Source organism: Folsomia candida, unplaced genomic scaffold (genome assembly GCF_002217175.1).
Source record: "Folsomia candida strain VU population unplaced genomic scaffold, ASM221717v1 Fcan01_Sc005, whole genome shotgun sequence".
In the NCBI taxonomy this organism is placed as follows: Eukaryota; Metazoa; Arthropoda; class Collembola; order Entomobryomorpha; family Isotomidae; genus Folsomia; species Folsomia candida.
In genome coordinates this window covers 7368370-7439789 of record NW_019091197.1, presented here as the reverse complement: position 1 = coordinate 7439789, position 71420 = coordinate 7368370, and the positions used below count along the sequence as shown (strand labels likewise).

Sequence of the window (71420 nt, the reverse complement as noted above, 5' to 3'; positions counted from 1 at the left end):
CCACCCAGTTTAATTAAGGTGGAAGCTACCAGATTTTGACAGTTGATTAAGTCGTCTACGCCTGTTCTCATGGAGCAGATGAACACAAATACATGCCACATCGAATCTTTGAGGTAGTCCAGACACGTACCTAACTCGGAGCAATGTGTACCTTGTATACATATGTAAATAGGTATACAAGTTATCTATTTCAATAAACACGAGCCCATTAAATATTATTTAACCTCTTAAGGACGAACTACACACATTTGTGTAGAGGATGATTTTCCGTTGAGGACGAAGTACACACATTTGTGCACTGCAAAAATTACCTTGACACCAAAATTTCTAAAAAAAATAAGAGTATTTCTTTGGCAATTTGTGCAAACTCGATGGTGAAAAGTGGATTTTTGTTCGATATTTTTCTTCACAAATTTTAGAACTTTCCCTATATCAACCAATGTTAGAAAGTTGATTTTTCGTGTTTTTCGCGAAAAAACTCAAAACTTGGAAATTGGGGGAAATAAATTCCGTCTTTTATGGGAAATCATGAAAATTTTAATATGTTGCTACCAAGTTTAATTATGAAATCATCATCGGCCCCAAGAGAAATTGTATATAAAAATCAGTAGTATCAAACAGGTTAATGAGCACAACTTAAACTTCATATTTTGATAACTTGTTTATATGTATTTAATTTCGGGAGCTGTTCTGATCATTTGTCTGCAAATATAGGGCGTTCAAAAATTATTTCAACCTGGAAATATTATGACCCCTCCCTTGACTCATATTTATAGTGGTATGAAAATCATCCCATCCTTTGTGCAAGGTGCGTAAAAACCCAGGCGTTTCTGTGCTTTCCCAGGAAATCTTCACGACCTGTTTCCCAAGTGTTGAGAGTGGTACATAAGTGTAAAGGGTGTTCCTTTAATCCGCTCACACTCATTTTTCAGCGCACGCTTGAGATAAAGTCAAGTGTTATTATTGATCCCGTTAATTTTTTCAAGTGACATTTTTACCATGAGTGGACCAAGGGCAAAGGTCAATTATGAGCATCTTAGAGTTCAAATACAAGCGTTGGCTAAACAGAAATTTAAAGATTGAGGTGCCATAGAAGTACAGGCTGGAAATGGAAGAACAGAATTTTTTTCATAGATAAAAAGTGACTTGGTGACGGGATAATGTGATAACCCAGCAGGTTATCACGTACCATAAAAAAGGATTAAGCACAGAATTTGTGAGAAAGCATCAAGTTCGCTACGTATTTGTGCAAGGGAACCGAAGGACTCAAAACGCTTCAAAACTAAGTCAAAGCAAATTGACTTCACAACAGTGCACAAGTTTGTAAAATCTACAAATTGGGGTCACACAACTTATAAACTAACCAAGGAACCACTAGTATCCCAAAAAACATTGATGATCGTTTGAAATTTGGAGGAATACTTCAAAAAAGTGGTCATTTTGATGAAAAACACAGTGTCAAAAACTGTGGCGTCATATCTTCTGGACTGGTGAATTCCAAATTAAGCTATATCCAGAATTGAACCGATAAAATTGTAGGCATAAAACCGAAAAAAATCGAATGTACCACAGAAGCGTGTCACAAAATTTGCATTGCAAGTTATCGTAGCCATTGGTTTGTGCGTGTGGCGTGACAACCATTTATAGTATACCAGAAGCACAGGATGTCAATCCGAAGAATTTTATGTAGGAAATACCACCCATATACTTCGATAGCATAAACAACAAGGAATTATTTCTAAATAAGAGAAAATTAACTTTCATGCTGGGTGGGGCTCCAGCTTACACCGAAAACTAACTGTGAGGCAAATCGAAGGCCAAGTTTCAACAGTGTCGACCAAGGAGGTGTGGCGCGACAGCATTCCGGGCGTTTTGGAGAACCTATGGTCCATTCTAAGGAAAACGTGGCTTTGGTTATACTTATACTTTTAAAAAACAATCATTTTCTTTTTGCAGTGAAAAATGTGATAGAATTAAAGGAACACCCCGTATGTATTGATATATTACACTTAAATTGACCATTTTCATTTGTGTGTACACTCTTGGGAAGCTGGTGTTACATCATTGCTGGCCAAAGTACTTATATTTGCATACACGAGCATCACAAATGGATATTTTACCACCCTGAAACAAACTACTACAAGTCCGGTAGGAAATTACACAAAATCAGTGCCAGCAGTATTTATAAATTATGTATTTGCAAATATGGATTGAATATTTGCAAAACCAAATAGTCCAAATTGTTTTGTATTTCAAAATTTTCGTGTTTTTTTGTGCAATTTTTCCCCACTAATATAGTTTCAGGTAATCTAAATTTTTAGTTGGCTAATAGTTGGATATATTAATCTGTATCTAAATTCACAAACTTAACCAGTCTTGGTATGCGGCCCCTATGCGATGCCTACCCTGCCTACCCTAGTTCCGCTAGTGGTTGACGCTGTACTTCAGTTATTGGCTCACTTGTAAAATACATCACATTTGAATGGTTAGTTAGGAAATTGTTTATTGGAATAAATTTTAAAAAAAACTATGAAATCTAGTTGACCTTGCAAATATTAATTGTAGGAATAGAGATGGGAGTTAAATGAAGAAAGTTCATGAAATAATTCGAAAATGTTGTACTAAATGTAAATTCAATGTTAGTAAATGTAGAAAAAATTAGGATTTTGTGTATAAGGAGTTATTTAGAAAATACTTATATTTTATAAAATATTTGTACAGGAAGTATGACTAATAAACATAAAAAAGCATAACAACTATATTTTTTCTGTGCATTGTAACCTAATTTTATTTATAAGATTTGTTAAAGTTACTCTACTAATAAATCAACACACTGCAAAGATTAATTTCGGGACCCAATGAAGATTTTGCTGGTCAAAAGTTATGTACACGTAGGGAGAATGCATTCGCTGGGATAGAAGCTTTCTGCGGAGTACAATCTCCGGGTCGTGGTGCTGTTCTAAACCTTGTCACCACGAGGCTAAAAATTCTCAAGGTTCGAGTTGAGCTTGCTTCGCCATGCTATGCGGGTTTTCATGATGAAACCTCCATCGTCTGCTCGCTCGCTTTAGTTATTAATGAGAATGCCTGGATATTCATACATGCGTTATTCTGGATTTCGATGCCCAAAACGTAATTTGTCGATAAGTATTGTAGTAAGTAAATTTTGCATAAAGTAGGGTATTGTTTGAAAGATTATACAAGGTATTCGGGAACTTGGGCAGTGTGTAAATATGTAGGCATAGGAGATGAATTGTTTGGAAAGACCTGTTCCAAAACAGTTTTACAATTGTCGCATTTATTTATCTCAAAAGTCAAAATATTTAAGCTGTGGTGAGCACCAAATCAGTACGCAATTTTTTAGCCTAATATTATTGATGTTGGAAGAAACATGAGAAAGTTTTTATTTTCTCACATATAAAGACTCCAGTCGACTTGAAAAAGTGCGTAGAGTAATAAATATGCTTAGGTACTGCCACTTAGGTAACTTATTTGAGATTTTTTATCTCATTTACAAATATAAATTTAGGGGCTTCCCGATATGACGTGTTGGCATACCATTCACTGTTGTGGAAAGCTAAGCAGTTTGTATTAATCAATTAAGGTATTTCAAGGTTTTCTGTTTAAAACTAAACCAAATTATGGCGTGACTGTCAAGATTTAAGTACCCTAGAGAACATTTGGTCTCTACATATTTATGGAAAATATATGCCAAGATGCGAACCCACCGAAGACGAAGGAATTAATAACAAAAGTTTAAACAAAACTGGAATGTAATACCAGAAGAAAATTTTAGAAAAACTAGCCCATATCATTGGCGTAATTACGGTAGGAAGTTCAAATACGGTAGTAAGGCATGTCTAATAAAAAATGGTTGCATAAAATATTGCACTCGTGAAAAGTAGCCTATTATGTTTCCCCCGGAAATGATGACAAATTTCCATCAACGCTCAATATGTATGAAACCCTATTATAACAGAATTTGGGTTAATTTTGAACATAAAACCTTGCAGGGCCTTCACTGATAAATAGCAAAAACTTTCCACTGGAGTGAATGGTATGCCAACGCATCGTAACGGGAAATCGATCTTTGTAAATGAGATAAAAAATCCCCGAAAAATAAGTTATATAAGTCACGGAAATTCAGGCACGGCTGGAAATTAACGCAACAAAAAATATATTAATCATGAATTGTCGAGATTATTCCTGATTATTTTCACCCCAGTGATGAATTGCGATATCAGTTTGTTACAAAACTTCTCATACTACACTGCGTTAAAAATATACGTACTCATTCCTGACGTGCTGAAGCGGTGGGAAATGTATGTAATGAAAATGTAATGTGAAAAGTCGTAGTCATGTCGCCTGGATCCGATAAATCATCTCGACTTATCACAAACAATTCTAAGGTTTTCCCAAGAGAGAACTTACATAACCTAAATAGTGAGATCAGGCTGCCCCAAATCGGGGGCCCGCTATAAAACTGGACTAATTTAATCGAGCATTTCATTCCCTGAGTGAACTGAACTACAAGCTGCAAAATGAAGGCTGCCATTGTTCTCGCCCTCGTCGCCATGGCATAGGGTAAGCTTAGGAAATTCTGAATTGAAAATCTGTAATTTTTTTAATCTTAAGTTTCCAAAAATGTTAATTACCCAACTTTCCCCTTTCTAGCCATGCCCAAGAAGGAAACCCAACCCCTCGGCTTCCCCGGTCTTAACCTTGGCAATATTGTGGGCGGAGTGGAAGCCATCCCGAACGATTTCCCCTTCATGGTCGACATGCGACGTGGCGGTCACTGGTGTGGAGGTACATACTTGCATGTGCAAATATATGGGGCAAAATGAGAATTCGAGCTAATTTGAAACAAATTAATTTTCTTAAGCCTCCCTCATCAATGAGGAGTGGGTTGTGACGGTTGCTGATTGCACAACCGCGGCGCCATCTGGTAAGATTAACAAATATCTACTTATTTAAAAAAATACTTAACGGAGTCTTGCAGACTACAGTTTGACTATTGGTGACCACAACATCAACGTCGTGGAAGGGACCGAGCAGACCCGTCAGGCCGTAATGATCATAACTCACCCGGAGTATGGAACGCCATTCCGATACGAAAACGACATCGCCCTGATGAAGGTCTCTCCCCCGTTCAACTTTATCTCTCAGGTCCAACCCGTTATACTTCCAGAGTTTAACTTTGCTCCAACTGGTAAACAAATAAACCGTTGCAAACGAAATGTCGCAAAGGGGTGAAAACACACGTAAATGTCCTTGTGGCACACCCACATCGTCTTTCAATACTTTCCCGTAAATTTCCCCAATTGTCTCACATTACCCCCCCCACGTCTCATTTCGCCCCGTGTCGACATAACTCCCGCGTACTTTGAACGTACACGACTATGCCTTTCGATAGACACCTCACATGACATAATTCAGTTTGTCGACATGGCGTCGTCTACACGGTCACCTTTACCTTAAAGTACTTAGAGCGCATTATCAGTTAAAATACTGATTAATTTTGCCTTGAGTATTGTTCCATACAGTTAATGAAGTAATTAATTACAAAAACAATTGTTATTAATTACCTAGCTAATAATAATTATGTGCTTTTGTAATTAATTACTACAGTACTTAGCTAAATAAGTTACTTATTCATTTAAAAAATGCATCATTAACGGATTTGATTGTCTTTTAAAAATGTATGGATCATTATCCGATCCGATTGGATATCCGTCGGATTGCTCGGATTCGGATCGGATCGGCCCTAATATCCGATCGGATTATCCGACATGATGAAATATCCGATCCGATGGACTGTCTATCCGATCCGATCCGATCCGATCCGTCGGATAACCAACCCTACCTACTATGGTCCATCCAGAAAGTATAGAACCACACCCACAGTGGGTGTGGTTTTTAAAATTCGAATTATGCCTCCGCATTCGCCTTGACGAGTTGAGAAAAATGATATGTCGCATGCCATGGTTTGGCAAAATTCATCGGAGGTCGATGACCACACCCACAGGGGGTGTGGTTTTTTAAAATTTGAATTGTGTCACTGCAATCCCCTTGGCGAGCTGAGAAAAATGATATGTCGCATGCCGTGCTTGGGCATGTCCTTGGAAGAAGCGCTGATGGCCACACCCCCTGTCGCCATGGGGTCACTTACGATGTCAAATCACCCAGGAGGGGGACGTGGGTACGATTTTGTGCGGTAGTAACACTAGAAACCGAGTGTGGAGGGAGTTTTTTGTCTCCTTAATTATTGTGACTTGATTTTTGACCACCCCCACAATGACTTACCATCAGGGGGTGTAACCAACTAGTCGCCAATACGACGCCCTGACTATTTCAGTCATTGCCGCCAAGAATTTACCTCGACGACCTTCAAATACCGTCGTAGAAATTTCAAATTCTATGTAGAAATGTTACTCGTTTTCTGACCTTGTGACCTCGATAACGAGGGGGTGGGGCCGAATTTCAAAAATCCGGAATTATATATTTCGCGCAAGGGTTCAGTGTTTCCAAAACGGGCGGAGTTTTGAAAATCGGTCAAGAACTGACCGTACCGTGAATTTTCAAACTCTACATGGTATTGCTTATGGCGAGGTCGGCCATTTAGCCTCCCGAGAATTCCGTAGCTCAGTACTTTCTGGATCGACCATAGTCTTATCCGCCATAAACATCATTGTGACGTAAATAAGTGACATCCTCAAGCTATCTCACGAAGATCTTCTGATCATTTCAGAAAATTCATTTATGTATTCTCAAAAGATAGCGCATACACATCCTCAAAACATCTTCATAACATCATTTCGTGCTGTACGGCTGCACTACATAAGTTATCCTCCAGACATCCCTAAATTATCACCAAGCACCATTCTTCCGCCATTATTTTGTTCCAGTCTTTCGATTTATTTACTTTGGACTTGCAGTTTTCCTTCCAAGCAGAGAGTTTAATAATTAAATTTTAAACTTATCAATCCAAATTACAGCCAATAATTCATCAATTAATTATTAGCTCGCCCTGCGTAGCAGAGGAGCTATTGAATTCCTCTTGTCCGTCCGTCTGTCTGTCCGTCTGTCTGTCTGTCTGTCTGTCTGTTAACGACTCTTTTGCTTCAATTGATGCTAATTACTGCGACTTATTCACCTTCGTGACAGACTTAATAGCAATACTGATATCGAATAATCGGAGACTCAAAATGGTGCGAAACAATTGAGAACATTGATGCTAAACGCACCAAAAGTGCAGAAGAACCGTCAGAAACACCTATGGTTTTGACGTCAAATTTTTTAAGGTTTTATGTCAAAATCAGGGTTTCTCTTCCCTGGTGTATTTTGCACCATTGGTGCAAAATTATATCCCAATTACATATATCTTTGTTCCGCATATTCTGCACCATTAATGTAAAATTTTGCCAAAATTGCGTATTCATTTTTTCCGCATATTCTGTATCATTGGTATAAAATTATACCAAAATGGTTATTACAGGGTGAGCTACTTCCACCGTTACAACGGTTTATTAGCTCACCCTGCGTAGCAGAGGAGCTATTGAATTCCTCTTGTCCGTCCGTCCGTCCGTCTGTCCGTCTGTCCGTCTGTCCGTCCGTCTGTCTGTCTGTTAACGACTCTTTTGCATCAATTCATGCTAATTAGAGCCAGTTATTGGCATTCCTGACCGACTTATTAGCACCACTGATATCGAACAATCGGAGACTCGAAATGGTGCGAAACAATTGAGAAAATAGATGCTAAACGCACCAAAAGTGCAGAAGAACCGTCAGAAACACCTATGATTTTGACGTCAAATTTTTTAAGGTTTTATGTCAAAATCATGGTTTCTCTTCCCTCGTGTATTTTGCACCATTGGTGCAAAATTATATCCCAATTACATATATCTTTGTTCCGCATATTCTGCACCATTGATGTAAAATTTTGCCAAAATTGCGTATTCATTTTCTCCGCATATTCTGTACCATTGGTATAAAATTATACCAAAATGGTTATTACAGGGTGAGCTACTTCTACCGTTACAACGGTTTATTAGCTCGCCCTGCGTAGCAGAGGAGCTATTGAATTCCTCTTGTCCGTCCGTCTGTCTGTCTGTCTGTCCGTCTGTCTGTCTGTCTTTTGCATCAATTGATGCTAATTACTGCGACTTATTCACGTTCGTGACAGACTTATCAGCACCACTGGTATCGAACAAGCGGCGACTCAAAATGGTGCCAAACAATTGATGGAATAGGTGAAAAACGCACAAAAAGTGCAGAAGAACCGTCAGAAACACTTATGGTTTTGACGTCAAATTTTTTTATGTTTTTATGTTACTCACCAAAAGTGCAGAGTATCTGGATACAATTTGTCTCCCTTTTTTCCCAAGAAAAAGTCGAAATTATGTCAATTTTATGGATCTATATTCCCCGCTTATTTTTCACTATTGATGCAAAATTATATCAAAAACATGCATTTATTTTCAAATCATTGCAAAGTTATACACAAAACCAACTGGGTTTCGGCTCTCTTTAAGCCCAAGACAGGTCGCTACTCCCGTTCATCAGGTAACCAGCAGGTTACGACCCATCAAATAACTTGGATATTCCGATTGAACCAATGAAAGAAAGATGAAGATCTAAAAACTGAAAAATACATATATGACACTAAAATTAAATAAGGGCTGGTAGTAGCATACTATGGCCGCAGTACGATAATACGTTAAAATTATTGAGGGGATGATGAGGTGATGCAAATAATTTTATTGTCATTTTTAATTACCAGAACAATTTTCAATGATTATGATAAAGATGCATATGAATTTGTACTGTTTTATGAGCTAGTTCTGGTAATGTGTGTTTCAACATTACCAGAACAATTTGCAATGATTATGATAAAGATACATATGAATTTGTATTATTTTATGAGCTAGTTCTGGTAATGTGTGTTTCAACATTACCAGAACAATTTTCAATGATTATGATAAACATGCATATGAACAGCGTGTTTCAGTGCTAGCAGATAGTTAGTTTTGGAGGTGGAATTATATCGATTTGTAGAGGAAAATGTATCCATCGCCAACGCAGTGCTTTGAGATGTATACGTTCTTATCATCATAGATTACCCAATCATTCTCCCGCCTATAATTAACAACATAATGGCCTGAACTTAAGGAATCCCCTAAATGACTAACTATCAAGGTCAAACCGTACACATTATCTGACCCGGGCAACGTTACAACATCCGATGCAAATGACTTGTCCATGATTTTTGTTCCTTGATTTTTAAAAATTTTTAGATTCACCAACAAAGCCTTTGATGCCAATACTAATTTGGATTTGAAATTTACTAATCCTGCGGATTTACACAACTCACAAAGATATTCTTGTTGCCCGATGAAATGATTTATGATGCAATCCTGTAAATTCTCTGTTGACCTTCCGATCGACAGCGAAGTACATGATTCATTTCTAGTGCTTTTACTCCCACAAGTACAAGTGACTTCAGTCTCTATGGTTGAAATATATTCTTCTAGAGACAACCCTGAGTTACTTAAGTTCTGTAAAAGGTCCAGAAGAAATAGATAAGGGTCATCTTGCATTCCAATGGGATATGATGGCATGCATGCAACTAACTCTTGCCTAGTAGTTCTTAGTTGACAAAGTGGAACTGGGGTGAGTAATGCGTGAAAGAAACTTCTTAGACAAAGAGATAGACGGTCGCGACTAACTTTCAGGAAGTCTTGGATGGATACAGATTCATATATTAAGTGAAGAATTGCGTTAATATAGCACGTGTTTCCTAAATTTGGAATACCGAGATGAATTGAAGGTGATTGGTCGCAAAGTACATTGTCTGAAGATAAATCTTCGTTATCTATTTGCATATCCATTTGTTCAGTATTGTGCGCTATGTCACTTTTGCTCACATCTACCTCCATTACTTCTATTTCATTTGGACAACTTTCTGATTCCACATATGATGGCAATATCTGTATGTCATCTGGCCATGTCACACAAATTGGTTTATGATAACTAAAATAACTTTCATAGAACCAAGCTGACACACCATATAGATTGGAAAAACATGCATCGATCGATGTGTTTCCGTCGGTACTATTTTCGACAGGAGTTATTAATCGTAAGCCCATTTTGGTGAAAATTTGTTTCATTTGGAATCCATCTTGGGTCATGAAATTTAGATTAAAGTCGCCGAAGACAATCATCGGGGTGCCTTTTGTGCCACTCAAAAGATTTTCAATGTCCTTTAAAAAAGTTGCCGCACTATACTGAGGACTACGGTATAACATACAAATCCTAACACTGTTATGTGCCCATTGAACTACTTGCAAATGTTTATTGAAACTTAAATTTCTCTGTGAATATTGAAAATCTGAAATGCTTGGACAGTCTGAGTTACTTTTAAATACCAGTGTTCCAATAGATGACTGGATAGTTGGTGAGTCTTTCCGATGCAAAACAGAAAATCCCGGGAGCTCAACTATATCTGAAATTAATGTCCGGGTTTCACAAAAACAGAGAATATGGGATGCCATGTAGTTTCTGTCAGCAAGAATGTCTTCGTAGTGTGCTCGGAAAGATTGAATGTTGTGGAATACAATTCTATTGGGCTCTTCTTGGTCGGGTAAATATCTTAGGGAATAAGGAAATGGTAATTTACGCAATCTGGGGAGCTCTAAAGCCATAATATGTCTTAAAGGGTCGATTGGACGTGGTGCATTAAAAATCCCGCCAATATATAGTCCTGACAAAGTAGGTGCACGACTCATGGCTACGTACATTGCATCCCGTCTTAGTCCTCGGGATGGAATATTAGCAACGGTATTCGGAATTGACAGGCTTTGCGATTTATGAATAGAAATGGCATTAGCAGCAACCAACGGAATTTGGCGTCTAACTATTTGCATTCCTTGATAGTGCCCAAAACTATTTACGGGTTTGGTCTCGGAGAAAATTGGGGTCCAATGCAACGGAATTCCTAACTTTTTGAGCAATGCTAGATTGTTCGATCTGGCAAGTTGCCCAACCAATTTCTCAGAGAATTCCATAAATACAATTTTAACAGCTTTTCCTCCATTGGTTAATGGCTTTTCAATAACCCCCATCAATTTACCTGTAGCACCATTAAACAACCCATCACTTACATCAATGTTTGTTGTAATCATATATTGAAGGCCGACTCTTAAAGCAACATGATATGGCATACCCCCGGATTGCTGCAGAGTTAAATGTTCGGCCGACTCCAACATTGCTTGTTGAGACTTAAGTATGTTTCCACCCTGAACTCTATCTATGGCAAATGAATTGTAAAGTGGGCCCACTGCTCTACTTATTGCTTCACGATTGAATTTATCACAATCAGCGTTGCTATAAAATAACCATGTCGCATCGCCTGGAACGACTAAGTTTTTTCCGATTTCTCTGCTTTTGAACATCTTAATATCTTCCTCATCAAGCATGCCTATGGACAGTCTGTTTAATGCAGTTGCAAACTTAGCGTCATCTTTTTGCCTCATGATTTCATTGAGCTCAAATAACCGAAATCTATCCCAGAGTGGATTCCCAATGATTGAACCTAAAATTTCCTTCGAATCCTCGAAAACATATTGTCCAAAAACTGGACTAAGCTGGTAGAAATCGCCAACGACCAACACACTAACCCCTCCGAACAGTTCGTCTATGCCTAAAATTTGCCTAAGCCTTTGATCAATTTGAGCGAACATTTTAAGGCTAACTAAGGAAATCTCGTCAATGATCAGAACCTTCAAAGCGGCAAACTTACACCTCAATGTATTGCATGTTCCATGATCAAGTGGAGACATTTTTCCTGCGTATTGATTTGGTGGGAGTCTAAAAGCAGAGTGCAAGGTCATGCCAGAAACATTAAATGCAGATTTCCCGGTCGCTGCTGCTACTAGCACAGGAATTACTTCACCACTTAATCCAGGTTCCTTGTCAAACATCCGTAATATACATTGAACAAGTGCATGAATTAATCTACTCTTTCCTACACCAGCCTGGCCAAGAATTACGTGAAAGTTTTACCCGAGCTTTCCCTTCAAGCTATGCGGAAGATTCAATAGATATTTCCTCTGACCTTCGTTCAAAGTTATCAGTAATTTGCGATAATCGTTTGTTGATATCAACTTTGGAGGACGAATAGACATAAATTTCGAAGTATTAGAATCGCCTAACTCTATACCAAAATCTTGATCTTCTGCAACGAAATCTATTGGAGTGTGGTCAAGCAAATCATTGTCAAACGTCTGTTCGTCTCCCTCTGCCATAGTGAGTCCTACCTCCAGTTCATCTTCTAGAAAACTTGGATCATACACCTTTCGCCTTTGTGAAATTACATCGAAGCGGTCTTGATACACACAAAAATGGTCAATATCAAGAACATCTTTGTTTTCATCCCGCCAAGGTACATACAACATAATTTGTTCCCTGTAAAAATTTTCCGGATCTTGATAAAGGCCGAATCTTCGATATCGAATAATTCGAGGAGTCGCTCTTTTAGTTATGTATCCACTATTGTCGCTCAAGGTTAAGACGGCTACCGGCTGATTATCTGATTTCCGGCGAGAACATGATAGTTTTGTAAAGTTGTAATTTGAGACATAATCAGCTAAGCAAAGATCATCTAGTCTACTTGGTCGCACGACATAACGTTCCAAAATACCTTTGAGTGCTATATCAGATGAATCGGCATCCATTTTCTCTAGTTCTTCGGCAGGTTTGACGAATATTACCCTGTCGTCAGGTCGATTTGTATTAATGAATGTGACATCACGGGAACTTTGTGTCATGGGAATTTTAAGTAAACAACAGGCGGCTTCTTGAGCGGATACTTCCGAAGACTTTGCAAAGGCGTTGGCAAACGAACTTAGTCGTTCTTTCAAACTATAATTCCCCTCCCGAATTTCTTTACTTGCTTGTCGTAAAAGTTTCGACACCCCTCGATCTGCCTTGCTTATGTAATTGACAATGTATGTAGCGCATGCATAAGGATCCAACACAAATTGAATGTCAATATTTGCCCGCCAGCATAAAAGTTTCCTATTGTAAGCATTTATATAAATTTCATGGGTCCCACGCCGAAGAAATACTTTAGGAATTTTAAGGCTGGAACGAATGGAGAGAATATAATTTGCTTCGTTTAGACCTAACTCTTGAAGAAAGGTGTCAAAGTTGATTTCCTCTGAATGTCGCCCAAATGTTGCAAGCTTTTCTTTAATGTTCGCAAATTGCTTTTTATACAACTTTGCTTGATCCCCAGCCATTGGAAGAAGTATTCTTGTGCTCCTCATGGGCGGAATGGGATAACCGAACCTACAACCTCGCCTCTTGTCTTCACAAGTATGTGAGTGATTATGGATTTGGTATGCCATGACTTCTTTCATATCGTCAGATTCGTCTTTCCGGCAGGTTATAAATTCGTCAATAAATTCACAGCAAGCTTGGTGTGTTAAAAAATTGTCTTTGTCAAATTTCGGAGCATCCTCAAACCAGTCCATTCTGTGAGTGTGGATCGACCCGCGTTGTTGCACTTCCTTCCTCTTAAAGAAGTCCTTGTGCGAGTAAGGGTAAAATATTCCACCAATTGGCTTGATCAGAAATTTGTCCATTGCCTTCTCTCGCCTGTCGTAAGCCATTACACATCCTATGGGGTCATTTCTTATGAGATCTGCTTTAGCATCGAATTTGAGATTGGAAACTTCTTCGTCGGTTAACGCATTCTCAGTTCAATATTTCCTATTGTGAAGCATCGAAATCAACTCTGGCCATTTCGTCTCTGCGGCAGATGTTGTAATGAAGAATGTGGGCAGGCCCAGCTGCCGAATCATAGCCATCACGTCCTTTTTCTTTTCTTCCAAATAGGACGGCGAGTTGACAATATTGGACAAAAGGCGATACCCGTCATCGTGTTGAACTAAGTTTTGAACACATTCGTTGTTAAGCATGTTCCCAGCAGTTATAATACCGCGCCTTTTCTTTTTTCGTAAACATATGTTTATGTTGCTAGCAATCCTGTGAGTTTGAACTAGACGGTAGCTGTATAATATTTTGTCTGCTCTTCTGCAACGTGGGTCAAATCTTCGAAGTTCCGACTTTGCAATATCAGCATAGGACAAGGTAGCATCTGGATTAAATTTTCTTTTGATTCCGCAATAAATAGAAGGGAAGGATAGCTCCTCAGCGTCCAAATCCATAAGCAATGAGAGCGGGCGCGTTCCTTCTCCAGGTGCTACTGCCATAATCAGTTGATCTTCTTGCATTAGAGTTTCCGTTAAAGGTGCATCGTTATCTTCAGTTTGGGGTTTGTCACTGATAGATAGTTCTTCAAGGCTCTCAATGTCTGTATTGCTCTCGGTAGCATCGTTAGGGTTTACTATATATTGTACGGTGTCGGTTGAAGAACAGTTTGCCCAGTCTGATGAAAGAAATACGTTTTCCTTTCTATACAACTCGGTACGCACTAGGTAATTGGCGGCATGAAAAACTTTATGTGGCCGTATAGTTTGAAACATGAAAGGATGTTTATAAGACATTCGGCGCTTTAATTGAACTTGAACGGTACTTGTCTCATCGAATCGGCGGGGTATCACTTTAGCAACAATATCCATGTCATTGGGAACATTGACCACTCCACCTCGGATCCCGTACTGACGGTCACTCCCTAAAGATCGTATCTGCGTGAACGGTAATCTTAATGCAACCAGGCGTTCCTCCAAAGTCGTCATGTTCTGTAGTTGATGTGGGATTGGGGGGAAATACAGTCCGTTTGACATACATAATCTTGGCACGTCACCGTTCTTCAGTGAGTCGTGACATGTGCCACATAGGAAATACTTCCCATCTACTTTCATGTGGGCGAACGGTTTTTTGGGATGAAGTTTGCGCACGGTTTCTGTTGTCGTTGCGTCCACAGAAGTTTTATACCAAAGTCCGCCGCATGAACTGTATATCCATTTAGGTTGATCAGCTATTTCAATTTGAAATGAGTTGAACAAAATATCATAATCATTTTTGGCATTTTGACGAGAAACCGCTTTCCTGATTGTATTCCGCTGTTGTTCCGTCTGCCTGTAAGTATCTTCTTCTCGGCGGGAAGCATGCTCCACTCGATTACGGTCTTTTTCCACTTCGCGATAAGACTCATTTTCTCGGCGGGAAACATGTTGCACCCGATCCCGCTCTTTTTCCACTTCGCGGTAAGACTCATTTTCTCGGCGGGAAACATGTTGCACCCGATCCCGCTCTTTTTCCACTTCGCGGTAGACTCATTTTCTCGGCGGGAAACATGTTCCACCCGATTCCGCTCTTTTTCCACTTCGCGATAAGTCTCATTTTCTCGACGGGAAGCATGGCTTATCCTGTCCCGCTCTTTTTCTTCTTCTCGGTAGATGTCAATCTTCCTAAGTTCAGCGTGAGCTGCGGCGTCCCTTTCTTGCTCTTGTTGTCGCATATCTGCATCCATCCTGTGTAATTTCTTCGAGATAGAGTTTTTTTCTGTTTCGGAACGACGGAACTCTTTCAGCGCATTCAAATTTGAAAGTGCCCTTGGACGACTAAAAAAATTAGTGTGAACGCCGAATAAACCAACACAACAATTAATAAATCGCATGGCAGAGACTGGGATAAAATTGAGATCCTCAAAATGCCCCAACTTTGAGCTCAAGAAGGAAATTCAATTCAGTGAACTTTCCAGCACACTCATTTCAGGAGAACATGTGAAATACTACACTGTTCTACGCACAAAACTATTTTCAATTAATTGTAGCGTTATTCGTGACAGTTTTATTTTAACCCGTAACTTACACCTTTTGCAAATTCAAGCGTTTTGTTCAGGCGAAAATGGAAAGTTATCCTTAATCGGAAAGTTGTTTGACAAATCTAGCGACGTGTTTATCGAACCCATAAATTCCTCATTAATTCACATCTTTAAGTTTGATAATTCTCATTTTGTGCCAAAGGAAGTTTTGTATTGCGAACCACTATACAAAGTTCAAACCTTTCCGAACTCGACAAAAGAAATCGCAGTTTTTCCCCTTCTTCATGGTGATGTTCTTCATAGTTGAGTTCACAGATAAGAACAAGAAGTATGTTGAAGTCGTGCGAGCCTCATGGTACACTATCCTCACAAAAACAGAAACCCCATTCAATTGATAAAGTCATCCAAAAATCCTGAGTCAACCTGGGCAATGTATCCTGCTCGGATTCTCCACGCTTATGGTAATTATAGTTTTGTAGCAATTAGGACCAATTATATAAGAGAAATGTTTAATTAAAATTGGTTTTTTACGTCAGTAACCTACGAAGAGGCCCGCAAACACATTTCAGCAGCGGAAGATAAGTCGGACCTTTCGTCCCCAGAGTCAGAAGATGTGAATCGAGGTCACGCGAAAAGAAGCCGTATTCGTCAAGAATTAAACAGAGGTATACCTCCATTGTATTATTGGTGTCTCGCTTATACTTAAATTATACTGTTAATTATATAATTTATATGAATTAAATATGTTGACAACATATTTAATTTATATTTAGCATATTTAGCAATGTGCATCTATTATCACAAGTTTCACAAACTCGTCGTCAAGGGAAATTTTCATTTCTCCTCTCATCTTCAGCTTATACGCATTTCGCCAACACCGAGAAGTTGCGACTATGTGGTCGGAACCAACGATTTTGAGTGACGTGAATAGCCACACTGTATTTTGTGTTTTGACAACAAATAAACCGTTCCAAACGAAATGTAGCAAAGGGATGAAGCAACACGGTCACGCGGTCATGGCATGTCAAAATGATGTCGATTTTTGAAATCCCCGCCCTAAGCTACGTCCAAAACTACCGAAACAAAAAAATTCGACATTTTCGACATGTGGCGTCGTCTACACTGTCAACGCGCACCGCACGTCGAAATGATGGTTTTTGTGGAAATGATGGCGATTTTTAAAATCCACTTCCAATAATACGTCTGGAACGGTTAAGACAAAAAATTCGACATCTTTGACCGTTGGCGTCCGTGGCTCCATGACCTACAACGCCCATGTTCGAACTCATACGTACTTAAAAAATTAGAAACACATTGGCGAAAATCCAATCTCCATATTCGAATTTGTTATAAAGTTTTTGAAATCCACTTCCAATAATACGTCTAGAGCGGTTAAGACAAAAAACTCGACATACAAGACATTCCCAGAAAGGAATTTCGCTTCGCTTCACCCCTTAATAGTGCTAGTATTTGTTGATTAATGTATTTTGGACTTTGAAAAGTCTGAAGTGTATTTCCGTTTTATATTTTGAAACCGTGTGTTTTGGACACCCCTGGAACCAAAATCCTGCTCTGGTACTACCCTGAAAATTATGCAGCTGCTAGAGCGTCAAATATGTGGGGTAGAACAGTGTCAATGTCTTACAATTTATTATAGGGCCCACAGCATAAGAACTGATTATTAATTACCCCTAGTAGGTCTAGTTAATTTATTTGTTAAGATAATAATAACGGTTGTTTCGCAAATGTGGGAAAGAAGATTTTCCTCGTCTATTAGCCCGAGGAAAAGCATAGCCTGCGAGCGCCGAAGGCGCGAGCGGCTAGGGGCGCCAAATTTTTTTTTGCCCCGGTAAGATTTTTGGCAAGCTCGGGCCCTGTATGTTGTACAGATTCTTCAGATGATGCAGGCTCCGAAGATGAAGTTAAGAAGTCTGCCCTTCCAGCCCTACCAAAGTTCAATAATTCTTTTCCGCAAGTTCCACCCCCGCCGTCTAATCAAATTTTGTCCGCCCCAGAATCAGATATTTCTGTGGAGTTACATAATACTGGTTTGGGTGAGTTCATCATAAATTATTGGTCTCATAATTATATAAATATACATATGTGCAAATGTTATAGATGCCGACGGCAACCAAACCTTTCAGCTCGTCGAAACAAGTTTATTTCAAGAACAAATTGAATATTCTGGTGCAGTAGCTTCATGTTAGTTTCCCATTAGAATTAGAATTATGGTTCCTACAAAATTTGATCGTGGGATTTCTAATTTGCAGCCTCGACCGGGCAGCAGAAATCTGCAACTATTACGCGCCCTGGGGTTCTTGGTCAAATTATCCAAAGCGAACCTACTAATTATTCATCAACTTTGTTGCACGGTGAGATATTCAACCCAATCTGCTTATAACATTTTACAAATTATTCTGCAAGACCCCCAGCCTAATCTTTTATATACTTCTGACCTTAACGCTATTTGACTATTCGAATAATGCCTTAAAATGCCTTATCCTCTTTTACAAACCAATCCTGCTGGGTTCCAAGGGCCGTCCTTCTGTTTATTAGTTAGCCTAAAGTACTGAATTCGTCTTTATGAGAGCGGTGGGTGTGCCGGAATGTTTCCACTATGCGGAATGATGGGCGGTGTGGCCACGGAGTTTAACGGGAACAAGAATTATTATTTATTGATTCGTAGCTGGAGCTCACCCGAGGACTAGTTCCTCAGACGAAGCTCAACCGTAGACTCCCCCCGATTCATACAATACATGTCTTTAAATACCAATTCCTAACATAAGTAAGTATTACAAGATAGACACAGGCTGTATTAAGTAACTAGAGTGATGCTCGGGTTTAAACCCGAGTACGTATTGCATTACACATCTTCCTTACTCTCTGCAATACCAATACTCAATTGAAATACCAATACTCAACTGCAATAACCATACTCAACTGCAATAACCATACTCAACTGGAGAAGGGAAGCCAACTAGTTAGAAGGGAAGCATACTAGCTAAAGGGAAGCATACTAGCTAAAGGGAAGCATACTAGCTAAAGGGAAGCATACTAGCTAAAGGGAAGCATACTAGCTAAAGGGAAGCAAATTACTGTATTCCCTGTTCATCGTATGTATTAACTAACTCCAATTCATCGTGTCTATTTGAAGCTCACATACAAAATAAATGACTACATTTATAATTCAAAATTATTTACGAATTATTACAAAGTATTGTTTTCGAACCTTGTGTAGTGAAGGACTTAATTCGTGAAGTATCAATGATCAAACATACCGTCAACAACATTGAGCGAAAATTGGATAATTTAATTTCTTCTGGGATTAATCAACATTCAACGGATGACGAACAGCAGCCAATTTTACGGCAACCGTTTGAATCACTTGAGGAATTTAAAGAATTCGACGCAGCTTTATGCAATGACGATAAAAGCTCATTAGTAAGCAAAAGGCTTCAAATTTTTAACCGTTATTTTAGGGAAACGTTATTGAAGTCTGGTCATCCTAGGCCAGTAAGTTTATTTATAAACTAAATAATTTTATTTTTTGTTTCGGTGCAGAAGCGATATTTCACGAAATGTGGCGGGGCGGATTGTGGGGATGGAATAAGAAGGATGCTGAAGAAAATAATGATTGACGATGTGGCTAAATTGATTAGTATGAAAGGCCAAAAGGGGAATTTTAATTTTTCAAGCACCTCCACGTGCCCAGTCCTGATTGGTGAGCATTGACTTTTACAGCAAATACCCATTAATTGTTTCGATTTCGAAATATTCATTAATATAATTTGGTGGTCAGGCGCTGCCCTTGCTTCAAAGCAATTTTCGACGACGGAGGCAGAAGCTGAAAAGGCAATTTCATCCTGGTTTCAACATGCCACTGACCGACTTAAGAAGAATGAAGCCTCAAAAAAGCCTAAGCACTAATTTGTAGCAACAATTCTTAATTGAAATATTTTTTTGAATAATTCTTGTAGTTTACCATCACATTTGTTTATGAAATTAATTATTAAATGAAGTAATAAATCAAAAATACTTATCCTAATATTGTCGTTAGCACGTCCCTACATTATCTTCCAGTGATATTCATGTGACATCTGCATAACATCACCGAGCAAAGTCCCAAAGATATCCACGAGTGGGCTAAATAGCGTATCGCATGGATGTCGCGTATAAGACGTAATGAGGATGTGCTAGCGGGGCTAAATAGGAACAAGCTGAGGAGATCGGTGCGACTAAAAAGCGACAGTGGTGGACATTCTGGCGACATCAGAACGTCCCCAAAATTTCATCGCGAAGATATTATTACGACCTGATTAAGTTTCTGGGGTAAACTAATTTGCGCTATAAATCTCATTTTGCCCCGATCAAACCGCGACCACACCCCCTGGCGCCCAGGGGGTGTGGTCCAAAAGTTTACGGGATCCTCCCCCAGAGGTCATATGTATGATGCCGCAAACTGATTTCGATTATCTTAATGCGTTCTCGAGTTATAGTGTTCACGGACAGACAGACGGACGGACGGACAAACTAACTAACCGATCGCATAAAGTAGCTTGCGCTACTTAATAATGATAGACATATTTAGAAAGTTTTGGGGAATTTTTACATTTTTCTCCTAAAATTCTCAGCGGTTGCGACCGTTGCTGGATGGGGCGCCCTTGTTGAGGGTGGGTCATGTTAGGTTAAACCGAAGGATTAAGGGTTTAACCTAACCTAAGGGTTTAAGTACCTGGGTAAGGTATCAAATTTAGGGGGGTAACATGGTCCAAGGATAACAATATTGGCTTTTTTAACGCTTTAACGTTATTCCACTGACTATAAACTATTCGTGTCAACCTACCCCAAAGCTTCTGAATGGCACTGGTGTCAAGTATTTTCGACGGCGAATACCCTCGGACAACAGTCCAAGGGTATTGTATCTACAGTACCCTACATTACTCCGCGAAGCCTGCACTAGGCTTTGTCTGGCTGGAGAATTCTACCCTGCCTACAGATCTTGGTTCCATTGAGGAACAAATTGTTTTGGAGTATATCCTAGTATTACCCTGTGTCCACGCGAGTAATAATTTCGGCAGGAAGACTGGTCCCAAGGCCTCCCAGATCCAGGCCCCGATTTTGGGGAGGGCAAGCGGGGCAATTGCCCGGGGCGCTAGATCCCAGGGGGGCGCCGGTAGGCGCCCGAGTTTACACTAGATAAAATTGAATTTTCCAATGCTACATAAAGTTTATATTAAAAGTAAATATTAGATACTAAATATAAAGTTAAAGTAAAGATATGGCTTATTTAATGTAATTTAAGTTTTTCAGCTTATGCATATTAACAATAACTCAATAATTTAACCCGGAATCTGTTAAGACGGAACGCAATTTGATTTGGATAAGGCTATTAGTGTTTAAGGAGCTAATTTTTCTGAGACCGACGGCAGCATTTTCGCGTTTATACTCTGTCCCCCTCGCTGAATTTAAGGAGCTCAAAGTCGGAAAATAATCCAGTCTGCGATTTTTGGCACACAGAGAGATCGATATTTTTAAAGGCGGTTTTCACCAAAAATTTCCTAATTTTGTATCCCGCAACCGTTTCCGAGCATTCTCTTGAACGCACTTCAGGACCTGAGGATAAAGGTAGGGAAATGTCAAGTCTCACATAACCCCACAATATCCGCCAGATATTGATGAGCAATTTAGCGTATTACTCATGGGGAGACTTGGTGCTTCTTTGCCAATTGATTTTAGGTCGACGGATTTTTTTTTTAATTGCCACGGTTCACTTTTCTGACACACGTAGCTTTTCGAAACTTGCGGGGCATGGTCGTTAAGCGAGACTTGACGTCATAGTTCTATCGTCTGGTCACAAAACTGGTGACTTTTCGAATCTAATTATTTATTCTGGTTACGTAGCTTATAGAAAGTGCAATTAATTGACTTTTTATGTCCAATAAATTTGTGGGGGTCATTCCTGGTCCGCAAATAGCTTAAATTTCCTAAGTTGGGGTAGCGGGTTTACAACGCAGCTTGAACCTAAGTATTCGAAAAGTTTCGAATATTTGGAATTAGCGCCATTGTTACACGCTATATGGGGAAAAAGGTTACAAGGTTTATAATTTTGGCCAACCCTATAGAGTATTTTGTAATTCACTCAATTACTAGCAAACCCATTAGCCTAGAATGTAGTGTTGGTTTTCCAAAATATTTAAATGACGTGGGTATTCACGTCAACTTCGTAGATGTCGCTAACGTCGCTTTGCAACATATCCTCGCAAATTTGCGATGCTTACGAACAGTTGCAATCCAACAAACAATCAGATTGCTTTATTTTGTTACGAAATATGCGAAGTGAAGGGTATCTACTATAGTCGTAAACCATTTTTCGCAAACCTGTCGTCAAGTGAAGTTTCATTTCGTCTCTCATGTTCAGTTGATATACTTTCATGCAACATAAGTAGTTCACGACACACATTCCGCAAACACCGAATAGTTGGGAGGAGTGACGTGAATACCACACATTATTTTGTGTCTTGGCAATAAATATCTAATGCAAGTATTTTTTGATATTTTGGACTTTGAACCTAACAGCCTGAAGGATGTACATACATTTCTGTTTTGTATTTTGAAACCGTGTGCTTTGAACAACCCTGCAACCAAAATCTTGCTCTGGTCTTACCCTGCAAATTATGAACCTGCTAGCGCGTCAAATATGTGTAGAACAGTGTTTATGTCGTACAATTTATTCTTGGGCCCACGGCCTAAGAACCGATTGTTAATTACCCCAGTAATTACCCCTAATAATTACTAATTAGTTTAGCTCTTAAGATAATAATTACGGTTGTTTTGCAAAAGAAGATTTTCCTAATCTATTAGGCCGAGGAAAGGCGCACCCTGCGAGCGCCGAACGCGCGAGCGGCTAGGGGCGCCAAATTTCTTTGCCCCGGTAAGATTTTTGGCAAGATCGGGCCCTGCCCAGATCGTTACTGACCTACAGCCAAAGAATATGCATACCCAATAAAAATAATAATCGTATATTTCTATGCTGTTATGCATTCTGCATGTATTTAATGGGTTTAATTGCGCACACTAGTCTGCCTCTTCTAGAAAAAATCAGGCTCGTGTCTCAAATCATACCAATAATATTTGCATCTGTCAGGGCCATCGAGATTCCAATTTTGGCATCGGAGGGTAGGGCTATTCCACATTTCATTTTACTCAGGACATGCGATTTCTCGCAAAATCGGGTCTGGATCTTTTATGTGCATCAGTAAGAGTAGGTTGAGCAACGTTTTTATATAATGCAGGATATGCAAAATTCGTCAACACATTGAGAACCGTATCATGCACAAATTTTTGGCAAAAATTACTAGTGAGTTTTGTAATTCACAATTTTGCATGGCATGTTAGGTTAACTATTTGCGTTCAGTCTTGTTCCATAGTCACTTTCGGAACCTCTTGGCCAATTCGGGTTGCATAATGTCTCTCCCAATTCAATACTATGACGAATAAAAACCTTGGATTTTGAAATACAATTTGCGAGTCCTTTTTCATTTTTTCTAAGATCATTCATTAATCGAACCTAGGCAGATTAACTTTCATTTGGGCCTAAACTTCTCCCTTTATTGGTGTACAAAAGAGTTTTTACTCAGAACGGGACTATGACCAAAAATAAAATAAAATAGTGAAGTGGTCCTATCGTTTTTGGACACCCCATTTTCACACATTTCAATATATCGACGGAAGTTCATGATGGATTTAATCCAAACTTGGTGGGATAATGTAGGGTGACAATGTCCAGAAACCTGCCAAATATCAATTCATTCAAGATAACATGAGCAGAGAAACAGAAACAAAATCGCTTGGTCATATAATTGTTGGACGCACCCTACGTGAGCAAATTTTTCTCACGCCCCCTTCCACACCCACTGGGGCGTGGTTTCAAAATTCTATAAATTCTGTGGATATCCACTCGTGGAGCGGAGAAAAGTGATATATCACATGATATTGTTTTCGCTAAAATAGACAATTTCCTTAGAGCGACACCCACTGGGGGTGTGGTTACAAAACTTTAATGAATCTATCGAAATCCCCTCGCCGAGATGAGAAAAATGATATATCACATGACATGATTTGGTTAAGGTCGAAAATTCGCCGCGGGCCGCACCCACTGAGGGTGTGACATGCGACCATTTGAAAATTGCAGTGCCCAGGGTGTCGAGGCATTTTTTCGACATACAGTTCGATTTTTAGTCTTTGAAATTTAACGGTATTCATTAATTATATTTTACAATTTCTTTGAACTTGTGACCTTAATTTCGACGGGGTGTGGTCGAATTTAAAAAATGTGGAGATGTATATTTCGCGCATTGACCTAAGGTTTCCAAAACAGTCACAACTTGGGTCAACAATTTGAAAAGAAATCGGAATTTCAATTGTCAATGTTGTTAAGCACGACAAGATCGGCCATTAAGCCTCTCAGCAAGAAATGTCTTTAATTTTGATTCCTCTACCTGAGAGTGTGGTTTTTACACCCAAAATAAGTTCCTACACACCACAGTTTGCTGAGAAAGTCCAATGAGTGAGTATACTCAAAGCATACTTGAGTAAAAGTAATTTAACTTAAATTTGATTTTTTTAAATTTTAATGACTAGGTGGGTGTGGTTGGAATAAAGTTTGATGGTCGCAGATTGTCACAGCAGGGTATACTCAGCACACCATGGGCTCTTTAATGGCATTCGTTTTGAGTCCGCCATGCACGAAATTTTAGGAAGTTTTTAGAAAATGTATTCGCCCTATCTTCGTAATGTATTATGAAAAGTTTACCCAACTGGTACGCCTGAGTGGGTGTAACGTTTGGTTTTATATTTTGCATTGAGGACAGGTTGGTTCTTTACTACAAGTTGAAGTATGTGACTAGCCAATTCAAGATACGCCTTAATGGCCACATTTTTAGGCTCCTGGCCCATTGTGTGTTCTCAGAAGCATTGAACTGCTTACCTCAAAGGAGAACCCACCAAGTCAAAATAGGTTCACGGGAAGTGAAAATTTCTCAGCGAACTGTGAATTAGGAAAGACAACTTTTTAAGAAGAAGTTACGACCCAAGACCTGAGTTCACCAGGTGGCTGAGAAGCATAAAGAAATCGTCGCCGAACTTTCAAAAATATTTATGAAAATATGTAATTTGAAAGCTCGTAACCGTGATTTTGTTGTGTCGCTGGACGAGACACTATTTTGAAGAGAAAGCAGAACGAAGAGAAAACGGCCAATCAATGGTTTTTTTCAATGGTCATTGAAAAAAACCTCAAAGTTGGGCGCTCCAACCTAAGGAGAACTTTGGTTAAAAAAATCATGTTGGTGGGCCCAATAAGTGACCGTGCAGTCCTCCCACTTATTAAAGTTCTTCAAAAAGTTAAATGAACTATAGGTACTATGTTTACTTCGTGTTAAACCACTTTAGGACAAAACTGTACGGTAAGGATACGTCTAACACTGCGGGAAGTTACTTCCAGTGGGAAGGTCAAAGTGGGAGAATTGTATGCACATATTAAAAAATAGATGGACATCTTGTTTAGGATGTTTTTCCAGGCGAGAGGACAGTGAATTAGTAAAGTACAGGGTGTTTCAAAATGAGGTTACCTTTTATCGTTATGATTACAATAATCAACAAAATCTTAGTAGCAGTTTTACTAGAAGGTACAAAATTTGTTAACAAATTTTATTTTTGTCTAAAATAAAATTTCAGATAAATATTTGTTTCAATTACATTTTAAGTAACCATGAGGATAAAGGGTAACCACATTTTGAAACATGCTGTATACGCAAATTTATGCTGTGAAAGTTACTATACTATTTATTTTTTAGACAATTTTTTTAGAAGTACAGATAATAGAGAGAGTTAATGCAGAGCTGACATTATATAGATTTAAAATTAAATAAGTTTCTCATTATTTTTTATTGCATTTGGTGAACTCTAAATTTGGTAAACTCTTGGGGCACAAACACATCGATCTGGCTTCACTTCCGTGACACCGGGCGCCATGAATAAGGTCACAATTGGCCGCTTGATCACTGCAAGAGAGGCCAATCTCGGTTGGGAGACATCTGTCTGCTTCTCCAAGGTGTGGGACTTGGTAGAGCGGACGGCATTGACACGTCGGAAGGTCGGAAGGAATCGGAAGGTCCCCATCTTGTCCCGTGATGCATTCTGAGTATGGAATTCTGTCACACGTATTGCGCTGGGAGCATAGATCACCGACAATTCTGGGTGCTTGGATGCACGATCTAAGAAGAAATAAGTGGCTTGTACAGTAGGTTCCGTTTTTCCAATTTGAAACAGTTGGAAAAATTGTTTTCAGAGCAATACGAAAACAATCTTTCCCATTTCTACCAGTTTTTCCCACTGTTAGTTCCCTCGCGACATACTACTTCTACAATGACTGGTAACACAATAGTATAGAATGAATAGGTTACATACCTCCCATCCTCATGAGGGTACGAATCACTCGCACATGCGCACTGATGCGCTACGCCGCACACCGCCCCAGGAATATTGTCACATGGCGCTGCAATCGAGCATGGTTGGTCTAGTAGGACCGGTTTGGGGATGCATCTCTCCAAATCATGGCTGGGGTAATGTGGTGGATCATCAACGTGCATACTAATGCATTGACACGTATTACCGCTTTCAACGGTACATATCGCCCGCGAGGTCAAGCAACCCACGGTGACATTCTGGTAACCGCAACTCTCGCCAATTTTTGGGCGGGGGACGCAACCGTGGTACGTGAACTGCTGCGTGTTCCCGGGGCAGAAACACCTCTTGCAGGCGCAACCAATCCCGCCGCCAAATTCGTATTTGCAGTCCATCTGGTAGCCATTACTGAGTGGGCATGGAACCGTACTGTTGCACTGATCTCGTGCACCCAGAACGCCTTGGGTTACCGTGGCAACGGTGTAGAGGAAGAGGATGATGTGCTTCATTGTGTGGATGGCACACTGTCTGGGGTACGAGTGGTGACACTGGGTTTTATTCAGGTGGCTTTTATTGGGTGACACCACGCTATGGTCTGTCTCGAGAGAACTTTGGAGTGATTTGGAATGACGTTGCTTGTTACACTGAAACGATTATCATGTTGACGATAACAGCTGAATCGCAGCAGAATTATACATTCGTGCTGTTAAATCTGCCAAAATACGTATATAATTCGCGAGTGCCTTAATATAGTGGACATCCTTAAACTATATACGCCAATTATTCCAATGAGAGATAAGTATGTTTTTTTTGTGGTTATCATTTAATTGGATTTCGCAATACTTGGTAAATAATTTATTGATTTTATTTGATATTGCTCAACCTAACGCAATCACACGCGGTATGATCATGCACCTGACGTCTGACGAAACATCATAAGTATAGTTCGCACTGTATGTAATAGCAAAAAATAAACAAGATATTCTACCAAACGACCTCTCTCCTTCATACGTAAGTAGTTTGCATTGATAGATATAAGCCAGCACGCCATAACGATTGCATGTGAAATTTGATCCTTTTTATTAGACACATCGGGCTGCCATGGAAGTATAACTTATTTTATAAGTCTAGGAAACGGGATTAATCGATTTATAATTATAATTATAAGTTACCTCATAATTTTCTACGTATTTTGTTTTTGCCATTAGCGTAACATTGCATCCTCATGACAACCCCTGACAACCACTTAAAAAATGTTTTTTTTATTTATTTCTAGGTTATCGGGCCTCAAGAATTTTATTTAAAACTTATTAATTATACGTCGTTCGTTATAAGTTAATTTATACCTTCATGACAGCTTCTCAGTATCTAATACGCGGATCATATCACCCTCATCCACCTGCCTGTCGACCTTGGCCAGATATTGATCAAAGCGACAAAGCTTGATTCTGAACCTTTATATTGGTAAGTCAGGATGACTACATACATATGTGTGTCTCAATTTAAGGTAAACAAGGATAATTTATTTAGTTTCTTTTGCAGAAAAATTCCCATATTATAAGTGAAAACAAGAAAGTTGCTCCATTTATTGTCGGCCTTGGATCTACATAGGTATGATTAAAAAATTGATTCGAATTTCGCCATTATAGATAGGGAGGCTGTTCTTTTGGCCCCAAATTCTTTGTAGTTCTAATTTAGAAATTTTTTCAAGTTTTCTAACAAACTTAATGTATACTTGATTTATTTAAATTAAATTAATTAATAAAATTATGGTGGAAAGCGGATCACGGAGAGGTGTAGGTTAGTGGTGAGAATGATTCGTTACGCGGGAAAGGGAATTAGATAAAAAATTAGATTTGATGATGTAGATTGTTGAAAGTTAAAACAAATTTTAAAGGACATTAAACTCCATTGTAATTAAAAATCTTCCAATTACATCAAAACCACAATGGCTCTCTCTAGATTTCCCACCTGCAGCTTCCATTCGCCGCTTACAACTTCAAATTCACCCGCCTCATTGGCCAAAAGGAAATGGTTGCGGTTGAGACAGAGACTGACTTCCTTGACCATGTTTGGCAAAATACTGTCCAGCCTTTCAAAATCTAGGAGGTTTTTGATGGGACGCCCCATCTGGCCTGCGTTAGGTGGTGAGACAAACCATAGGACAGAATGCTCCGCCTCTCTCGCTCCAATGTTACGGACGGAGAGGTTGATAACCAGAGCGCAATCTTGATTTAGGGAAATTTGCGAAATTTTGAGGGCTGGGGGGTTTAAAATTGTGTACTCGAATGAGGTGTAGGATAACCCGAATCCGAAGGGATATACGGGCTGACCAGTGTAGAAACGGTAGGTTCTACCTAGCGAGCCGGAATGAGGCCGCATGTTCATATCATACTTTTCAAATTGGTTGATGACCTCGTTGGAGTAAAAGGTTTGACCTAAACGGCCGGAAGGGTTATATTCTCCGAAGATCACCTCAGCGATTGCCTCACCACCCGACTGGCCAAGGTAGCCTGCCCAGATAATAGCGCCAACTTTAGGATTGTCCTTCCACTCGGATAGGTCGACCACACCTCCGGAGACCACGACGAGAACGACGGGTTCCGTAGAGGCGTCGAGGACTACGCGGATGAGGTCCGATTGTAAGCCAGGGAGGGTGAGGTTGGGGCGGTCGTGTTCCTCGTACTCGACACCGCCATGGCTGGCAGAGATGCCGACGAAGATTATGACGGGTAGGGAAACTCGGGCGAGCGCTGCGGCCTCTTCTAAGCGCGGATTGGCGAAGGACGTAAGATCGCAGCCGAACTCGTGTTGCACGGATGGGACTCGGAGGCGGATTTGTTCGAGGGGCGTGCTGATGGAGGATGGGACGCCATAATAGTTGGCGAGAAAGGCCATGGAAGCGTTCAAGTGGGGGCCGACTAGTGCCATAGTGGCCTGTTTATGGGATAGGGTCGCGGGGTCAAGGGGTAGTAAAGGTAGAGAAGCTTTTCCAGTAGGGGAGTTTTTTAGAAGGACAATACTTTGTCGTGCGGCGGTTAATGATAGGGTGCGGTGAGGGGCGCTATCGACAATTTCGGGAAGGATGTCAGTAAAGGGGCGGGTAGCGTTGGGTTCGAAGTAGCCGAGGCGCATGAGGACTCTGAACCCGTGTTCGAGAGCAATGTCAAGGTTGCCTTGGTTGATTAAATCTTCATTTAGTGCGTCTTGGAGGTAGCGGGTGTAGTAGCTGCCGCCTCCCACGAAGCATTCGACGTCGACGCCAGCATCCAGCACAGCGGCGACGGATTGGGCGGGGAACTCGGTGTAGTTGTGGCGGCTGTAGACGTAGTCAACGGCGCCGCAGTCAGAAACGACGTAGCCGTCGAAGCCCCACAGGTCACGGAGGGTTCCGGTCAGCATTCCTTTGTCGGCACAGGCGGGGAAGCCATTGACGGCGTTGTAGGCACACATGACGCAGCTAACGGACGACTGCGGGATTGGTAAAGTGGCCAATATAAGATTTTTAGGTAAGTTAATTGTTGTTTATTTACCTCTTGGACGCAACTTTTGAAGACGGGCAAGTAAGTGTCCGCCATGTCTTGCTGATTGACCATGGCGTCGAAGGTAAACCTGTCGTTTTCGAGGCTGTGGGCGGAGAAGTGTTTACAGCAAGCGGAGTTCTTAAGGAATCCATTGGCCTGGTCACCCTGCAAACCACGGATCCAGCCCTTCGCAAACTCTATGCTTAGACGAGGATCTTCACCGGGAGTCTCGTGACCTCGACCCCATCTAGGATCGCGGAAGATGTTAATGTTCGGGGACCAGTAAGTCAGTCCGCCGTTTCCGACGTTGAAGAAGGCTCTAAAATATTGAATAGCGCGTAAAGAATGGCAGGAAAAAGGTAGGCGGCAATTAAATAATTAGAATTAGCGCCAGAATAAATTGAGCGTAGTGGTAACCTTGCTTCGTTCCCCGTCGCATTTCCCACCGCCAAGAAGAGATCCTTGTTAAAGGACGAGGCCAGATTGATCGGCTGGGGGAACATGGTCGCATACTCGGTCGGAGATCTGAAGCGTGCACCATACTCGGGACTTTGCGGCCCACCCCCGATTCCCTTAAGGCCTTCATTCCACCAATAGTAGTCATCAAGGTCGACGTTCTGAGATGCCCCCTGAGCATCGTGCACCATCCATCCAATCTTCTCTTCCAGGGTCAGTCGACTAATTAAATCGGCTATGCGGACTTCGATGGATAAAGACGGGTCACAAAATGGAAGCTGGACATTTCGAGGTTTGTCGCATTGGCTGGAGTACTGTAAAATTGAGAATAATTGATCGGTCAATAATTAATCAATAATTGTCTGACTTAAATAATTGCTCTCGACCCACCTGTTGACCTAGACAGGTGGTGAGTAATCCAAGAAACGGGATCAGGGTAATCCAAGACATGCTTGCATGGATAATCACAAATTCATGTAGTTTACAGTGGTGGCTACCCTACAACTGGAAGTATCTGGGTGAACAGGCCCAATTTAAGTGGGCTTAAATATGTCAATCTTATCATGGAGAGTTATCTTTTAATTAGTTTTTGTTTTTGCTACAACGGTACACAATATGGGGATGAATATTTGCAGTTAGATAATGGAAAGTGGAGCAAATAATTATAGTGTCGGTTGCAATTTTGCATTCGACCAGTGGATGCTTGGACAATGGAGAGATCAATCAAAGACTAATTATTTTGTTCAAATCCAATTATTTTTTTGGTGTGCACGAATGGAGTGCCGTGTAAATTGATTGTGGTAATTGGTATACTGGCTTTCAGAATTATGTATCAGTGTCGATCTCTGTGAAGATTGTGGCTTTGAATTTGAGACGTTCGACTCGAAATGACTTTAAATGCTTAAAGGCCTTAAATATTAGAATATCTTTATTTTTTATGCAAAAATATGTTCACAAAAATGTCCCTAGAATTTTGGCCAACCGGCGTGTCCTTTAAGAAGCTCGATTGAGGCAGCTATCTTGACTTCATTCTGTAACGAAATGACTTTTCTCTTCTTTTTGTACCGGATCTCAACTTAACACTCAAAGTCGTGAATGTGTGGTGTAGAAAGGACACTACATATTTGCAAAAAGGTTGGGTGTGTTGTGTGAGGTGCTGTTAACCTTGACAAGGTATGTTACTAATACTTTGTATAAGTATGAGCATTATTTGTTTTAGGTATATCTTATCTTTTCCCGACGAAGGCTGGAGAGAGGCATAATTCAACACACAAGGATCGTACGTATGAATATAAAACTGCGCATTCGCAAGTCAGGTGTGGACATACTTTTATTTGTGCATCTGCATGTTAAGTCTGGAAATGACTGAGGAGTTGGATGCTGATGTTATGCATGTATGTAGGTATGCAAGAGTACTCATACATATGCAGCATCATGGCCCCAATAATTGGTCTTATCAGGTATCATGTAAAGCCTGAAAATGAGGGTAGACTTGCATTCGAAAGCTCAATTATATGAATATATTTATGTAAAACAAAAATTTCTTCTTCATATTTCCACTAAATCTCTGTCACTCCGAATTATGAAATAACTTGATCGTTTGGAGGTGTATTAAATAGTAGAAATATTTTGAGACATGCGAGGTTATGAAGGAACGAATATGTAAAAAGGACCGTAAAGGGTGGATCTGCATTAATATGTTTATGCATTTTTATAAAGTTATGTATTACATACATTACGATACATATTTTTAAATGCCTTTTAAAAAACAATCTCTAATTTAAATCGAGCGCCGTAAGGCTTTCCTTGTTTTAAGAAATGTGCCTAACCCTGAAATATGACCGTTATTTTCTGAGAAACTTTCCTAAGACATCCCTTAATGATTCATAAAAGTAGAAACATTTTAATCTTGCAAAATACCAAAGTTCGATTAACATAGCTTGTTACTGTTTGCGTATTTCATATTAAAAAAACCAGTCATGGAATATATATTGATATAATTATATCCTAAAGGGTAGTTTAAAAGTCTCGCCATAATGGAAAATGTTTAAATAGAAAAAAAAACTCGTAAATTTCCACTACGTAGTTACCTAAATAAATTTATATTTCCGCCTTAACTTTATCTTAAATTTATCATTTTAAAAACCTTAATGTCTTAATCAGTTTTTATATTAGAGTTGAATAATAATAAAAACTTAAATTCAAACTTGAGATTTATGGGCTTTTCCCTTTGCAAAATTTTCAAATATAGCGAGACATTTAAACGAGTGGTTTAAGTCCACCCTGTACACAGTTCTCCCATACTTTGTGAGTGACATTAATGGGGCTATGCATTTGTAAAGCGAATTAACTCAACGTAATTGCGCATAAAACAGTGTTAAATTTATTGTACAATATTAGTAACATTGCTTTAATAATAATACATATTTATGAAGAATAAATGAATTATTATCTTGAATCAAGCTCTTTTTTTCGTGCCTTTCAAAGTATACGTATTCAGTATAAGGGACATATTGCATAAATAAGCGAGAGAAAGTAGTTGAACTACACTCTTAGAAAAATCAATACCAGATTAATACCAGGCAGTATTCATATGTGACTCTACCGTTTTAGTATTAATTTAATACTAACTGGTATTCTTGTGCATAAATACCGTGACGGTATAAAATTGTCATTTGCGGTATTGATTTTTTTTCATCGCGGTATTGATTTTTATCGTAGCGGTATTGAAACGTAATACCAATCAGTATAACTAATAATGCAAATAATACCATGTGGTAAAGAAATTCAAGGGTTTAATACAGCCTGGTATTGATTTTCACGTTATTTATTTCGTATCCAATTACAACTCAACAAATTATATCATACATACATATTTACAAAAAAAGAGGAAATACTGAGAACGATTCATTAACTTTTGAACGACTTCAATCTTAAGTAACTCCGAAAGGGGTCGGAGTTTCGGTTCCAAATTTTGAACATATTGACACTTGTCCATTGACGTGGAGTGAGCAAAAAATCAGCTCTCTAGTCTCAAAAATGGCCCCCCGACTGACCCCAGAGGAAGAGGGTGTCATAAAAACACTTTCCAAACTTGATTATTCGTATACAGCTGTAATCAAGTACTTCAAAAATCAAGGACGACAAGTTTCGAAAGGGATAATACATAATGTACTGAAAAATAAAGGTCATATACGAGAAGCTCGCAGTCAAGGACGATTGCCATCACCTCAAAGACGAAACAAAAAAGTGCTAACGCGGACTGTGCTTAAAAAAATTGACCTGCTGACCTCCAAGGACAATCCACTTCCCCAAAGAGAATTGTCACGTAGAGTCAAAGTGTCACAGGCTAGTGTGCATCGAGCAATTAAAATTTTAGGGAAGAGAAAACGAAACAAAATACGAGTTCATCAGCTGACAGAGAAACAGACAAAAAATCGTCGCCGGACCTGCAAAAACTTTTATGCTAATTATCTGATAAATAAAAATAGTGAGTATTTAGTGTCATTGGACGAAGCACTATTTTCTCTACAAGACACCAATGGTCAACGTAAAGTGTACTACACTACCAACGACGAAAAAAATTCCCGAAGGTTGGCCATTCCGCACGCAGAGAACTTTTGTAAGAAGTTCATGGTGGTTGGTGCATTATCTGGTCGTGGGACCCTCCCACTTATCAAAGTTCCTCAAAAAGTGAAGGTCACTGCTAAGTACTATATTGACTTCGTATTAAAACCACTTCTGGAGATCCACGTTCCAAAACTGTACGGTAAGGACACAAAGAAGGTGATAGTTCATCATGACGCCGCGTCCTCGCATACCGCACGTTTGACCCAAGACTACGCCAAGGATTTAAAAGCAAGACTCGGGATTACAATTATTCACAATAGGGAAATACCTATTAAATCCCCCGATGTAAGTCCGATGGATTTTTTTGGCTTTGGATATCTAAAAAGAAAAATATTTCTCCGTCGCCCTCGAACTTTTTTGGGAGTTTGGAAAGTTTTACAAGACGAGTGGTGCAAAGTTGACGTCGCCTTGGTCAAATCAGTGTACAATAGTTGGAATCTCCGATGCCGTCTTGTCGTCCAAGAAAAGGGCTCTCACATAGAACATGTCAGAGACCTGCACTCCAAGCCGTTCAAAACGTATTAAAGGTTTGAAGTCGTTCAAAAGTTAATGAATCGTTCTCAGTAATGCAAATAACAAAATTATAAAATTTCCTCACACAATAATATGGAAGAGTTAAGGTCACCGGATCTCGAACCACATGTAATTTCAAAAATAAGTCGTGTAAGTACACAATTCAAAACTGTGGGATTTGTTTTGCATGTTAATTTAATTAGTCAATTCGAAATTATCTTACGTAATGCAAATTCGACACGCGATGTCGCTAAAAATAAACGATTCAAATTAATGTTAAAAATGTAATATTGTTCATTTTTTTAAGATTTATAAATGCAAAAGCCCAATAATTACTTGATAAGACTTGCAATAATACATAGTCAAGGAAAAATACACTTACCCGCTGAAAAGGAAGTTCACAATTTCCGTTCCCTCAAGAAATTATCCATCAAATTAATTTAGAGGCGAGGAACTTACTCACACTGTCAACTGTAAAGAAAAAAAAACATTTATTTATAAACCGGAAGGCACAAAACGGAATAGAATGCATTTAGGCTTACCGTTAATATGGAAGCGTTAAAGTTGCCATCGGAATCAATTATTAATTTCCTCCTCACCTCAAAAAATTAATTAATTATAATTAATCCAACTAATTTCGAAGAACTTGTCAAAAGATGGACGATCTGCAAACTACAAGCAAATAGTTTGCAAATCCCGCGAACCTGTTTATACCAAACACAGTTGAGACTGGGCAACAGTGGTATAAAATCCATACCAAGCGGTGTTGATATTTCACCACCCCAGTATTACAAGTTAATACTCTCCATGTACAAACATATGGTAGTGATTTTCCCCAAAATTTTAATACCACATTGTGACCTATGATTGATACCACTGCGCTGGTATTGAAATTTTCGGAAAATCAATACCCAGTTTCTGAGAGTGTACATTTTTTCAACTACTTTCCAAAAGTAGTTGAATCTTAGCTCCAACTACTTTTTCCAAAAAAATTGTAGTCAACTACTAGTTAACTACATTTTGTAGTTAACAACACTGGGTTATATGTTCTTCATTAATTCCAGATTATATTCAGGCCCGGAATTTCCGAGGTAAATGATTATCTTTGTGCAGGAGGTATCGAAATTTATGTATTCACAATGTTGATAGATATCTAAAACAATTTTATTTCTTATACAAAATATACGCACGACTTTGATCATAAAATTTGATAAGATTTTAAGTGATTTAGGCGTAATTTTATAATCCCTACCCATACGTATATTTGAATATAACCTAATAAATATATACCTGTGTATGTTCAGATTCCTAATATGTAGGAATACTGTGTTGTATAACACAATTTGTATTATGTACAAATGTGGAGAAGCTGGATGCAATTTGAGTTGCATGGAATTGTGTATTATGTATATGTGCAGTTTTGGATGGATGAAGAACAAAGAGACAAACTCTCGCTCTCATCCAACTAACTGCACATAGTACACAAAGTACCCGACGCAGCAGTGGACGGCTCGACTGCTTCATAAATGCATGGAGAAGTAACGCTCCTGCAAAATCTCGCATGTATGTACATTGGTCACAATTCCGAGAAAGCTAAAAATAGCGCCGAGTTTGGTCACGTAGGCCGCGCGCTTTCGCGTCCGACCTGCAGTATAAAGCCAACCACGGTCCACCACCAAAAAAGATTCAAATATTTACTTGCTAAAGCAAACGCTTTTATGCACAAGCTTATATCGCAATTCTCAACTTACCTCAATTAAGAAGGAAGTGAGATTGCAAATAAATATGTATCAATTTGCCTCAACCTAATCAAATCTCAAAGTACCTCAATTAATAAATGTTACATGCATAAAATATGTGTATGTAAATTGCCAATAACTGTAAATAAATACTTCGATATTAATTAAATACGAAATTAACCAATTGAAGTTAACTACGAAATCATTTATACAAACAACCATAGGGCTTTATGCTAGGAAACTGGTGCCCATTAATTCAAGTTGCACATACACATACACAATCATTTAGCCAACGTGAATTTACAACTCACGCACCTCTTAACATTTTACTTACGAATAAAAACAGTGTACAAGTATTTGCTTTCTTATTTAAGCAAGTTGATAATTTTTATAAATCAGTCAATCAAGCTTAAATTAATTTACACAACAATTATATAATTAATAAATTAATTCACATACGTAGTCAAATTGTCCCTGTATTGATAAACAAAAATAACTGTGTACGTTTTCCCAATAAATACTGTTTCTGATTTATATTTATGTATTTATAAATATAAATCAGAAATAAATCAGAAACAGTATTTATTGGGAAAAACGTACATACTTATTTTTGTGTTATATAATTGTGTTATATAATTTATTAATTATATAATTGTTGTGTAAATTAATTTATGGTTGATTGACTGATTTATAAAAATTATCAACTTGCTTAAATATATATATATATATATAAAACCAACATTTAACCAACCACTAAATAACCAACATTCTGCTTTAACATTTGTTAACCAACATTTACATATTTTTGTCAATTCAACAGGTTTCACCCCTAGCCAAAAACACTTTATCACAAAAGACAAATCACCTATTTGGTTACCAACCTCACGATTTATGATCTACAGTAATTACGAAAGTAATTAGCATAGTTGGGCAGATTACAGTTGGTAAAGTAATCGGATTAAGGATTACAGATTACTGCATATTCGGTAATCGGATTACTTTATAGATTAGATTACTGCTGCCCCGTTAAGATTACAAATTACAGATTAGTAATCTGATTACAGTTTAGATTACAGATTACATTATCCATCTCCGACTTAAAAAATTCGCTTAAAACGATTTTAGACAATGATGTGCCTGAATTCAAAGTGGGAGGCTACTACTTTTATTCAGAAAATTGCTCCTTCTGTGTCTTTCGAAGTATTTCCGGAAACACTCAGAGAGCTGATATAAATTTTTATGATACAACGGATTCCAGTTGTTGCTAAATGGAAATTTTGTAAGTAATTCGGAATTTTAGGTTACTCACGACTAAACATCGAATTTAGTTATTGCTACTAAGATATTATTAAACTAGACATCTTATGCACACGTTAGGTGTAAGCATAGTTTGCTAACTTTGGTTTGCTTCTAATAGCCAAATAAACATTGTTAAAATGAATCAGTTTAAAATGAATCTGATAAGCATACCATCTGATTCGGAATTTTGTAAAAAACGAAATTCTGTTAATAATCCGTCAGCTTAAATTTACTCACAATTTAGAAAATATGTCAAAACGTTTATAATTCAAAAAAGGTTGTTAATAATGCGTCCACTTGTTTTAAATACAATGAAATTAAGCCAGATTATTTATACTAATTTTAAGTCATTGCTGGCTAGTGGTATATAATTATTTTTGAATAATTGTATTTTTATTGTCGATTTAATTGTTGATTTATGGTAATTAATAATTGATATCCGACAATGTTAAACTTTTTATGTTAAATTTTATTCATTGTTACGAGAACATTGTGTAAAAATCTATTCAATTCAGTGTTAAATTGATTAAAGTGTAGTGTTGATTCAACACAATCGTGTAGAGCGTTATTCCGTGGAAGAAATCAACACAACTTTGTGCTCATATCTTTACGAAATTGTGTAAGCTTTACTCCGTCTGGGGAACTTTATTGTTTTTACACAATTTTGTGTCAAATCAATTCCAAATCCGGTGAAGTCTTATATACACTCCGGATTGTGTTGATTCGGGGTAAAAATTGTTAAGAGTGTAGCATGTGTGCTATGCTTTGTGCATTAAAATTATACCAAATCCAAATTTTTTCATATTTTTCTCATATTATGACCCGAATATCATGGGGTTGGTGTCAAATTACAAAAATTTGGGAATTTATTTTTCGCCTATGGGTCTGCTATTCATAAATCAGTTGGAATTTTGAAAATCGGTCTACTTCTGCTGAGTTACCCAACCAGTTGGCAAACACGCGCTAGAAACGACAAATTTTCACATAATTTAAATACACGGACCATAACAAAGATTTTAAACAAATGTTTTTTATACTTAAATGGCGAAATAGCCTACAACAATGGGCAGTAAATATATAATTACTCTTTTATTTTAGAACCTTGATAAATCTTCACACACGAGCACTGGCCTTGTAACCACAAATACTCACACTTTTCTCAGACCGAAGCGAAGTTTAAATTAAAAAGCAATGCGTTTTCGTACACCTCAAGTCCTATTCGTAGTACAATTACTAATTTCGTATGCCCACGGAAGGAAATCCTCACAAACTTGGAAATCAATGGTGAGGCAATAAGATGTTGATTTTATAGTTGGAAAACTAATTTGAAAATTTCATAATTTAGCAAGGACCACCTCACCCATTTTTAGGTCTTCGTCCACGGTCAGGACTGTCAGGTTGCGCTGAGGCTTCGGATCCCTGTGACCATATGTCATGTTGCGCGGGGCTGGTTTGCAGAAAGTACAATCCACACCGCCTACCTCGGTGAGTTTTGTTAACGATATGTTTCCAGAATTTGAAACTTGTTTAAAATACCGTTTAAAATATTTCATAGCTGCTTCCACGCCTACTGCTTACTGTTACAAGAAGAATCATACTACACCTAGAATCCTGCCTTTGCATAGTTTTACCATTTAGTTTCTTTAATTGTAAAGGTTAACAAGTGGGTTAGCACAGTGATATGCTTGTATAAAATATACAGTAGGATTTATATACAAATTATTTAAGCCTATGCATGTGTTCCCAATGCAAATTCCTAATCAATGAAATAAATGCTACAAAATTTTACGGTCTCCTAGATTCAAATCATTTGATCTATAATTGATAATTAACTGAGCCTTGCGGAGCAAAACGAAGCGTTAATGGTAATTTTACGATCAATGGAACCCGACCCGAGGTTCATAGAGACATATCTTAATTAGAAAATCATGCTAGATTTATTGAACTCGTATTATTACTAGATTAATTATCTAGTAATCAGTTATTATTACTTATTATTATTAGTTATTATCTAGTAATTAATTTATTAAATTAGATTATTACTAGTAAATTTATTATGTACTGACTCTGTGCTCCGATCCTACGACCGTAAAAAGTAGTGATGTCTTTCTAGGGATCCCAATTCCGGACGATTTTTTAAATCCCGGGAATCGGGATTCCCGGTTTTAGTCCTGAAAAATCCCGGGATTTCCCGGGATTTTTCCCGAAATTGAAATATTACTGTATAATATGAAATGGGTAAATTTGGGTTATACAAAGAGGTCTTTATGCCATTAAGTTTGTGGACAAGAGAACACGTGTACATATGCATGCATATGTACACTTAATACATAATATGTACATATGTACATGCGGGTATGAAATACCTATGTACATGTTAGTAGATATTAGGGTTGGTTAGCCGACGGATCGGATCGGATCGGATCGGATAGACAGTCCATCGGATCGGATATTTCATCATGTCGGATAATCCGATCGGATATTAGGGCTGATCCGATCCGAATCCGAGCAATCCGACGGATATCAGATCGGATCGGATAATGATCCGTACATTTTTAAAAGACAATCAAACCCGTTAATGATTCATTTTTTAATGAATAATTAACTTATTTAGCTAAGTACTGTAATAATTAATTACAAAAGCACATAATTATTATAAGCTAGGTAATTAATAACAATTGTTTTTGTAATTAATTACTTCATTAACTGTATGGAACAATACTCAAGGCAAAGTTAATCAGTATTTTAACTGATAATGCGCTCTAAGTACTTTATGATAAAGTAATTGTAATAAGTAATTAATAACTTCGCGTCAATTGATACGTATAGCAATTAATCAGCATTATCTAATTACCTGATGTTAAAACTAGAATGCGTATTACATAAAATCTTGATGTGTGAGATACTTTGTTTAAAAATAGTAAGAAATTGCAACACATTACACTAATTAATTATGCTAAACAGTTGTCAGTTGTAACAACATTTGAATTTACGCATTTCAAGGGAGAATAATTTCGCAAGTCACCAATAGAGTGCGGAATTATAGTAAATACAGATTATCCGATATCCGATCCGATATCCGAAGTATCCGTCGGATTTATCCGACCGGATAAATAGCCTTATCCGATCCGATCCGAAAGCTCTCGGATATTTTTATTTACGATCCGATCCGACGATTATCCGATCCGATCCGACGGATCGGATATTCTGGGATCGGATAGACCCTCCCTAGTAGATATACTCTTAGAAACTGGGTATTAAAAAAATTAACGGTTTTGTATTAAACAGTTGTACCACCCATGTATAGATTCGGTAATGAAATGATACTTACTATGTGGTAATCATGTTGAATGATTCATTTTATTACTAGGTGGTATAATACCAGAAGTATTAAATTTTGTACCATATGGTAATAATTTTTTTAATTTACCAAATCATTACCATGGTGGTAAAGTCACATATAAATACAATGTTTACTGATTTTCTTAAGAATGTACATATCGGTTTTCGCATTCTATGCACACAGATTATGGAATAGGCTAGTTGACAAATAACATACGCTACACTAAGCAGACTTTTATTATATTGTCTATGGAACAATTTTAGTGTATTGTGGTAGCCCCATTTTTCGTTCTCCATCCTGACGAGATGATTGGAAAAATATTCATCATTTCACTCCAGAAAACTTAAATAAGCAATCAAACGTTTCGGCAGCATGATAACCTGAATATCTATTCTAATGTTTATTGTTTGGCCCAGAGACTCTGGGCCAGAGTGCGAGCCATTCGTCCAAAACTACAATTTGGCATAGGATTTGGCATTTATTCACATACACACAAATTCACATACAAAATAAGTTTACATACATATATATGGATGTAAACCACCTGGTTCTAAAAGTATTTTAGCCCCAAATTGATCGAATACAATTTTAAATTCATATTCACGTATAATTTTGCCGAGGATAATGTCTGTTCTTTGCTCCTTCAAGTTAGAATCATCTGACAACGAAAAGAGAAAGCTCCATTTTATTTTAACCATTTTCTTAATGAATCAAAAATTCACATAGGTATTGGTTAGAAAAATTTGTCTACCAATGTCATTAAAAATTTTTATTTCGGAGATTACTGAAAATTTTGACTCTCCTTCATTTAAACTTTTGTTTTCCAATAATATAACCGAAAAATTATATAAAAGCGCTAATAAAAGTCAAATATCATTAATTTAACATTCTGAACGATAAATTAGAAAATCACGAAATCCCGGGATTTAATGTTTGAAATCCCGGGATTTCGAGATTTCCCGGGAATTAAATCCCGACAAATCCCGGGACTGGAATCCCTAGTCTTACCGAATGGAGCCTGCAGGCGCTCTTACCTGCTTTTGCCTAGTTTCAGGTGAAATTTTAAACTTTGTCCTAGGGATGCGAGATTTGGCAGGTGTATGCACCAACATATGTTGAATTATAATATAACATCAATTCCCGTTCTGTTTGCTATAAATTTTTCAGGAAAAATAGAAAACCAAATGTCGTCCCTATCATTTTACATGTTAAATCCAATTAAAGTGTGGTTTAAAAAAAAAAATATACCTCCGCACTGGGAAATATTTTACAAATTCCGCTTTCGTACAGGTCTTGTACAAGGTCACGGGGAGTTTTTGAAAGGTCAAAAGAACTCCTCCCTCTTAAAACTGCAAGGGGGCGTGGTCCGAAAAGTGGTGAGCTTTTTATCCGTTTTTTTTATCCGTTTTTTTCACGTTTTTTGAACTACAAAATTTGCCACAACTTATTAACTGAGTGCCACACTCAAACCACACCCAACACCTTCAGTGGGGGGAGGTGGAAATTGGGGGAAATTGAGATTCATGCATATTTCATCATCTATTACAACATGTGCTCGTAATTCGTAAGAAAATCTATCAAACCAGTCCCAATAAGCTTTTATGATGAGTTTGTGTGCATACATATGTACTACATATGTGCGTTACATAAGCATGTGTAAATAATGGTATTCAGTAAAACCCAGCTTCTATCTAGGTACATATGTATTCACACAAACTCATCATAAAAGCTTATTGGGACTGGTTTGATAGATTTTCTTACGAATTAGGAGCAAATGTTGTAATAGATGATGAAATATGCATGAATCTCAATTTCCTCCAATTTCCACCTTCTCCCCCTGAAGGTGGTGGGTGTGGTTTGAGTGTGGCACTCAGTTAATAAGGTGTGGCAAATTTTGTGGTTGAAAAAACGTGAAAAAAACGAATAAAAAAACGGATAAAAAACTCACCACTTTTCGGACCACGCCCCCTTGCAGTTTTAAGAGGAAGGAGTTCTTTTGACCTTTCAAAAACTCCCCGTGCCCTTGTACAAGACATGTACGAAAGCCGAATTTGTAAAATATTTCCCAGTGCGGAGGTATAATTTTAAAACCACACTTTTATTGGATTTAACATGTAAAATGATAGGGACGACATTTGGTTTTCTATTTTTCCTGAAAAATTTATAGCGAACGGAACGGGAATTGATGTTATATTATAATGCAGCACGCCCCTTATAAGATTGCTTGGCGTGTTTATAAATATTTAGAGTAGTTTGTTAACGTTGCTAGGTATTTTTTTTGACGTTGCTAAGTAATTTTTTGACGTTGCTAAATAATGTTTTTAACGTTCCCAGGTAATTTTTCAACCATAACCATAACCATAACCGCAGGTATAACTATGACTAATTCTTGTAAGGAATTGCACTATCAATTATACATTTTAATTTTCAATAATTTATTATACTGTCACTATTAAACCAAAGGAATGATGTGAACAGTGCAAGTGATTCTAACCGAATTGCTTACTGGCACAAAGCTACAGAGAGAATTAGCTTTTAAGGCTCAACTACGTGGGAAAAATACGTTTTTCCTTATTCTAAAAATAGATAGAACATTCGAGAAGGAATTTGAAAAATCCGCTAATAATTCTCATCTCAAACTACATTCATAAAACTTCCATGAAAATGAATCATTAAATTAAATACCTGAAAATTTACAAATAAAATGACGTTCATACATACATATTACTTTCATGAAAATTATCAACTAAAAATAATCACTTCCATAAGCGTTAGTGTTAAGTCGCTGAGGATTATGCAAGTCAATGCAAGTTGCCCCATTGAGTAGACAAAGAAGGAAGCGGAACAACAACTGCATGGACTGTTGCATGAGACTGCATTTCCATGAAACTGAACTGCTATACACTCGAGTCATGCACCAAGTATAGCGTGTGCTGTGTAGCATAGACGAGAGATGCAGCACTCTATATAGATAGCGCATTTTAGAGGGGAACGATCCGGGGAGAGGCGGAGCGAGAGAGCAGGTGGCACGTCCTACTTCTCCCCCACGAGTGTGGCAAGCTTATATCATTCCATTATGTACATATGCATCGGATGGTGGTGGTGTCGCATTTTGTGGTACGCATACGCCGTCTAGCGGTCGAGATTTTAAACTTTTGTGAGGAAAACAAATGTCAACATGCTTGTTTTTTCCCATATTCTGAGACCAGCACAACTAGGTGGCGTATACGTACCTACTGATCAGAGAAAGGGGGCGGTAACATTAGGGCAGAATTGCCCTAAAGTGCAGCCACTTTTTTTAACAAGGAAAGAATACAACTGCCTGTCCCATACTGATCACTCTTCCATGCTGTGTAGGTGGCATGGTGATGGTGGTAAAGGTATGGCGTGCCCCAGGGAATTCCCCCGTTGCGCCATACCCCCTCAGCGCCAGGGGGTGTGGTCGGGGCAATATGAGATTCTTACAGAAATCGAACCTGTAGATGAAATAGAGTGAAACTCTGCTTAGCTACTTGGCCGCCCTACCCCATGGGAATTTAAGAGTTTTGCCATTAAGTGACTCGGGAAATAAAAATTTTTGCAATCACCCGTTCTCTGAAAATTTAGGATTTTTGCTATGTAGCCATCCTTGCGCCGTGCGAATTAAACTATTTAATTATTCACCCGTCCCCGCTGCTCGGAATTTAGGTATTATGCATCGCAGCCACTTCCACAGGGGGAAATTAAATTGTATCGCGCCCAGGAAAATTGAAATGTTGTATGAGTTGGCAAACCCTGACTAAAAACTAATTATTTAATGATGTAACATGGCAATGAACAGAGTCTCTACTGGGAATTTCATCGGTTAGGGCACACCCCCTGCTGATTCTAGCCCCCGTCCTTTGGACGGGCTATACTCTAGTGATTAATATTATGACTCGACGGAACAATAACTATAACTACCCAGTACGGCCAATTGTTATGACCAATTGGTTTCGCGTTAAACAAAAGTTACTGGCAGTTATTTTAGAAACTTGTGCTATTTTTTATTGAATTCCCCATGCAATTGTTTATAAGAAACCATACTCCGAAAACTTTTGTGACCCAAGGTACCAAAACGACAGACGGCTAGCAAAGTGTGTTGCAATTTTTCAGCGAAATTTTCGAGCGAGAAAAAAATCCGACATTTTCCAAATGCTCAGTAAAATCGGAATTCATCGCAAGGTGGTCAGCCGTACCATAAAAGGATATATTGACACTGACAGTGTCGATGACCAAAGAAACTGTGCAAGACAATAGTCAAAAAGGTAACCAGAATTCATAGAGGCGAGATAAAGCAGAATTCCTGCAAATTCATGTCGCACCAAGTGAAATATTCCCCTACAAATGAACGCTCAAAATAAAACTGCCCCAGGCCCCTAAACTCGACCTTGGACTTATGGCTTTAAAACACGACAAGAAAAACTGGCTAACTGAACGTCAAGTATAAAAGCGTCTCACTGGAAACAGGGCGCCGATTATCCGGTACGCGCTTGAAAGCTAGAAACGGATACTTTTAACAGATGATCAACACTTTATGATTAGAGCCAAATAAAAAAAGCAAAAGGCAGTGAATACACCCTATCAGTTGAGGCTATACATAAAAATTTCAAAAATGCTAGTCGGACCCACCATCCCATCTATGCGATGATTTGATTGGGCATAGGTCGGATTGAGCCAAACAAGTGAATTTTATTCGTCAAGGGGTGGGAATTTGTAGCAAAAATTATTTTTTGAAGTCCATGAGCCAATTTTGGAAACTCTTGGACCTCTACCTATTCAAAAATGGTGACTAGACATTCATGCAGGATCTTGGTCGTACTCATGAGACCGAAATAGTTCATGAGCAGTTGCAACTGCACAAAAAGTAACACTGCAGTGTTACTTTTTGTTCGGATTATGCTTGCATATCTAGTGGATAGTCTATGCACACTTAAAATAGCTTAAAAATTCTACAAATTATTGAAATTGAAATTTTGAAAAAATTGAAATTTGAACGGAAATGTAGAAATGCATGGTTAAATTATAATTGCAAAAGTATAACAGCACCGGTATAGAATACAAAAACAAGGTTTACAAAATCAGGTTGGCAATAATAAAATTCTTGTAGCTCCTAAAGTGGGAAGTAGACTCTCTTTACTACGCAATAAGCAATCATAGTCAAACTAAAGCTATTAAAAATTTCCAGTAAATATCGACGAATGATAACGTGTACTTCATTTTTATAATGGTTTATGTACATATCGTATTAAATTCAGCGGGTTCACAATAGCCCCGATGTCGGCAATCAGTCCTCGGGCCGTAAGAAACGCCGTACCAACTCACTTCCTTTGATGTCTATCGAAAGCTGTATAATTTTTTTTCTTCAAACTTACCATTCCAAATGTTAAATTCATTAAATTATTTAAAATACATAACCGAGCAAAATACTCCATACAGTTCAGCCTCAAATATTTTCGAAACAAAACCAATATATTTCCAAATGTTTCACAGTAACTTTGTCGAAAAACATTCGGCTTTTGATACACACCTAAAGCAATGCTGTGTGTGGTACGGTTAACACATTATTAACGATTGTATGATAATGGATAGCGGTAAAATCCTGTCGTCAAATGCGAGACAAAAGGTACGTAATTATTATTCCTAATGAGGGCATGAGTAGATATTTACATAAATACCAATATTTTAATACATTGTTGTTGACGTAAATTTTAAAAATGTGAGGTAACAAGCGGATTTTTTGCATGCTTAAGGTACGTCTGTGTCTGTTCCCTATCAAGGTTAGACAATGTATAAATCCGCTTCCAATTCTTAATGGGTGCAAACATAGATGCACGGTCACCAACGAGTGAATGAACCTTCTTACCATAATTTTACCATAATTTTACCATACCATAATTGTTTAGCGAGGTATATCAAAAAATCAAATAAACAATTAGGAATCACGCGGCACTTATATTTCAATTGAATGGTCCCCTTAAAAAATATCGGGGGCAAAGTTCAAATTACACTGCAGGGCGGACGTGTCAACTTTTCCCCCCGATATTTTTTAAGGGGACCATTCAATTGAAATATAAGTGCCGCGTGATTCCTAATTGTTTATTTGATTTTTTGATATACCTCGCTAAACAATTACGACTACGGTCTAGCTTGAAAAAAAGTTCCATTGTTAGGTTAGGTTAGATTCATGAATCAGGTTCGGTATATAGTCCAAACGCGCATCTATGATCATAAATAAACGAGTTCTCAAGGTTTCAATTACTGTACTCGTTTTGTTGATGCAAAAGGCGTTGATAATCATTACATGCATAACCGTGTTATGTGTATCTGGTTGATGAAATCTCTGAATTGGAATGAAAATACAGGTTTCATATCAACTCTTTCAATTCAAAGTGGCGACTAAAAACCAACCTTTGTTCGACATGTTTCAGTTACATTCTCACCACTGCGTCAACCAGACTATTAAGTTTTATCGTTAAATTGGAGAACATTTTTAAGAATTGAGAAATCTTCCAAAATGTTTCTGGTAAATGGATTTCCAGTGCGTGCGTTTCAAGTTTTTTGTCTCAGCTTTTCCTTCTACTTTTCAAGTGATTTTTAGATCTTTCTAGTTAGGTGGTTGAAATTTTGATTTTTTTCTTCCATGAGGAAACAGGATAACCTAACAGATACTCCGCATAAAACCGATAAGAAAGAATAAACTAAAATTCAAAATTTTCTCGTGGAACAATAAAATTTAAATTCTAACTATAAAACCTAAAAACTGTTGATCTTAAAAATCAACAAAAATTTACAATTTTCAAAACTCTATGAGATAAACAGGTTTCTAAATCGATATTTAGTAACACTCCCTGAAGTCAAAGAGTTGGAGGGGAGTACTATTTTTAATTTATTTTGAGTTGCTTAAACTATTCTTCTCTTTAATTAAGGTTACGAGTTTGTAGTAAGGCTCGGGATTTTTAATTTTCCACCTGTTTAGATAGTCAGCTTTTTGAAGTTATGGTATGATGTACATACTTCCATTTCATATTTTTGTGTAAATTTTGATTAACTGAAATCAGAGATACAATAGAAACCTAAACAGAGTGTTAGTTATGCTCAAATCTATCTACCGTTGTATTTACTCACACAGGTTCAAACATTATTTATCATGTTATCCATCCCACTGGTCTTATCGATACCAATAACTGATTCAAAATTGGGGGATGCTTCGTTCCCAGGATTTTCCAGTCTCGCCTCTTATCAAAATATGGGGACTAATCAAAACATAAAATTGATCGCAGCCACAAAAACACGAAAAGCTCGTCAGGGCAACTACCCTCTCATGATTTATGGTGGATGGTAAGAAAATATTTAAACATATTTAGAAACGTTTTATACTTTAAAAAAACACACTCTTAAAATAATTTTAAAAAGTAGATGAATTCACTCTAAATTCTAAATTAAGTGTAATATATCAAATCCGGAATAACGTTAACTCGATAAAGAGTAAAATTTGCTCAGAATTTCGTACACTCTTAATAATATTGTTACAAGATCATTTTTACGCAAAAACGATAACATTATTTTTTAAGATTGATTGATATTGTATTTTATTTGTGCAGCTACCCAACTTTTCAGGGTGCTGCTGGTCGTGGGTGGGGCTGGGGCTCACCCAGTTATCCTCCATACAACTCATTTGGAAACCAAAATAGAGCGCCACCGTTCCCCAACCCCGCCGTTTTTCTTGGTTCGTTCGCTTGTTACAGAAATCCACACGACCCGAGATGTTCCCAAAGGCCGAGTGGCCACGGATGATGTTTTTGGATTGTTGGGAAAAGAAATTGTGAACAGGCTTCCATGCTCACTCTCCTTTACAAAAATAAACTTGTTAAAGTTATATCTATCTAATTGCAAAATTATAATTTCAAATCTAACCAGATTGAATACATGAAACTACATGTACATATGTATTTATATAATTTTGGCTTTAGTAATATGAACACTTTTTAAAAACTTCATTATGATTTATTGTCAGGAACGGTTCCGGGTATTTCCATATTTAATTGAATTTTTCATACTTACAATGGTAGTGCAAATCATGTTCCCCTCAGATAATTTGCGAGTTATTCAGACTCCACCTCCTCCACATCTTGCTTAATTAGACTGTATTTCGCATAGAGTTGTACTCATGCCCGTGCCCTGGGCCTTTACGCCTTTATGGCATTCCCTACTTGCCGGGCAAATTGAATGTCGGGCATTTTGAATTTATGATTTTTTTGCGACTTTTTTGAAAATATAAAAATTCGCTGCCTAACAATTTTGAGTTCTCAATAAAAATTCGGTGTACAGTGTAAAGCGTGTAAAGTGTACATGCATATATTTAAAATTCAAAAACGAATTTTTCACACTTTCGTTTTCGATTTTTTTAGTCCCAAAGTAATTTGGAAAATTAGTGCATTCGAAAACTGCAAAACATTTAGTATATTTGGTTTCCTCCCTAAGCAAATAAATACACTTGGGGACAAAATTGAATAGATCGGGCGCATGCATAGAGTCATTATAAGAGATTTGGATACAAATTTGCTAGAATTTTAGGAATTATGCTGTATTTTGAGAAAAATTTATCTAGCCTTCGGAATATGTACTTTGCATGTGTTAAGTGTAGCACCTGTCCCTTCATTAAATGCGTTGTTGGAGGGAAAAAAATATTAGATGGACAAAATTGAGTAGATTTTTGAGAGTATTGATTACTACTTAATCAGGTAAGTCAATTTGACCACGATTCTGTTTTATCTCGGTGTACATGACACAGGGAAGTGAAGTGAGGGGATTCATTTGGGTGTGAGATCAAGAAATAATTTTGTAATACATCCAATATTCATGCATTAGGATGCCAAAGGCAAGGGTCGAGACCACCGCCGCGCAAAGGGTCCTCATTATCAAGGCATGGGAAGGAGACGAGGATGGGACGAAAACTCCTAAACAAATATCCGAATTTTTGAAAATTAATTATAAAACAGTTTGGAGCATCATAGAACGTTATAAGAAAACAAAAAGTACTGTCAACAAACCAGAAAGAAAATCCATTTTCACGAAGCGCGAGAATCGTTCAATTGTCAAACTTGTGAAAGTAAATCCAACATCTAGCGGTGTAGAAATGGCTAAGGTTGCTGAAATTGCTAATGGGAAGAAGAGCAGTCGTAGGAGAATCGGAAGGATCCTTAAAAGTGAGGGATACAACAACTTTAGAGCAAAGAAGAAGAGCTTCGTCTCCAAGAAAAATATTAAGAAGCGACTGGAGTTTGCAAAGGAGCACTTGTGGGATCACATTGAGAGAGAAATCAGGAAAACGTAATTATAAGATTAATATAATTTAATCTTAAAAGATCTTATAATTCACCTGGAAAAATTAAATAATGTGCCTGAAAAAAGTTCCATTCTGATAGAATAGATTATGTATTTGTACCTTTATTTATAAATAACACAATTACACTATTTCCATTAAATTCAAATTTTAATGTTCATTTAAACTAATTTATACCAAAATTACTAATAAAGGTACGCTAATAAAGCTCAAGGGTTCATACCCCTTCTATAAGAGTCAAATGCGACCCGACCAGCACTCGTTTTGGTTTCTAATTTTCCTACCATACAACAATTAATCAATAACTTGTTAAATAAAGTGCGGCAAAGCACGATACATAAGTAGCGCAATAATGCTGAGAATGCTGAGAATGCTAAGAATTAATTTGCTCAATTAATTAATTCATTGGTTCATTGATTCATTAATTAATTAATGATTAATTCATTAATTCATTAGAATTAATTAATTGATCACACTGCGGCCACACCCCCTGGCGCCGAGGGGGTGTGGTCCAAAAGTTTACGTGATCCTCCCCCTGGGTTCATGTGTATGACCCCAGGAGTCATGTGAATGACTCTGGTTTTGCACAAAAATTTTCACGATAATTCACTAGAAATGGAAAAATCAAATCCGACCGAGGGCTACCCATGTAGCGAGATCTTGGACATTTTGGACCCTGAGGATGACTGGGAGGCCGTGGAGAGGGAGCTCTTCATGTCCGAATTTTTGGAACATAATGAGGGCAAAGTGATCATGGCGACGCACAACGGGCCAGGAGCCTAAAAATGTGGCCATTAAGGCGGTATCTTGAATTGGCAAGTCACATACTTCATCGTGTTGTACAGGACCAACCTGTCCTCCATGCAAAATATGAAACCAAATGCTACACCCACTCAGGCGTACCAGTGGGGTAAACTTTTCATAATACATTACGAAGATAGGGCGAATACATTTTCTAAAAACTTCCTAAAACTTCGTGCATGGCGGACTCAAAACGAATGCCATTAAAGAGCCCATGGTGTGCTTGGTATACCCTGCTGCGACCATCTGCGACCATCAAGCTTTATTCCAACCACGCCCACTTTTAGTTAGTAAAATTTAAAAAAATCAAATTTAAGTTGAATTACTTTTACTCAGGTATGCTTTAAGTATACTCAGTCATTGGACTTTCTCAGCAAACTGTGGTGACAGGAAAGTATTTTGGGTGTAAAAACCATACACTCTGGTAGAGGAATCAAAATTAAAGGCATTTCTTGCTGAGAGGCTTAATGGCCGATCTTGTCGTGCTTAACAACATTGACAATTGAAATTCCGATTACTTTTCAAATTGTTGACCGGAGTTGTGACTGTATTGGAAACCTTAGGTCAATGCGCGAAATATACATTTCCAGATTTTTTTAATTCCACCACATCCCCTCAAAATTAAGGTCAAAAGGTCAAAGAAATTGTAAAATATAATTAATGAATACCATTTCCAAGACTAATAATCGAACTGTATGTCGAAAAAATGCCTCGACACCCTGGGCATGCAATTTTCAAATGGTCGCATCTCACACCCTCAGTGGGTGCGGCCCTCGGCGAATTTTCGATCTTAACCAAATCATGTCATGTCACATCATGTGATATATCATTTTTCTCATCTCGGCGAGCGGATTTAAAACCACAACCCCAGTGGGTGTGGCTCTAAGGAAATTGTCGATTTTAGCGAAAACAATATCATGCGATATATCAATTTTCTCCGTTGTACGAGTGGATATCCACAGAATTATTAGAATTTTGAAACCACGCCCCCAGTGGGTGTGGAAAAATTTAATCAGGTTAAATTACTGAGTTTTACCACTTAAGAGCAAAAGAATATCAGCATACCATCAGGTTCACACCCCCGACAATAGTTACATACATTAACAGATTAAAATCTTCAATTCCCACCTACGATGGGTGTAACCATCATGTGCGCTTTTCGCGTTAACCAACTTAAGTACATGGTGCGACACAAAACCTTTATCGTAGTGGAAAGGGACCCCGATGGTCACCTCCTATCTCAAGAAAACACACCCCCAGTGGGCGTGGCTTTCAACGCTATTGCAATTTTGGGAAAGTATGTCGTGTGGCATACATATGTAGCCAGTCACGTAATTTCTGAAAGTGACTTTTTCTTAATTTACATAATGCAATTCAAATTATTTTGTCGAAATCCCCTCGTCTAGTTACGAGAAATGAGGTATTTCGTGACATGACGTGGTTTAGTTAAAATCGAAAAGTCGCTGAGCACTGATTTTTTGGGATTTCGTCGAAACCCCCTTGTTTAGCTGGGAAAAATGATATAACACATGGCATGATTTTATTAAAATGGAAAATTTTCTGGGAACCGCACCCACTGGGGGTGCGGTTTCCAAGTTTGAGATATTCCGTCGATACACCCTTGTCGAGCTGAGAAAAATGATGTATCACATGATATGGTTTCGTTAAAATCGACAATTTCTTTAGAACCACACCCACTGGGGGTGTGGTTTATAAATTCTAATTATTCTGTGGAGGTCCCCTCGTCGAGCTTAGTAAAATGATATATCACATGACATGGTTTCGTTAAAACCGAAAAGTCGCCGAGGGCCAAACCCACTGGGGGTGTGGCATATGACCACTTAAAATTTCCTCATATAGTATATGGCTTAGGTTATTGCTGCACACCAAAATCTAATTTTTCTTTCTTCAAATTCGGCTGCTATATATTTTTGGCCAAAATTTATTAAATCTGGCCCACCGTCGCGACGGTTATTCTGTCTGCGGGGACGCTCTGCTTGTCTCTTCTCGTATATTTACAAACCTATCTGTAGGGACATATCTCCAGGTCTTTCATCTTTTTCTAGTCACGTCAGCCTTAGAGGAAAATTATGCGGTCAGTTGATTAAAATAGTTTGTGTGAATTTTTGGGGTCGACCATTTACATTTCCATAATTTTTCTGCCCACGGTGACAAGAAATTATTCAATTAAGAGAATTAATATAATTGCGTATTTGGGTTTAGTTTCCTTCTTATTTTTACAGATTTCGACATCCCAACAAATTATTAAAATTCGAGTAAAGCTTACATCAAAAAATTTACAACTTTGTCTCCACCTGGAACTGACAACGGTTAACTCAATAAATACCAGACTGGGAAGGATCCGTTTAAACAAAATTATCACAAAAAATCAATGCGCTTAAGGAGGAATGAGTGTATTTGATATATTTTAATATGTTTTAAACATATGCTTTAATATATTTAAATACATATATATTTTATATTTAATTTAATTTATTCTTAATATAGTATTTAATATACCTATACGCATGTACATATCGACAAGCATAAACATGAAACACGTAAAATTACAACTCATAATGAATTATGTTTAAACGCAACAAAAAAAATTGGATTTCAACCTAATTCCTTTCCCACCTGTTCTAAAACAGTTATAAATTTACTTAACAAATATTTACCATGAGAAAAGTTACTAATTATTAGTAGTTGCAATTAGTTCTAGCAATTAGTATGGAACCGTATAACTTTATATAGAATAAAGAATATCTAATTGAATCATATGATAACGACATAGTGGTCACTAAAAGTTATGGTTATCAGTTACAATAAGTTTATAGTGAACTTTCGGTGAAAAGTTTCTGCCCAGTGAATGCAGTAAATAATTTAGTATTACTGATATGTTTCTACAATGTCGAGATTTTGTGAGGATATAACTCAATGTAAATTCGACTTATTAATATTATTCAATTAGTGCTGAAGGAATATATGTAGATACCACACGACTGGTTTAACTTTTACCAAAATGAGTGAACAATTCAATCAACTATGTATGCCTCACCTCGTGCTACTACTGCTACACTAAAATCTAACGGAAAGCAATTCATTTTAAATGAATAAACATAAGTGAATAAACATGTGTTTATACTCATTAGCATCCAATTCCAATTCTCTGCAGGAATTGTAGGCCTGCAAAACAATTGTGCAGAAGTACATACATACAAAACCAAGGCATGAGAGTTTACAATGCAAAACTCTTCTGCAAAAAAATGCACAAATTTGGCAAATCCGACAGAAACGTGGACACAATTTTATGCAGAAAGTGGGGTCATTTTTTCACAAACCACTCATACGGAATAGAGTATACTTCCACGGAAATATACATATTCACATAAGTAATACTATACTCAAAATTTTTGGAAAACTTTTTAAAAACTCAATTTTACCCCTGATCGCGTTACCGAATTTTTATTGCGTGGACCTCCTGATTGTGCCACTACCTTAAAATAAATTACGTTGCAGTGCAATTTGCATATAAATTTGCACCTCAATTAGCAATGACAAATATCTCTGACCAATTTTATCTACACACACATGTTATTCTTCCTTGGAAACTATGGAGGCTAAAGCATCCTCCCAATTTTTGAGGGAGACGGAAATTTCTCCTCCATGAATTTTCATTCCGTCACCACCAGCACGACGTCGTTCTTTTTCATGTAATTCTAGCCCATTCCGATACGCGAGTTTGCACAGGGTTCCAATTTCCTTATCCACGCTCGTCTCCCGATGCAACAAGGCCGCCGTCCGGTTCGCCATGACGTACAGGATTTCCTCGCCGGGTTGCTCACCCCAGGCGGAACTGCAGGCCTCGATCAGTTTCCGCCTCTCCTTAATTGTGGGCAGGGTTGGGATATGGAGGGGTTTTGATAAACCCACCGGTCCTCCCAGACCGGGGGGAGCGGTCCAATTTTTATCTAAATTTATGTGGCCAACACGAGGTATCGGCCGGGTATTGCTTTCACCAGGTGAAGGATGAAGAGATCGACTATGTTTTTGGGGACGGAATCTGGAATTTAAATAATTTAAAAAACTGTAAGGCTTTTACATGAATTTATTAGAAATTGTGTTTGTGTTAGAAATTTGATTTTTGGAGTATTTTGAAACCCAACGGCATGAATGAATGTTTATGCAGAAAACATTCATTTGAATGTTTGAATTTGAATTTCATTCCGAACCGCCCCCACCACGCGGGCAACTTTTCCAACATCCCCCTGAAAAGGAACAAATTTGGGCACTTTTTCCTCCAACTGGTCAGAAAGGGTGTAAAGGTCACTGTTTATGAATGGAGTGACGACGTTGTCTTGGAGAAACTGGGCCTGTTTTTGAAGCCCTTCGGCACGCAGGGTGTCAAGGGTGACGTTCCAATCTCCACTTGGGTCGGCAGCATCCCAAGGAATGTGACACATTAAAAGGCAAATTAGCAGGAATAGTATGAATGCAAAGACAAGACATGACCGATCTGAGGAGGGTTTTTCCTCTTCAGTGGAGGGTTTTTCTGTTTTTTCGGTCATTTTGATTTGTATAAAATTTGGATAAGTTGTGTGAGATTGTGGAATCTTGGGGTGAAAGTTTTCCAGGAGAAAGTGGACGTGTGAGTGAGTGAGAGTAAAAGTGGAGTGAGTCACTTGGTCTGATCCATGTCAAATTCGTGCAGATGAACACTCTAAATAGTCTGATAATACATGAACTTGTGATGAACTCATGTACAGTGACTCGTGTAGTATTATGTATGTGAACTTATTACTGCATTGCACTAGAAAATTTTACTAAAATGGGGAACATTTTTATCACTTGAAAGTTACTTCTTACAATCCGGTGGCACTGGTAATGCCATGCAGTAATACATATGTATATCTGTCAATTTTCGGACAGGTGACTATAAATGACTTTATCAATTTATATATTACAGATTGTTTGGAGTGTGCTAAATATTTATCAAACTGGTAATTAATTGTTACCGAGCCAAGTACATGTTAACATATGTGACTCCAACGGTATGGTAATAACTAGCTATTATGTATGTATTAACGCCGTATAATGGAGTAGAAATTAAGAATTTGCTATGTAGTAAGTAATCAATACAAGGGTAGTACCATGTGATTACTTCAGCGGAGTACTGGAATACATAAATACATATTCGACCCCACCAGATTTTTAAGAGTGCAGTATCCACAACCAAACTTTGCTTCCGTTGTCGCCTTCCAATTTGCAAAGTGGAACCTTTTCAAAGTAGGAAAGCGTTTTATGATCGCCATAAAACGGGAAGGAGAAGGGTCGACAATAATTGAATCCTTGCCTCGTAAATTTTCAAACCTGACTTATGTTCCATACTTTTATGGGAAAAAGTATAAAATCGCCATTAATTGTGCATCGCAATCTACACAATATGTACATAGATATGCGAGTAAAGTTTCTTTAATGGCGACCCACTTTGTTTTTAGTGGCAATCGACGCATTTACATGTTTCATTTACGGGATAAATATTAATTGCACAGTTCTTCTGCTGGTAACCAATAAATTATTTATGTAAGTGAACATGTGCTGAAATACTCAGGATGAAGGTATGTATATTTGGCAATTGTAAGCAGAACGTAGCTATGTAATTAGGTGGATACTAAACTAATGTAATTGTTACGGCCGGGGCTTATCAACTTCAGAAGTATCCTCGTGATAACTAATTTCTGGTGATCTGACCTCGTGCCGTAATGAACTTATGCGTAGACTTGACTTGGACTTGAACGTAGACTTAACTTGGACTTGAAACTTAAAACTGGCCTAAAATCTTGCCAAAACGGCTTAAATCGTGCCAATTATGCTTAATTTAGCTTGAGGTAGAGTATACGTAAATAAATAACTAAAAAACTTTTAATTAGATGCTTTAATTAATTAATTTTTGAAGTTTATTCGAATAATTTTTACGAATACAAAAATGGAACCTCTTACTTGCTCGGCTGGTGCTTACTTCATACTTACTACTACGCACCTGCTCTCACACTCACTCTCACAACGACAAAGAAGACGCGTCCCCTCTCCCACTCAAACTCATATCACCATGGCAACTGCCACCTCGTCATGGGGAAATTGCACACTGACATTCATACTTTATACTTAATACTTAACCAAATTATCATCTAAAATCGCATGAAATTTATACGTAAAATTATTCATTATTAAACTTATGCCTCGCCGTGACAGTAATAAATATTATCGGTTATATATTATTAGTTAAATGCATATTAATTAATTAATTAATATCCAATTAATCGTATTCGTATGTATCTCATATTTACATAACAATTCCAAACTTTCTGAAAATTCCACCTTGACTTGAATAAATCCCTCATGGGCGGCCTGTACATATTCACACGGGTAGGTTTTACTCGTCGGGCTGTTGAAGTAAAAGTTGTCTTTATTCATGCATAGACAACTTTGAATGGATTGTAGTTTTATGATATAATCAATCGGCACGAATATGTATTTACACCTGCTCGACATGAAAACTGACAATTTTGTACATATTTTGCAACAGAAATCACTTCTCGTTCGTATATGTATTTATGTACGTAAAATGTAACCTTTTACCCTAATTGCGTTGATTTTCTATCTGATAACGAGTTTGACCTTTAATATCTTTGGTGTTATTTGTAATTTCAACTTGAAATTTTGATGGTTGGTGGATAGTACCGTCAAAATTGTTGGTTTAAAAATTCAATTCTCTAGTGTCAACACCGCCAGAGGTATTGATATCCGAAAAAAGAGTCACAAAAAACTCTGTTCCATAACCACATAAATCTTGTAGTGCGTTATATTTTTAAATCTCTAAAAAAATACCTGTCGTCAACAGAATTTGATGTAGGTGGTATTAAAATTCTTGACGTGCATCTAGTTTTCAGAGATAACTCCAAACTGAACAACAAATTCCAATCCTTTCGCATACACTTTAAACAACATCATCACTGGAATCGTCTCCGCGTGTATGCACCAGGCCCTGATTCTGGGGAGGGCAAGTGGGGCAATTTCCCGGGGAGGCAGATTTCAGAGGGCGCCCGGGTTTGAATTTTCCAGTGCTAAGTATGTAGAGCACCCATTGGAAACATTCAGACATTTGGAACCTGAACCTAAAAAAATTGTCACAAATGGTTCTAGCAATCTCAATTTTGTCATGAGGATTTTTGGAGAATTTTATAATCCATTATCCATTTCATAATTAAGTTTTTTCTTCACGTCCGCCACAAGTGGTTTTCGGGAAGACTTAGCAACTTGGTTGCTAATTTTTCCAACCGGAATCAAAATTTTCGTAAAGTATCGACTGTTTCACGGACCTGAATGTTTTTTTACATCTAAAATCTTTATATCTTGTGGGGATGATGTTTGGTAGGTTTCCATTTGTCAGCTTCAAAATGAATTTTTTTTAAAGATTTCAACTTTTATAAAAAAATTAAAAAAAATCCAAAAGCCAAAAAAATCCAAAGGAGATGCAGCAGGGGACTTAACAGGTATTTCCTTGTTAGGAATATTTATTCCTAACAATTTTATTTATTTATTTATGAATATGATTCCGAATTTTTATTTTTATTCGGCTGCGTACTGGGTGGTGGTCTGAGCGGAATGAGAGGACGCCGCGTCATGATGAACGAATACCTTCTTGGTTTCGCCAGGGCATAAAATCTGATCTTTTTAAAGGGCGTCTTGTCCAGATTTTGGTGGATAATTCGGCCGATTTTTCTGATCATCATCGATGTCCTCACTTATCGGGCACATGTTCGCCGGCTGTGGCATGACCAAATGTCTGGTCTGATTCCTTTTTTCTTTTTCTTTTAATACAGTAATTTGAGAACTTATGTTCCCTTCCACCTTAAGTTGATTTAAAATGGTTTTATTAGTGATTCCAGCTTGGCAAAGTGCTTTCACACTATGGTACAATTTGAGGTAAATTTGTGGACCCATTTTGAGAATTTCTTAAATTTCAAAGTATTGTGAACTTGTTTCAGAGAGGGTTGGAACCATGGAACTATTTAAATTTCGAGATTTTGTTAAAGGCGTAATTAGTACTGATCTGTCAAAGGATATTCCATAATCTCGCCCAACCCTGTAATATGCTTGTGCAGACGAAATAATCTTACAAGGTTACACAAATACTTCCAAACTTCAATTCCAAAAATTTAATTGAGATCAATTTTATTTTGTTCCCCACAAAAAGTAAGCACCTTGTGTTTACAGAATGCCATAATTTGCGCGCGAGGCGCGAATTGGAACCTGTTTGCGAAAAGAAACATGTTGGTTTAAGCTTATAGAATTTTAGCTATAATTAAAGAGGAACTTTCGGGAATATCCTTTTGTGGTACCTTTCTAAATTCAACTTCCCTGCGAATTTAATACGTATTTTAGATATATGCTTACATGATCCTTACTCCATTGGACACAAAATGACCTCATTTTTTCTTCCAAACCTCCCCAGTATCCTTTCAAAGCAAAACACTGCTGTACAAAATACAATCAGAATGCTGAGAAGGTAAAATACGACTGAAAAATTACCACCAATCTGTAACGGTTTCACTTTCTCATCATCCCTTCCATTCACCGATGCTCTATTTACACTATTAAACTTAATCATTCTTAAAAATTGAATATACTTCCGCCACAGATTTATCATTCCGGCTTGAAATAGGGCCCAAAACCTGGTCTCTAACTGCGGATCAATCGCGTAACCCACTAGCCAACCCCGCTCCTTTTTATAGAATTCTTCCCTACTTTTCACAACATGCGAATTTGGGCGCAAAAATTTCAACTGGGATTCATACTCGTCTATTGCATTTCCAAAAGGAACTATTGCGGACTTATTACAGCTGCTAATTGCATTTATGAGGGTCAGGTTGTGACGATCTCTAATCACAAATATTCTGGACTCAAGTTTTTCCAGAAACTTTAATTCATCTTTGGACAGATTTTCGCTTTTATAATCCTCAATTGAAATATGTAGCCTGGAAAGGACCCTGGATGTTCCTGCCCATTCCACAAACTTCCTAGACCTGTCGTCATAATATTTTTGCATGGCCACATACAGTGTGTAGTTTTGAGCTAGGATTTCCTCAAATTGGGATACCGTAATTGGTTTTGGCGGCGATATTAGATCTGTCACGTTCTGTCCTTTGTACGCATTGCTGATGACGATACTCATCAACAGCCATGGCGCTAAGAGAAATATGGATGCATACATTTTTCTCTTCTGAGGCGTAACCTCAATTCCTTGCTCGACCAAAAATGCGATCAAAATGAGAATTGGATTGCGGTAAAGGCGTGTCAAATTGAAAATTATTTTTAAAACTGCCGCCGTTAGTAATATCATAATAACTAAGGCGAACCATGACCCGAACTGGAATGCTGAAATTAAAAGATAAAAACTAGGCCCGGATCCAGCCTGGTTAAGTAGACCGTCACAAGTAAGGAATCTGTGAGATTCGGCAGCCATTCTAACAATTGGGATGTGAGTCGCTGCATTTATCTGAATTCTAGTTGTTCGCGGTGCCTTGAAGTCATTGCCCGTCATGAATGTCATAACTTGAAAGACATAGCTGTTGTTGGGGTAGATTGCCGAAAAGGTGGTGATATCGATGTTTGAATTTGTCGAAATGATGAGAAAATTTGGGAATGTGGTTTTCTGACGCTTTGGTATCGCCAATTGAGAATAGATATCAATAATTTGAAATATTCTATCGGGATGGATAGTGGCGGCTAATTTGATAAATAAATCCGTCAATTTAACCCCAGCTAGTTGTAGGTGGAACGTGAACTTGGCTCGGTGACAAGTACGGCAGGTAATGTGCCACTCTGGAAGTTTGTTATGTTTGGACAAGACGACCACCGCTGAATGCGATTGACCTATTTACATATATTATAAAAACAGTTTAGTTTGACTTTTAAAAAACACACTAATATTGCGCGAAAATTAAATTCATCAAAGTTTTACAATTCAATTCATACCACTCCATCCCTGCGTCTCGTGAACTCCTTGAGCAAATTGTAACCAATTTCTATCAGCTTTTCTATTTGTAAAATAAACGTAGTAGTCCCGATGCCGGAAAAGATTAGAAAATTGTTCCGTCTTGACTGGTCCTGTCCAAAATTCGGTGTAAAATCCGTGGAATCTAAACAGGCTGGAAGGTGCAGGTGGCGAGCCTCTCGGCATTTTTGGATACAAAAATCCATGGAACACGCACCTCCACCGGAAATTGTCGTTTTGTCGGCGCCTAATTTTTTTAAGATATTTCTGGCTCGGGTATCTCTCTAAGACTAGGGGTATTCTGGTTGATGGAATATCTAAATATTTGAAATTTATTAGGTGTATCAAGCAATGAGAAAATAGAGAGTATGTAACTAAGATGAGGAACCGGGTAAGTAGCTGAATTGACTTTGGTCTTCTTCTTAACTGTCGCGGTATGTACGGGAGTAGTTAAAACTAATATGTAAGTCCACCAATTAACTATAATCAGAAACTGTAACCACAAGCTCATAATTCAGCTAGTGCAGCACCCAACTCCATTTCAAGTTCACGGACGACTTGAAATGGTATTTTGTTATGCCACGAAGCATCAAAGGTTGAAAGTTCTGCGCTGCATACGTGACCGCACGACCCTATTAAACCCATACTGAAGATGCTTGATGATAGTGGAGCGGGTGAAGGGATAAGAATACAAGTAGATAGTGGGTCTTGCAACGGGTTGCACATTTTTTGTCCCTATATTTAAGAACAAATATATATGTGCTAGAATTTACGAACAACTATTACTTGCATAATTATATATATGTTTTGCATGCGACCAACCTATCGCAACTAGAATTGCACAATCGGAGTTACAATGTTACACCCACCATCATTATAGAGATAAATGTCAACTTGATGTTAGCTGCGCACAAAAGTCTGTCATTTCTGTAGGACAAAAGTAAAGCTCTTGCTCAATGAGGCTAAAGATAAGAATTAAAAAATACTGGAGTATTGTAAACCCGAATGAAGCTTGTGAACGTGCAAGGGTATCTATTAGCTGTATCTGTTGAATATGTATGCTTTTATTTGCAACTTTTCCATTTTTAACACCCATTGGAAAACTTTTGTGTGTTCCATAACTTTTATGAATCATCCAAATGGTTTCAAAATATTTTTTTACATAACTGAATTTAGTGTTTCTCAACGGGTTCGAAATCCTTCATCTGAACCCGAACCCGATATCTTGTATCCGTGTCCGACATGTACCCGAACCCGATAATCCGATTTGCCTAGGGAACGATCCGAATCCGAACCCGAACCCGAAACCCGATAAAAACCCGATAAGAACCCATTCAGTATAGGATAATTATATAAGCTCCCTTGCGTACTCCTTGGATTATTGATTATTTTTCTAATTATTTTATTAATGGCAAACGTACAGTTTGAATTTCATTTTTACACTTTGAGGTTTTTTAATCAGAATAAGAAACCAGCCTTCTCCTGCATACATATTTTTTGCCACTAATATCCCTCACGACTGGATAATATTGTGCATATTATTGTTTTAATGTTTTAAGTTATTCATAAAATGAATAACTCAAGAAAGGGTGATAGAGGGGTCCGAGTTCGCAAATCTCAGTCATTTAAAATTCCTATTCCGTAATGTGTGCATGGAGTTGGAGGACGTAGAGCTAATAAAAATTTGCTCTACATATTTTATAATACTTGAATTAGTTGATTAATAATTGATTTTAATCAACTCTACATGTTTAAAAAATATATTGAGACTTAAATCCTACTATTCAATTTTGAATCGGGTTTTCGGATCATCCGAAGGTAAATCCGAATCCGAACCCGATAAGAAGCGGATGAAGGAAACCCTATCCGAATCCGAACCCGACCCGATAAAAACCCGAACCCGTTGAGAAACTCTAACTGAATTGAACTTATTTCTATGCGCATAAATGCTTATGTCCTGAATTATGCGAAAAATACACTCTTACAAAAATTGAGTAAAAACAGGATTACACAACCAGTTGAGTGAAATATACCCAACCGATGTGTGAAATTCATCCAAGTTGTGGCAAGTGTATCCAACGGTTGCGTCAAATTACGCCAGGCGCTGGATAAATTTTACTCAACTGGTTCTGTCATCCTCTTTTTACTCAACCTAGGACAAATGTTAGTTATTTTTGTTTAGAGGGTACTTAAATCTGTCAGATAAAAAAGTTCGTAAAAAATGCATATTTCGTAAAAATTTGTACGAGGCGAAAATATGTATGTATATTATTTGAAGCGATTTTTTTTTTGCTGAAGCATCCTATAGGAATTGTGCTCATAGATGTTTAGGTGCATGGTCGCGTAGCGATATGGGCTAAGTGCACGGCCAGGGGATTTTGACCAATTATAAATGCCAATTTAGTGATCATTGAATAATACACCACATCGAATTGCTGCAGAGACGAATCGTATATTTGCAAATATATGGAAAACCAGTTCGTGCAGTGTAGACCGAAGAATTACTACGCATGTGAAGGGAAAGCTGAGACATAAGTTCAAAATCTGCATGCAGCCGATTGTGCTTATTTTCGTGGTTATTGTCTAACTTAAACATTATTTTTAATCGCGTGTATTCAGCTGTTAAAAAGTTCACCCATTAAATACATCAAGCTCTTCATGCACTTGTCAAATCCCAGATGTAAATTCTGGAGCAAGCCGTAAATAAAATAAAATGTGCATAAAGATTTGACTCAAAATGCAATGCACACAAGATGGTTGATATAATAAAGAGGTAGGTCACAGGGCAGAGTTTTGTGGTTGAGTCTAAACTGTGGCAAAGTACGGGCTCAGGTGGAGAACATATATAAACAAGTTCGCGAGGGTGGTGGGTCACTGGGCAGAAAATAATCTTACATTGCATTCACAGAGTGAATTCCAAGTAATTTTCATGGCCAGTTTTTTGCGTGCGACTCGTGTTGCATCGGCATCGCATGGCAGACGTAATTCTCATCTGGCTTGGTAAATATAGCTGCTCGGATAAAAAGCTGTGCATGTTTAGATATCCATGGACTCGAAGCAAATCGCTGTCAGTCCGCTGTTGGAAAGGAAACCGTGCAAATCTTCGAGTTCCTCGTCTCCACCACGCTGCATTTAATTTGCAAACAAATACTAGGTCATATGTTCTAAATTGCATGTAAATTTGAACAATTTCTGTAACATTGTAAGAACAATCAGTGTTTTTGAGTATGGTGCTATCATTACCGGTGTTGGGAGGTCTGTTTACTTTTGTAGCTCTATTGTACTACTGGGTCACAAAACAAGATAAGAAAATGGAGAAGTTGGAGGGTATTATTGCGCCAGGTATTTAAAAATAAATTTAGGATTATTATGAATTAAATTTTATGGGAGAGCAAAGAAAGTATTAATTTTATACGCATTATTGAATGAAAGTTAGCCTGTGAAACTTTTTCTAATTGGAAATGGAGGTAGTCACGCAAATAAAAAGAGTTGTTTTGCAACAAATCTTCACAATTTGGGTGTTTAAGGAGTCCCCTGCGTCATGACTTATTTTGCATGGAAATCCATAAACTGAAAATGAGACGAGACATGAAAATTCCCTTAAGGACGAGTTTTAAAAAATAGTTCACGACGATAATCTATCCCATTCTATGACACATGTTTGCAAAAAAATGAAGGATTGGTCGCCACATCCCATATCTTGGCAAACCTGCAAAAATACGTTGGAAATCAACATTTACGGCTTTTAAGAAGTTGACGTGAATACCACTAAAATTAGGTTAACATTATTGTTTTGGCGTAAAATAAGTGCATATGATGTGTAAATTATTTTTTAAAAATATTATGTTTGCATTCTATTTTTCGGTTAATAAAATTGAAAAACAAAAATAATTTGCCCAGGTCCCCGAGGTCTTCCGCTGGTTGGGAATATTTTCCAGTTGGATTGGAAACATCCTTTTATGACATTTGTCAAGTGGGCGGAGGAGTACGGAGACATTTATTCGGCATCCATGGGAAGCCAGAGGTATGAATGTATATATTCGTATCTTGCCTTGCAAGGATGCATATTTTAAAAAAAAAACGTTTTTTCATTAAAAATGCATTAACTTGGAAAATTTGGAAAAATGTTTACTCCGCTTTGTTCACTACATATGTATTTTAAATAAAATTTGCCCAGCTTTCCACGTAGTAAGCATACCGTAAAATATGAACAGTATATAAAAGTATAGATTCATTTTTCATAGATACAGCCTTGTGTAAAAATGAATACATATTTATTCAATATTCACTCATTTAAATGAATGACTGTGAACAGGAACGGATGCAATTATCTCTTCTCGAGGAGGTTATGTGCATAAAATGAAATGAAATTTGTGTTTATAAATTTACCTATTGTTTGTAAGGGTTTACGTGGTCACTGACTTGAAAATGGTGAAGGAGATGTTTTCTCAAGAAGTATTTTCTGGACGGTTGAATCCTGGACGAGGTGTCAATGACCTCTACACCAATGGACAAATGCATGGTGAGCTGGAACTCGAATATTTTGGCGACAACGCTTTTGTCGAAAAAAGTCGCCAGAATAAAATGTCATTTGGCAGAATAGATATTGAGGCATTTTTAGCACGATGGGTTTAAAGCAACAATTGGCAAAAAATGCTACATTTCGCAAAAATTATGATTATCTAACTATCCTGATTTAGAGCCACACTTAAAATAAAGTGAATTGGGGCTATTAAAACTTGCGAAATTTAAATGAAAAAATTTGCAAATTTGCAGGAGTGATTAATACGGAAGGGCGACATTGGGAGGATCTGAGACGATTTACGCTCCGACAACTGCGAGACTTTGGGTTTGGCAAGAGCTCGATGGAAGTTTTGATCATGGACGAGCTGACGGAAATTTTGGAGTGGATGAAGTCCCAGAAGGATCTGCCCGTCACGGACGTCAAGCAGCGGATGGCCATCGCCGTGGTCAATTCCTTGTGGACGGTTGTGGCCGGAAAGCGGTACAAGCACACGGATCCGGCCGTGGTACGATTGACGAAGGATATCACGGAGTAAGTCAGACTCAAAACTGTGCATATTTTGAATTCTCGAATGCAATTTTAAAAAGTTTTATGCCGAAATTTGCCGTTATTTTCTGCAAAAATACTGTATGAGTGCAGGACAATATGTGTGTAAAGACTATGCAGGGTTTTGCTCAAACGGTTCTGCAGAATAGACATTTCAGAAATTTTCTGCAAATAAATGATTGTGTAGACTATTTTTGAAAAATTCTGCAATACCATGGACAACCAACATTTGCATACGGCTAATTATAAGTGTGGAACAGCTTTGAGACAATTTGTCACCGGACGGTTATAAGTGCCGCATTATGTACATAGTTTTAGTAAAACCGACAGCAAACACTTGAACTAAGGCATGGTTGGAGTCTAAGCATTTTCAAATGATTTACTTAGACATTAAATAATCGGGTCAATAAATTATCTAGGTTTTGTAATAATTGGATTTTAATTATAAGTTATTGCGTGAATTTTTCAGAACTATGGAAGAACTCGGGAAGAAAGCCGGGCCTGGGATTATGATGCCGTGGTTGAAATATGTCGGATTTAAGGGGGTCGAAATGTGGAGAAACCACTTGGAGAGAATTAAACTAATGTTCTCCACAGTTATGAGTGAACACAAGGAAACTTACTCGGAGGATAGTCCGAGGTGAAAAAATTTTTTGGAGTGAAGAATTTTTATTTTAAAAATTAGCATTTTAATAACAAAATAATAATTTATGTATGCAGGGACTTTATCGATGTCTTCTTAAGAGAAATAGCCTCCTGTATAGATGAAGATTCCCCGTTTTTTAAGGAGGTCGGATGTAAGTTTTTAGGAATTTTGTGCCCAATAAAAACTAGGGTTTTAAGATATGAGTTTATTTTTTAACAGACCGCCAGCTAATTGCAGTAATCAAAGACCTGTTTGATGCTGGATCACAATCTTCGTCAATCACGCTGACCTGGATTTTCCTCTACTTGGCTACGTTTCCAGACGTGCAGAAAAAATTGCAGGACGAGGTGGACCGTGTCGTGGGAAATTCGAGACAGTGCAGTTTATCGGATAGACCAAAGTAAGAATTTCCATATTTTAAACTAAAACTGCTACCTATAAATATTAGTTTATTTTCTAATTTCCCAGTCCCAATGTAAAGAAATTTTGTATACACTCTAAACAAAATTTTAATGAATCATTACTGAGCGGAGTGCATATATGACTCTACCGCGATAGTAATGATTTAGTATTAAAATAATACTATATGGTAAAAAAAGTAATACAAATTAGTTAAAATTATTACCAAAATGGTTTATTTTATTATCAAATCAATACCAACATGGTGTAAATTTTTAATTCCGTCACGGTAGAGTCATATATCTACTCCGCTTGTTTCTTTTATTACCAAGTTGCTAAGAGTGTATTTTTCACATCAAAAAGAGGACTTTTTGTTCAAAATCTCTTTTAAATACCTGGAGAAATACTTGTTCTCAGTATGAATTACTGATGTTGGGAAATACACTCTTAAAAATAATGTCACCATTTTTAAATATAAATCCGGTCTTAATTGATTTATTGAACAATGTAAATAAAATCTAAAATAAAATTGTCTTGATAATGAGTAAGGTTTACTCGGGATTTAATTTAATTTTGTTAGTTAGGTTAGGATCGTAAGTGTAATTATATATCAAAAGGTAACACTTTTAGGAGTTTACGTTACATTCCAACATGCAAAAATGCTATTAAAATTTAATATAAAAAATCCACATTAACCTTTAAAAAAAACTTTCCAGCCTTCCCTACGTGGAATCCTTTCTCGCCGAGGTGCACCGTTTCACATCCGCCGCACCGGTCGGAGTACCGCATCGAGCCCTGGCCGACACGACGTACAAGGGATACGCCTTCCCCAAGGGGACAGCCATCATGGCAAACCAGTACGGGATCCACTACAACGAAAAGATCTGGGGTGACCCGAGCAACTTTCGACCCGAACGATTTCTTAGTCCGGATGGAGCAAAGTTCCAGAAACACGAGGCGCTGATCCCCTTTTCGACGGGGAGGAGGCAATGCGCCGGCGAGACGTTGGCGAGGGACACGCTCTTCCTCTACACGTCCAACATCTGCCAAAGGTTCGAGATCAAGTTTGATCCCAACGATGCCAAAGCTAATCCAGGATTAAAGCCGTCGGCAGGATTCATCTTGACCCCGCAAGTTTTCAAGGTCGTTTTTAAGGATAGGTTAGACTAAGGACTTGTTTTTAGCTATACAGTTACCTAACTATCCAATGTTTTTACACACCTAATTTTTAATAGTACCAATAGTTAATTTTTCTTAGAAAATTGGAACACACCCTTTCTGAGTGAAATCTTGTCAAATTAAATTATGACAAAATCAATATTTCTACTACTTAAAATGGTAAAAATATCACCTACCTACATATAAATTATAAGGCTTAAACCCTAGCAATTTTAAGAAAGATTAAAAATATTTTGAAAATTTGAAAATTTGACTAAAAAAGTAATGCTTTTCGTCCCGCACTGATCTCATTTTAGAGTTCTTACTTCCTGAGCAAATATTGACAATCGGATTCGACCTGTTCTGCTGTCCTAACAATGCGATGGTGTGAAGTGTAACTCTCCGATTTGGTTTAAATATTGGAATTACATATCGTCGCTGTTCGTGCAAAAGTTGTCGGATCAAAAACCAAAAGTTGTCGAATGAAAATGCGGGAAAAGTGTGATACCATGTTATACTTATGAAGTCTCACTTCCCCTAAAAATTGTTTCAAACTTGTTTTGTTGATCCGGCAACTTTTGCACGAACAGCGACGATATGCAGACCAAGTGAATACATATAGCATTTGCTCAGGCAGTTTGTGCGATGGTCTAAATATTTGGGCTCAAAGTTGTCATACTAAAGTATAATATGTAATATTCACCGTAATGACGATATCCAACTACATTACCGTGTAGATTCTTTTACCTATTTGCAACCCTTCCTTTATATTTTATCATAGCTCTTTGTCTTTCACTGTATTATGCAACATAAAAGTACGGTACTTGAAGTACCAATTGTAAAAAATTACACTTAATAAACATATTCGTACAATTTCGGTTGGATTTAATTGTACACATTACACGGAACAGTTTGAACCTTTAGTCCGCATTGGAATGGCTTAAGTTTCCTGCAGTAACAACAGGCGAACCGTGTTCTTTGCGACGAAACCCAAGATAACCAGTGGAGTCGAAATTGCCATGAAATTATTCCCGAATCTGATCTTCATCGGTGTACAAGACCTGATAACCCTTCTCAATTCGTGCCTTTCCATTTTGTCACACCTCCCACATTTTTTCTGAAATTTCGATATACATTTCGTCGACCAATTATTCACAAAGCCAGCAAACGTGCCAAACACAATCGTAAACACAGTCAAGAAAGTGGTGGCCAAAGGAAAGAATAGATTTCCAATGTGATCAAGTAATCTAGCGCCTGATAAAATAGTTAAACACATTCCCAAAACGTTTGCTACGACAGCTGCCACAACCAACGCGGGTTAACAGAGGTTAATTTGCGCCACCAAAATGTCCAACTGCTTGTAAATCTGTAACGCCAAGGTTAACCATGCCCCACAGAATCGGCCATCGGATCTGAAATACCGATGATTAAATTTTAGGGGCATTGTAGGTTGTAGGGGATTGTTAGATTCCTCTTGATTTGTGTCACGTAAAAAATAATGTATGAAGAACTGATAAATAGGTTGCATACATCCATTATTTACATGAGATGGAGGATTTCAATAATTACTCCCTTTCCTCTGTAGTACCTGTGCTGGTTATTGACAGTGGCAGCCATAATTGTAACTTCTCTTATAGTTATTGATCTAAGGAGGACAACCCATCACCGACAAAGTTACCGATCTTGCTGCCCTTTGGATATGTCGTAGTCCTAGGTGAGTCTAGCAAAAGTGAAGAAGGATTTCATTCAATGGCCCCATTTGCGCCCGCCACACCCACTCAAAGGTGCGAAAATACCCTGTTTTGGTTCATTAAAAAAATCACCAAAAATCCAATTTTGGTCGGATTTTCACAATTTAAGCATTTTTGTGACCCTAGATAGTTGCTTTATCATATCCAATAGCAAACTCAACTTTTTTGAAATTTTGATTTTTTCGAAATCTACGAAATTTTCGAAAATATTCAAAAAATTCAAAAAATTGAAATTCATGTCGGATACGATAAAACAACTATCTGGGATCAAAAAGGTGCAAAAATTATCAAATTATCATTAAAAATGGATTTTTGGTGAATTTTTTAATGCGACCAGTTTGGCATAAGATTCCTCTTTGAGTGGGTGTGGCGGGCGCAAATGGGGCCATGGAATGAAATCCTTCTTCACTTTTACTAGACTCACCTAGGACTACAACATATCCAAAGGGCATCAAGATCGGTGATTCTGTCGGTGAAGGGTTGTCCTCCTTAGCTCTATTTTATTCTCTTCCACCATTTCAGGTTCAAATCTAAAACTGATGGGGTTGATTCTTTCTAATATATTCTTAATTGTTACTTGAATGCTTTCTAACTCAATTTGCGACATCTCAATATGATGCTTGAATTCGGCAATATCTTCTTCAATTGCGAATATCTTTTCTTGTTGCTCCACATCTGCATCTGCCTTCTTTAGCCTGGATGAGAGGGATTCTTTTTTCTTAACTTGACTTAATTCTTGACGTTGAGGAGTTTTTTACTTCTCTTCATCGTCTTCTGGGTTACTTGCTGGTCGATTACTTGCTCCTCCATTCGTAGGGGTGTAGAGCTCAGATGGACGGCGATCTCGGTCCTCACGTCGGTGCGATGAGGGGGAGTTGGGGGCTGACATTGTGGTGGGATTCTCTAAGGAATGGGCCCAACAAAACAAGATCAATTAGATAATATCTACTTAAAACTTTACTGAAACGACTTGACCTCAAGGGCTCCTGAATGCTCAGGATCTGGCCCTCAAAGAGGCAATAATTATTTTAGAAATATTCGAATAATTATTCCTCGGACTCTGGGATGACGACCTCCTCCTCCTCCTCCTCACTGGATAACTTCAGATAAGGAAAAAATGGAATGATCTCACCCAATCTGTCCCCGAATGCTCAGGGTGGGGCCCACAAAGTGGCAAAACTTTCTCCCACGATGAGGATAACTGGTTCACGTCCTCCCTGGTTCCCGGCAACTGCTATGGTTCGGCCGAACTGGAGTAGTGAATTTAAAACTTGACTTTTCTTAACTGTCTCGTGTCCTCCCTGGTTCCCGTGAACTGCTATGGTGCGGCCGAACTGGAGTAACGAACTTCACCTTGACACTTTCTTATCCAGACTGAACTTTCTTCGCTGCTGATGATGATGACTGGTTCACGT

The 71420-nt window shown here is 37.9% G+C and overlaps 7 protein-coding genes across 12 annotated transcripts; 5 read left to right on the top strand and 2 right to left on the bottom strand.

Annotated features, from left to right (window-relative positions):
• Nucleotides 1–4676: 4676 nt before the first annotated feature.
• LOC110850477 (anionic trypsin-1) lies at nt 4677–5481 on the top strand. The gene is made up of 4 exons (XM_022097912.1): nt 4677–4809; nt 4886–4948; nt 5003–5212; nt 5417–5481. The coding sequence occupies exons 1-4, from the start codon at nt 4677–4679 to the stop codon at nt 5479–5481; spliced, it is 471 nt and encodes a 156-aa protein (XP_021953604.1).
• Nucleotides 5482–16223: 10742 nt separating this feature from the next.
• On the top strand, nt 16224–19720 carry LOC110850476. Its single transcript, XM_022097910.1, has 7 exons — nt 16224–16254; nt 16330–16458; nt 17683–17847; nt 17912–17995; nt 19032–19234; nt 19355–19514; nt 19593–19720. Exons 1-7 carry the CDS (start codon nt 16224–16226, stop codon nt 19718–19720), a joined length of 900 nt encoding a protein of 299 aa, XP_021953602.1.
• A 5886-nt stretch (nt 19721–25606) lies between these two features.
• On the bottom strand, nt 25607–26839 carry LOC110849701 (glycoprotein antigen BM86). Its single transcript, XM_022097137.2, has 2 exons — nt 26258–26839; nt 25607–26064 (listed from the first exon to the last, which is right to left on the bottom strand). Exons 1-2 carry the CDS (start codon nt 26761–26763, stop codon nt 25728–25730), a joined length of 843 nt encoding a protein of 280 aa, XP_021952829.1. The 5' UTR covers nt 26764–26839; the 3' UTR covers nt 25607–25727.
• Nucleotides 26840–27456: 617 nt separating this feature from the next.
• On the bottom strand, nt 27457–30772 carry LOC110849866 (beta-xylosidase/alpha-L-arabinofuranosidase 1). The gene is made up of 4 exons (XM_022097331.2): nt 30625–30772; nt 30196–30548; nt 29788–30097; nt 27457–29725 (listed from the first exon to the last, which is right to left on the bottom strand). The coding sequence occupies exons 1-4, from the start codon at nt 30682–30684 to the stop codon at nt 28187–28189; spliced, it is 2262 nt and encodes a 753-aa protein (XP_021953023.1). The 5' UTR covers nt 30685–30772; the 3' UTR covers nt 27457–28186.
• A 16399-nt stretch (nt 30773–47171) lies between these two features.
• Nucleotides 47172–49113, top strand: LOC110849939. 5 transcript variants are annotated; one of them, XR_004835023.1, is made up of 4 exons: nt 47201–47317; nt 47706–47778; nt 47909–48117; nt 48381–49113. XR_004835023.1 is itself a non-coding variant. In XM_022097420.2 (3 exons), the coding sequence occupies exons 1-3, from the start codon at nt 47294–47296 to the stop codon at nt 48571–48573; spliced, it is 426 nt and encodes a 141-aa protein (XP_021953112.1). In that variant the 5' UTR covers nt 47172–47293; the 3' UTR covers nt 48574–49113. The 5 variants fall into 5 exon arrangements, 3 of the variants coding, with proteins under 3 accessions (XP_021953112.1, XP_021953115.1, XP_021953114.1); XR_004835024.1 differs by having other exon boundaries at nt 47207–47302; XM_022097420.2 differs by lacking the exon at nt 47706–47778 and having other exon boundaries at nt 47172–47317.
• A 535-nt stretch (nt 49114–49648) lies between these two features.
• Nucleotides 49649–50113, top strand: LOC110850475. The gene has a single exon (XM_022097909.1). The coding sequence runs from the start codon at nt 49649–49651 to the stop codon at nt 50111–50113; it is 465 nt and encodes a 154-aa protein (XP_021953601.1).
• A 13928-nt stretch (nt 50114–64041) lies between these two features.
• LOC110850474 (cytochrome P450 2J6) lies at nt 64042–69127 on the top strand. 2 transcript variants are annotated; one of them, XM_035852186.1, is made up of 9 exons: nt 64042–64182; nt 64254–64322; nt 64881–65004; nt 65384–65502; nt 65757–66036; nt 66521–66691; nt 66772–66848; nt 66917–67097; nt 67813–69127. In XM_035852186.1, exons 2-9 carry the CDS (start codon nt 64292–64294, stop codon nt 68264–68266), a joined length of 1437 nt encoding a protein of 478 aa, XP_035708079.1. In that variant the 5' UTR covers nt 64042–64182; nt 64254–64291; the 3' UTR covers nt 68267–69127. The 2 variants fall into 2 exon arrangements, with proteins under 2 accessions (XP_035708079.1, XP_021953600.1); XM_022097908.2 differs by having other exon boundaries at nt 64042–64322.
• The last annotated feature ends 2293 nt before the right edge of the window (nt 69128–71420 follow it).

Coding starts and splice junctions, on each gene's coding strand:
- LOC110850474 (XM_022097908.2), top strand. CDS start 64,208: ATGGTGCTATCATTACCGGTGTTGGGAGGTCTGTTTACTTTTGTAGCT. Junction 66,692..66,771: donor TACTCGGAGGATAGTCCGAG/GTGAAAAAATTT, acceptor TTATGTATGCAG/GGACTTTATCGATGTCTTCT. Junction 66,849..66,916: donor GTTTTTTAAGGAGGTCGGAT/GTAAGTTTTTAG, acceptor ATTTTTTAACAG/ACCGCCAGCTAATTGCAGTA.
- LOC110850477 (XM_022097912.1), top strand. CDS start 4,677: ATGCCCAAGAAGGAAACCCAACCCCTCGGCTTCCCCGGTCTTAACCTT. Junction 4,949..5,002: donor CACAACCGCGGCGCCATCTG/GTAAGATTAACA, acceptor GGAGTCTTGCAG/ACTACAGTTTGACTATTGGT. Junction 5,213..5,416: donor GTTTAACTTTGCTCCAACTG/GTAAACAAATAA, acceptor GCCTTTCGATAG/ACACCTCACATGACATAATT.
- LOC110849866 (XM_022097331.2), bottom strand. CDS start 30,684: ATGTCTTGGATTACCCTGATCCCGTTTCTTGGATTACTCACCACCTGT. Junction 30,549..30,624: donor CCACCTGTCTAGGTCAACAG/GTGGGTCGAGAG, acceptor TCAATTTTACAG/TACTCCAGCCAATGCGACAA. Junction 30,098..30,195: donor GCGACGGGGAACGAAGCAAG/GTTACCACTACG, acceptor TCAATATTTTAG/AGCCTTCTTCAACGTCGGAA.
- LOC110849701 (XM_022097137.2), bottom strand. CDS start 26,763: ATGAAGCACATCATCCTCTTCCTCTACACCGTTGCCACGGTAACCCAA. Junction 26,065..26,257: donor TACCCTCATGAGGATGGGAG/GTATGTAACCTA, acceptor ATTTCTTCTTAG/ATCGTGCATCCAAGCACCCA.
- LOC110850475 (XM_022097909.1), top strand. CDS start 49,649: ATGCCAAAGGCAAGGGTCGAGACCACCGCCGCGCAAAGGGTCCTCATT.
- LOC110850476 (XM_022097910.1), top strand. CDS start 16,224: ATGTATCCTGCTCGGATTCTCCACGCTTATG. Junction 16,459..17,682: donor TCGTCAAGAATTAAACAGAG/GTATACCTCCAT, acceptor TATGTTGTACAG/ATTCTTCAGATGATGCAGGC. Junction 19,515..19,592: donor CACGTGCCCAGTCCTGATTG/GTGAGCATTGAC, acceptor TTTGGTGGTCAG/GCGCTGCCCTTGCTTCAAAG.
- LOC110849939 (XM_022097420.2), top strand. CDS start 47,294: ATGTTTCTGGTAAATGGATTTCCA. Junction 47,318..47,908: donor TTCTGGTAAATGGATTTCCA/GTGCGTGCGTTT, acceptor TTACTCACACAG/GTTCAAACATTATTTATCAT. Junction 48,118..48,380: donor CTCATGATTTATGGTGGATG/GTAAGAAAATAT, acceptor TTATTTGTGCAG/CTACCCAACTTTTCAGGGTG.